The sequence below is a fragment of the Trichosurus vulpecula genome, chromosome 8 (assembly GCF_011100635.1).
Source record: "Trichosurus vulpecula isolate mTriVul1 chromosome 8, mTriVul1.pri, whole genome shotgun sequence".
Lineage (NCBI taxonomy): Eukaryota > Metazoa > Chordata > Mammalia > Diprotodontia > Phalangeridae > Trichosurus > Trichosurus vulpecula.
In genome coordinates this window covers 181,642,136-181,700,451 of record NC_050580.1, presented here as the reverse complement: position 1 = coordinate 181,700,451, position 58,316 = coordinate 181,642,136, and the positions used below count along the sequence as shown (strand labels likewise).

At 39.1% G+C, this 58,316-nt stretch overlaps 2 protein-coding genes, 1 long non-coding RNA gene and 3 other non-coding genes across 11 annotated transcripts; all 6 read right to left on the bottom strand.

Moving 5' to 3' along the window:
* Nucleotides 1-15,160: 15,160 nt before the first annotated feature.
* TTC5 (tetratricopeptide repeat domain 5) lies at nucleotides 15,161-27,659 on the bottom strand. 2 transcript variants are annotated; one of them, XM_036737310.1, is made up of 10 exons: nucleotides 27,579-27,659; nucleotides 25,495-25,627; nucleotides 22,136-22,347; nucleotides 21,593-21,743; nucleotides 20,785-20,876; nucleotides 18,589-18,645; nucleotides 18,015-18,161; nucleotides 17,616-17,830; nucleotides 16,406-16,550; nucleotides 15,161-15,799 (listed from the first exon to the last, which is right to left on the bottom strand). In XM_036737310.1, the coding sequence occupies exons 1-10, from the start codon at nucleotides 27,624-27,626 to the stop codon at nucleotides 15,680-15,682; spliced, it is 1,320 nt and encodes a 439-aa protein (XP_036593205.1). In that variant the 5' UTR covers nucleotides 27,627-27,659; the 3' UTR covers nucleotides 15,161-15,679. The 2 variants fall into 2 exon arrangements, 1 of the variants encoding a protein (XP_036593205.1); XR_005009008.1 differs by having other exon boundaries at nucleotides 15,714-15,799; nucleotides 15,977-16,550; nucleotides 27,579-27,657.
* Nucleotides 27,660-29,739: 2,080 nt separating this feature from the next.
* Nucleotides 29,740-43,074, bottom strand: CCNB1IP1 (cyclin B1 interacting protein 1). The gene is made up of 3 exons (XM_036736802.1): nucleotides 42,727-43,074; nucleotides 34,955-35,288; nucleotides 29,740-30,294 (listed from the first exon to the last, which is right to left on the bottom strand). The coding sequence occupies exons 1-3, from the start codon at nucleotides 43,021-43,023 to the stop codon at nucleotides 30,092-30,094; spliced, it is 834 nt and encodes a 277-aa protein (XP_036592697.1). The 5' UTR covers nucleotides 43,024-43,074; the 3' UTR covers nucleotides 29,740-30,091.
* Nucleotides 43,075-48,430: 5,356 nt separating this feature from the next.
* On the bottom strand, nucleotides 48,431-57,839 carry LOC118827936. Of its 5 annotated transcripts, none has more exons than XR_005008921.1 (5): nucleotides 57,061-57,839; nucleotides 54,742-54,948; nucleotides 52,203-52,262; nucleotides 50,929-51,034; nucleotides 48,431-48,611 (listed from the first exon to the last, which is right to left on the bottom strand). It is a non-coding gene; the product is annotated as an uncharacterized LOC118827936 (long non-coding RNA). The 5 variants fall into 5 exon arrangements; XR_005008922.1 differs by lacking the exon at nucleotides 57,061-57,839 and adding an exon at nucleotides 56,801-57,053; XR_005008918.1 differs by lacking the exon at nucleotides 57,061-57,839 and adding an exon at nucleotides 55,771-56,783.
* Nucleotides 48,856-49,001, bottom strand: LOC118830397. The gene has a single exon (XR_005009042.1). It is a non-coding gene; the product is annotated as a small nucleolar RNA SNORA79 (small nucleolar RNA).
* LOC118830405 lies at nucleotides 51,823-51,899 on the bottom strand. Its single transcript, XR_005009047.1, has one exon. It is a non-coding gene; the product is annotated as a small nucleolar RNA SNORD126 (small nucleolar RNA).
* Nucleotides 55,252-55,328, bottom strand: LOC118830406. The gene has a single exon (XR_005009048.1). It is a non-coding gene; the product is annotated as a small nucleolar RNA SNORD126 (small nucleolar RNA).
* Nucleotides 57,840-58,316: the final 477 nt, after the last annotated feature.

Here is a 58,316-nt window from a genome sequence, read left to right as displayed (position 1 = left end):
TCATAACAATAGTAACCATTGTGAATATTGCCTTGGCGATACATGGTACAAAAAAATGGAAGCTAGAGAGTTTCCCACTTTGGGGAAAACCTAGACATTATTATACCCTGAGAATATTAGATTTTCCTGAAGCAACTATAGGTGAGAGCAATGAGCCAAGTAGGAGAAAATAACTCTGTTGGATTTAGCCCCCAGGATCACTCTTGATCCATATAAACCTGGCATTTTGGGGGACTCTGGACCATGAGTTACATCTTCTTACTCTTACTTTCCATTATGTTGTTACCTCTTTGGAGAGTACCTCCCACTACTCCAAGTTTCATACCCATTTTCCTTCATAGCCAAGTCCGAGAAGTAGTAACAAGAGGTCTGCTTCTGAGAAAATAGAAACAGTCTACTCTTCTATTTTTTTTGAGGGGGGAAGGCAAGGCAATTGGGGTTAAGTGACTTGCCCAAGGTCACACAGCTAGTAATTGTTCAAGTGTCTGAGGCTGGATTTGAACTCAAGTCCTCCTGATTCCAGGGCTGGTGCTGTACTCACTTTGCCACCAAGCTGCCCTGAAAGTCTATTCTTGATGGTTCCACATACCTTCTGCACCCAGAAAGCATTCAGATATTTGCATAGTGGCCTTGAACTTTTTTATTATGAATTTGACAAGCAAAAAATAAGATGTAAAACGTTACATAAAACCTTTAGTATTTAATGAGAGACAATCAAAAGAATGAACAAACAAATGCTTGCTCCCTCCCAAATGCTTTTGTTTCTGTGTTTAAGCAGTAAACATGATAGGCTCTATGCAATTTAGCAACTCTAGAGAATGGTAGAAGGGAGATCCTGGAAGTAGAGAAACTATTTAGGACAATATTCAATGGTAAAGTGAAGAGGTGTTGAGACTGAACTAGAATAATAGATGGGTGAATGAAGAGACAGGTGGATATAAGAGATCCTGAGAAGGTAGAATTGACAAGCTTTCACAAGTGACTGCGTATGAGGGTAAGAGTGAGGGAAGAATCCAGGATGACTTGGAGGTTGCAAACCTAAGTGACTAGAAGGATGGTAGTGAGCTCAGCAGAAATAAAGAAATTTGGAGGCGGGATGAGTTTAGGTGAAAATAATGAATATCATTTGGGACATTGTTGCTAGTGAAATTCAACAAAGGTAGACTGAGGCAAATTTTCTCTGAGCAAGATAATAGTGGATCAGCAGCACATGAACCTGTGGGTCTATGAATGCCTCAGTTTAAAAACCAAAGACCATTAGACCAAGATGTGGTTCCTTTTTATAAGCATAAAACAAAGAACAGAATAGAGTCAGTAAGAAAACAAAATAAAATTAGTTCCAGGATTGGCAGTATCATGGAGGTGAGGACAACAGGAACCATTACAGAGTGGAGGCACAGAGGACAATATGATTGGTTGGAAATTAGGAATGAGGGTCTAACAACAACCCACCTCCTTCCCTCCTGTGACTAAGAAATATTCATTGTTTGAGTCTACCTGCAAAGCTAGAGATAGGAGATAGCAAACCAGGCATCCTCCAGACATCCTTGAAGAATAGGTAAGTAGTATGAAAATACTAGACCAGACTCCCTGGTGTCTACCTTCATTCCCCAAGGATAACAGATTTCCTTAAGGTAAGAACAAAACAGTGATTAGCAAGAGAACCAGATTTCTAAATTTAACTCACTACAGGCCAGCTGAATTTCTGACCTAAGTTCAGAGACTAAGAACCATGACTTAAACAGTTATAGAACAAAATCAATTAACTGTGTGTGGGTCAAAAGACCACTGACTCAAGTAAAAAAAAAAACAGAGGTGTCTCGGTTTCTCAAAGCAGAAAAAAAAAAACAGAGGCTTTATTTGATCAGGTCTTGCAAGAATTGGTCATCTCTCACTACCAGGGCAGAGATAGCAGTGAAGAGAGGCGAGGGAAGGGAAGGCAAGCAGGGAGATATATACCCTTGTACAAACAATTCTAAGAAATCCCACCCCAGAGGCTGGACCCCCATTCCCATTTTCGGAGACAAGTGGCCTCACAACCTAACCAGGAATAAGTTTTTACCCAATACAAGCACAGAAACTACAGAATTACCTTATAGGGAAACTATAATGCTAAGATGGCTGTTTGTAAATAGGCTAGGGGAGGGGTAGAGGGGAATATCATCTGGTTTCTCCAAAATCATATGATTTACAGGAAAATGAAACTTGGGCCTGGTGAGGTTCACATCCTAACTGAATTTGTACGATCTCTATTTGAATATTGCTTTGCCTGAGTTATTCGTAGGGAAGCTTTCACAATCTTGTATTCCATTCACAGCTGAGGTGACATCTATAAATCTAAAGGAGGAGGGGGAGAAAGACATTCCTAAAGGCTAAATAATCAGATTCCCACAGACTCAAATTTATCCCATTTCCCTTTTCTCTAAATATTGATTCTCAAACATTTTAGATATAAATACATATATATATACATATTCTGTGTGAAGCCTTCACATTTTATTCTCTCACCACCTCACACAACGTAAATGGGGTCAATAAAAAAATGATACAGAATCACTTTGTCTCAACATGTTAAGTTTGAGATGCCTACAGTAAATCCAGGTGAAAATGTCCAGCAGACAGTTGGTGAGAAGAGTGATTAGAACTGGATATATATTTGGGAATCATTTCCAAAGAGCTAATAACTAAATCTCCTAGAACTAATGAGTTCACCAAAGGAAATGGCATAAAGAAGGCACTCATAATTGTCTTGGGGAACACATCCTTGATGGTTGGGAGAGGGATGATGATGATCCAGCAATGGAGAAAGAAAGGAGCAGTCAAATAGGAAAACCAAGATACCAGTGTCACAGATACAGTGCCAGTTATTCTGAAGTTGTGGGTTTTGTAGGTCTTTTTTAATGTTTCAATTAGATATACTTGATATATTTTTCATTACAAAGAATATTACCAGGTTTTTTTTTTATTTTTAGTGATATTATATAAAAGTAAAAATTTTTACATACTTCTCTTGTATTCAAGCAGTCATATGTTACGTCCACTAATTTTTTGCTAACTCTACTTTAGATTTCAAAGCATATGATAAGCATTTCATTTGAAAATAAAGGTCTTTTACTTCTTTATTACCAATCTCATTTTTTACATGCTTTACTATTATTGATAATTCTTTAAGTATGTTAAATAAGAGTTACATGAGTAGCTATCCCTATTTGATACCTATTCTTAGTGAGAATGGCTCCTAATGTTTATTGGGTGGTTATAATATGTGTGATTGTACGTGTGTACATATAAACACACATATACATACACATATACATATGTATATATGTATAATTCAAACAGAGAGATCCTTATACTTCTCTTTGTAAATGTTTTTAAAATGAATGACATTTTATCAAAGATTTATAAAAATATAGAAATGGAAAGATCCTTCCACAATATGAATAAAAGTATATTTACATATTTAAAGAACTGTGGCTACTCAAAACATAAACACAAAGAAGTAATAATGATCAATCTTCTCTTTCCTCAGATCAAAGCTCTCCATGAATATTGTTGTATCCCTCCCAATAACATCTACTAGCTCCAATACCAACTCAGTGCTTTTCCGGTGTAACAATGCTTTTGCTTACCTGAGTTGGCATGACTTTTAACATCACTTTTTAGGTTTGTATTTGCATGGGAAGGCTAGAATTCCTAAGATTTTATTTCTTCCCTATTCATTTGGTCTGCAGTTGAGGTAAATTGCTACCAAATGGCCAGAGGATTATATGCTAAACTAATGGATTCGTGTTTAAGAAAAATACATGCAATAGAGTATACTTAATGATTATTTTCCTCTAAAAAAATCTTTCTTTAAAAAATAAGCTAAATTTAAACGCTAAAGAAGGTTATATTGAAAAAGTCTCATATAGAGAACACAATTTTCAAAAATATAAACACTTGGGGCAGCCAGGTGGCACAGTGAGTAGAGCACTGGCCCTGGAGTCAGGAGGACCTGAGTTCAAATCTGGCCTCAGACACTTGACACACTTACTAGCTGTGTGATCTTGGGCAAGTCACTTAATCCCAATTGCCCTGCCTTCCCCCTCTAAAAAGAAAAAGATAAAAATATAAACACTTAAGTACAGTTAGGTACTATTTTTATTAATGCTTAAATGTTATTCATGTTAATCCTTCCCTCCCTCCCCCCATAAGCCTTTATGACTTTTTTTTTTTTTTTGCAGAGACAGTGTGGTTTAATGGAATGCTAGAAATAGTCACAGATAATCCACCTTCACCCCCCACAGCTCCCCCACAGAGTCCCTCCATTCCAGAGCCAGCTTCTTTTACTCAATCTGGGGTGTTCCTCTGACCAAGCTGCCCTGTTCTAGGTGAGGCAGGGTGTGATCCATGTTACTCCCAGGGAAGCCTTTATGACTTTAAAGAGAGAAATCTTTAATCCTTTATTTTACTCATCTAACTTTGGTGTAATATTCTGCCTATGACTAACACCATTTCCTGGTTCTTGGAATTAAAAGTCTCTGCGGCTTTTAGACAATAACAGCCATCTGCCATCTTGGTCTCTTTTTTTAAACCCTTGAAGTAACACCTCAGAAGTTTTCAGCTCCCTGGCCCTTCACAGCTCTTTGTTCCTTCAAGTGGTTTGGAAGAAGTCAGAAAAGAAAGAAGGTTATGGAGACACGATGTTTACAAAACAGCATCATGAATCTCTATGATTGTCTTTTTCCCATCAAAAGAGAATAATTTTTTCCCTTTTTCCTCAAAAGATGACACCTCCTCAGTCCTGATACTTGCCTTGCCCTTTTCCTACCTGTTCTGATTCATTACATAGAAACTGCTTTAGACTAAAAGGCTTGAGTTACAAATCGAAGTTATAGTAGAACTGAAGTTTTAAAACATATTTTGAAAGTCAGCTTAAAAGAACATGAAGTGGCTTCTCTTCACTTAGCTTTTATTGCTAAATAAATACAGGTACCACCCCCCTTTATCCTCCTGAGATGGTGAGGGAAGCTGCCAAGGGCCTTCAGACTTAACATTTCCTTTAGTGAAACCCTAAAGCCTAAACTCTCTAAGCTTTCTACACATATGCTTCCCATCAAGACACCTTCAAATTAGACATTTTGAAGGTGGTAGGGTCCACCTTCAAATCTGGCATAAATGTGGTCTTGGTTTGGTGAGCTCTCTCTTCCCCAAGGAGTCTATTGCAAGTCTGAAAATAAGACATCAGGGGCAGCTAGGTGGCGCAGTGAGTAGAGCACCAGCCCTGGAGTCAGGAGGACCTGAGTTCAAATCTGGCCTGAGACACTTGACACTTGTACTAGCTGTGTGACCTTGGGCAAGTCACTTAACTCCAATTGCCCTGCCCAAAAAAAAAAAAAAAAAAGAAAATAAGACATCAGTCTCTCAGATTGATTCTGACTAGAATGGAAAGAGTAGAAATGGCAATGGTCCCTATCAGCTGCTTCCTTTTGTGTCCTCCACCATCATAAACAACACCCAAATACCCCTAATTTAAGGGAGAAGATAACAGACAAGGATCTTGTGGAGAGTTTTTTCTTGAAGTCTTAGAATTTAAAGTTGAGCCATTGCTACCAAACTAAGGTGGGAAGAAAATTGTCATTAATCTGTCAACAAGTATTTATTAAGCACTAATAAGGTTTAGGCCCTGTATTGGGGATACAAAGCAAACAATCCCTACCCTTAAGGAGCCTACATTCCAACAAGGGAGACAATGTGAAGATATGTATATAGGTATATATTGAATACATAAAAAACAAATACAGGGTAGCTCTATGGGGTAAGGCACTAGAAGTTACAGGAGGACCAAGAAAGGCCTCACACTGACTCATGATCTGAGTACTAAAGAAAATCAGGGATTTTAAATATTGGATCATTGACAGAAAACAATATGCACTACTGCTGTTTCCTATCGCTTTTGTCATATGTGCCCTTTTTGTTAAACCTTAGAATAAAAACCATGATATGTATAATCCCTGCAGTCACCAGCCCCAATTAGGGCTCAACTCTATGCGACACTAGAGGTGAAGGGAATGTAAAGCTGAAGGTAGGCAAGTGGAATCATAGATTGAGAGCTGAAAGGGATAATGCCTATCATCTAGTTCCACTTTTTCATTATACAATGAGGAAACTGAGGCCCAGAGATCAACAATTTGCACAAGGTCATACAGATAGAAGTAGCAAGACCAGAATTTAAACACAGGAGAGATGATGGATTGAGTCCAAAACCAGCACTCTTCCCATTGCAACATGGAAATCTACATTTGAATTCTAGGGAATCAGGAAAACTAGGGGCTCACCTCCATGCCTCTATGTTGGCCCCCCATTCCTGGGCACTCCAAGTATAGAAGACAACTCCACCTCTTTGAGTCCCTTGCTGTCTTCAGGGTTCAGCCTACGTGTCATTTTCTATGCAGAGCTTTTCCTGATTCCCTGAGGTAGCTAAGTGTCATAGTGGATAGAATGTTGGACTTAAAAGTCAAGAAGAATTAAGTTCAAATCCTGCCTCAGATACTTATTAGCTGTGTGACCCTGGACAAGTCATTTAACCTTTGAATCATAGTTTTTGCATTTTTCATAAAATGGGTATAAATAATAGCATCTATGCTTCAAAGTTGTTAAGAACTTTTAAGCAATATACAAATGTTAGCTATTATTATCCTCTTCATTGTTACTGTTTACTCCCTCCTCCTCAGATATAGATATGTGCTCAAGTATATGTGTGTGTATATATATATATATAAGTCCTCAGATTTTTGTGTATATACATATAATTATGCATAAATTTATGTACATGTGTATACATACATACATATACACTATCTGTTCATTTTTTCAAGCTTCCCACCTCGGGTAGAATATAAGCTCTTTGAGGGCAAGAACAGTTTTTCATTTTGTCTTTATAGATCCCTAACACCTTACACATAATAGACACTTGAAGAACAGCTTCTGAATAAGACCAGACAAGCTAAGGGATAGAATATGTTTTCCAGGAGAGATCTCTAAGGTCCCTTCTGGTTTGAAAGCTCTATGACTCATGAAAAGGGAAGAACAGTTTTCAGAACTAGAACCTGGAAATTAGAAAGCTTCTAAGTTGTACCCCAATGTTTCTTTCCAAAATGGGAATGATAATTCAGCTCCCTGGGCTATTAGAGGCCCTAAAAGGCACTGAAGGTCATGCCTTCTGCAAAATAGTAAAGAAGGGGAAGCTTATCAAGCTTCTATAAAATGGAAAATCTAAGGACCCTTATTCTTGACAGCTGCTATATCTTGCCCCTGTGAGGTTTAGTCACTGGAAAAAAACAAAGTATGGCACCATAAGGAAGACTTTGCACTGCTGTTGTAAAAGCTTTAGCAACCCCACCCCTAAAGGTGAAAGGTTAACTATAGGCTTCTCTCCTACTGTTTTAGGCCTCTGCCAAGGCAAACAGAACATTCTACACCTAAAATACACATTTCCCCTTTGTCTGACATATTCCTACCTATTATGTGGCACTATGCCCTCATGTCCCAGGTCCCTACCACAGGTGCTACCATCATCTGATATGGCTTTTAAGTCTGAACTCCTCTATATTCATAGCATCATGAACAAGAACCTAAAAGTACTCTGAGGCCTAAGACTATAGAAAGGCACTAGGAAGGGAGCAGAGGATGAGACTACAAAGGGAGAAATTCAGGAAAATACAGCCCTAAGAAAAGGGGAGGAGGAGCTATAAACCTCTGAGGAATTATTTCAATAGCTGAACAAGAGAGTAAGATGGCAACCATTGCTATTATTAAGATATAGACAAAGAGGAAAAAAAAAAGCCCATTGGATGGACTTCAAAATTATACTGTAGGTATCTTGAGGATTTGTCAACAAAATCAGACTATAACAGTCTCCCTTGGTAGACTTCAGTTTATCAAAAACAGTGGATTGCTTTCCTTTTGTATAGTGAAAAGATCTGCACAAACAGAAAAATCTAAATAAAATGGAGACCTTATCTAATGCTCACTTTTCACTATGAGACTAGAAAAAGGTTAGTGGAGGAAATCTACCAAACTGGGAAAAGGCAGAAGCTGGACAGCTAAGGCGAGCAATTCCTTCACAATTCCTCCCTTCTACCCACACATGGACAGCAAGGGACTTGCTTAAGGATATCAGACAAGAGGAGGAAGAAGGTCACTTTGCTTGGGCACTTATACTTTATCCTTATAACATATGAAATATGTGAGAATTGGGCCTTGAAAAGCGAGATGATAAAAGGAGTTCCCTTGTAAATAGAAATACCTGTAATCCATAGAATCATGTTTAGAATTAGTCAATTGTATGCTTAAATAGGGATGCTAAAACACATACATGGAGGCTTAAAGTATACTGAAGGTAACACTGGGGCAATGAGCTCTTGGATGGACTAAGATTAAAGCATCTTCTCCACTTAAAGTTCATTTACCATCCTGAAACACTACTCTTAAGCACTAGCTCTGAAAAGAGAGCATTGTGTCATGAAAAGAATGTTGGTCTTGGATGAAAAAGACCTGAATTTGAGTCCCAGGCCTGATATCTACTGGCTGTGTCACTCTATCTCAGTTTTACCACCTGCAAGACAGGGATAACATCTACACAGACCTATCTCACAGGGGTGTTGGTAGGAAAGTGCTTTGTAAATCTATATACGTGAGTTATTATTACTTTGACCTAGAGTGTTGTTGAGAAGGTATTCAGAGCAAGAGTCTACAATACTTATTCTCTAAGTGTGTCTGTAAGGCATTTGATGGTCTGTGTTAGTCTCCTAAGAAGAGAATTCTCTAAAGCACAAGTTGTATAAAAATGTGCCTGTGTACATGGGTATGTTTGTTTTTCACAGAATATTTGAATCTATAGCAAAAAGTCCTAAATATATATTTCAAATATGTAAGCCCTTGTGGTAAGGAGAAATAGATAAGGTCAATTGTTCAAAGGGGCTAGCAGACAAACAGTTTGAAGATCATCCCCTTCAAATGATCTTGTTTCCTAGTTTGGCTAGCTCAGCCAGGCATGTCCCACCTTCACCCTTCACCAGGGAAATATTTAACACCTTATCCAAAGACCAGTAGAACACTCCTCTCCCCTCACCTTGCTACAAGTAGAAGCAATGATCAGGCAAAATAAGTCAGCTGACACAGGCCAGAGGAGGTTGGCATTCTTTAGGCAGCTTTTGCTCTGGCAATAACACCCACAGAATTTCTATACTCCCAAGGTTTCAAAGATCAAGTTGTTTGAAATTATTAGTAAAGAAACTTAAAAGAAACAATGATGATGTTTAAAAAAAAAGTCTTGATCCCAAGACTCTTGTTTGAATTACAGCTCAGTAGCTCAGTCTTGGCTGATTAGAAGAAGTTAGAAGCTCCAGAGAGCCAATTACAAGCTGGGGCAAGAGAATGAGAGATGCTGCCATCAAGTACCAATTAAAAGTGAAGAAAGCCCACAGTGCCAGAGGACAGGACTCTTGGTTATTGCATCAGTCAAGTTCCAACCCTAGCTCCCCACAGAGGGAAAGTGAAGAGAGGAAAGGAGCAGGAAAGAGACAAGTGGCCCACAGCTTCTGCCAAGCTTCCAGCTCTTATCCCAGGTGAACCTAGCAATTAAAATGCAACAGGCAGCCCTTGGTCAACAGAGGGCTGGTGGATGGGGAAGAAAAAAGCAGGTACACAGAAACCCCCAAGAGAATCCTATGAAAAGGATCAGGCCTCCTAGAAAGGAAGAGCATGGGCTCTAACCCAACAACTCTGCTACAGTTTAAGGTAGTTACAATCAAATCGTATCATACTATGACTTCTCCATATGGGTACCTAAGAATAGTAAAACCCCAGTACAGCGTTTTCTTTCCACACCCCCATCCTCTTCATTATGTCTTCTCCTCCTACTTCCACACACAATACAAAACACATGACACACACATACGTACACACACACATACACACAGCTCTTTATGGGGATCTTTTCCATGATCAAATAGTATATGAACACCATGAGGCAAGGATATTTTCCTAATTCTCACTAAATAGGGTCATGCAAATCTGCCAGGATCTGGGTAAATGTGCTAACAGCTAGAGATAAGGAAACAGAGAAGTTTACTGAGGCTCTTGAGTGGGTGGTTCTAGAAATAGGAGAATTCTTTACAGAAAGTTTAAAAAAAAGGAACCTTTGTTTAAGTATCTGGAGGTGATGGTACAATACAAAATTAGGTAACAAGTGCAAAATGAGGGATAAAGATAGTATGGCAGAAAGAACTGAGTGTGAGGTATAAGAGAGCAAAGCAGATTGACTAGCACAGAGCTGAGCACAGAGTAGTCCCTCAACAACACTTGGAAGAAAGCTGACTGACATGGTGGTACCTCCTTACCTGGAGTTCTTTAAGAAAGAAACTATCCTAGGAGATATGCAGTCCTGTCTAGAGGCAGGAGGAAAGATAAGCAGATTTTTGGCATAAATGCATTTAGGTATTTCTACAAATTTTTTTAAATAAGCATCATGAAGAGATCAGTTATACAAACCATGGGTTCATTAAGGAAGGAAAGTAGCTAAAATAATATTGAGTTTTAGAGGGCAGCAGCTAGCCAAAGGTTGAAAGACATTGTTCATTCTTCCAGACACCCTAGAAAGCACTTCTAAGGAAGGAAGCAGGACCTTGGCCTAGCAGTCAAGGTTCCCCACATCTACACCTCCAAGACGACAATTCCTAAGCATCTCTCTTGTCTTCCCATGCTCTCTGTCCTCACTTACTGAATTTCCGATCTCAAGCTAGGGTTTCACTCCTTTCAAAAGAGAATCTGACCTGGTATCTTGCACAAAGTAGACCCAATAAACGACTGAATTCCTCCTCCTGGTTCTTAGACAAGGTCCCTGCTCTATCCTCTTGTCCCTGGTCTCCAACAAATGTCCCTCCCAAATTCTTCCTTCCTAGGCCACCTCTTCCAGCCTGTAAAAGCTTCCAAACATCCCCATTTTTGTCAAGGGCAAAGCCATCTTCATTCTTTCTCACTCCATCTATCCAGTTTCTTAATACTGACACATCTCTCATATTTGTCCCCTTCCCCCTAGTCAAACAGATATCACCCTAGTTCAGGCCCTAACTCGTCCTTTCTAGCCTGGGCTATTGTGGAAGCCACTAATCCATCCTCTTGCTTCTTCGCTCCCTTTTCTATTCTACACACAGCTGCAAAATGATTTTTCTAAAGCAGTCAATAAGCATTTATTAAGCCCCTACTATATGTCAGGCACTGTGCTAAGTAAGTGCTGAGGATATAAGGAAACAAAAGGGAGTCCTTGCCTTCAAGGAGTTCACAGTTTAACAGGGAGACAACATGCAAACAACTACATATAAATGAGCTATAGAGAGGATAAACAATAACACTAGAATTAAGACGGATTAGGAAAAGCTTCCTGCAGAAGGTGGGATTTTAGCTAGGACTTAAAGGAAGCCAAAGAGTAAAGATGAAGAACATTCCATGAATAAGGGACAGCCAGTGAAAATGACTGCAGCTGAGGGACTGTGTCTTGTTCAAGGAATAACACAATGATGGCAGTGCCACTTGACCAGACTGCTGAGTGTTTTAAGGTATAAAGACTGGAAAGGTGGGGGGAAGGGGAAGGGAACTAGGTTATGATGGGCTTTGAACACCAGATTTTACATTTGATCCTGGAGATGATAGGGAGCCACCGGAAATTATTAATAGGAAAGTAACATAAGAGGAGCTCCACTTTAGAAAAATCACTTTGGCATCTGGGAATAGAGGAAGGAGAGATTTGTGGCAGGTAGACCAACCATCAGACTATGAAACTAGGCCAACATGATATGACCTGCATCAGGGTGGTGGCAGTAACAGAGGAGAGAGAGGCATATATGTGAGATGTTGTAAAGGTGAAATGAACAGGTCTTAGCAACAGACTGGATATAAGGGTAGTAGGACAGAGTTAAGGGCAACACCTATGCTGCAAGCCTGAAAAACTAGAATGGTGGTGCTCTTAACAGTAACAGGGAAGTTTAGAAGCAGCGAAGGTTTGGGACTAAAGATGACTTGTTTTGGAAATCTTAAGTTTAAGATGTCTACAGGACATCCAGTTTGAGATGTCTAATAGGCAACTGAAGATACAGGATCAGAGGTCAGCACAGAAGTTAAGGCTGGACAAGTAAATTTAAGAATCAGCATTAGAGATGACAATTAAACACACAGGGGCTCAACAAATTGAATAGTATATACAGAGACAAAGGCCCAGAACAGAACCCTGTGGGATGTGCATGGTTAGTGGTCATGACCTCAATGAAGATTCAACAAATTAAACTGAGGAGCTGTCAGATAGGGAGGAGAACCAGGAAAGAATGGTGTCTTGAGAACCTAGAAAAAGAGAGCATCAAGGAGAAAAGGCGGATCAGCAGTGCCAAAGGCTGCAGAGAGGTCAAGGAGGATAAAGATCATTGGTAACTTTGTGGGTTTTTTTTGGAGGATAGAAGATAGGGCAATTGGGGTCAGGTGACTTGCCCAAGGTCACACAGCTAGTGTGTCAAGAGTCTGAATTTAAACTCAGGTCCTCCTGACTCCAGGGCTGGCGCTCTACTCACTACGCCACCTAGCTGCCCACATTGGTAACTTTGGAGAGTATTTTCAATTGAAAGATGAGGTCAGAAGCCAGATAAAAAGAGTAAGAGAAGTAGAAACACCTACTGTAGATGGCCTTCTCAAGTTCAGCCAAAAAGGGTGGGAGACATGGAACAGAAAGGTGGAAAAAGTGAGATTTTTTTGATGGGGAAGACATGAGCATGTTTGTGGACAATAGAGAAACAGCCAGTAGTCAGTTTAAGATTGAAGGTGACAGTGAGGATGATAACATTTTCCTGAAGATGGGATGGAATGGGATTATTTCTGCAAGAAAAGGGGTTTACCTTGACAGGACGGGCCACCTCTTCATATGAGATAGGGGTGGAGGAGACAGTGGCCAAGGGCATTGAGTAATGAGGGGAGTAGAGAGAGCTCTCGAGGAACAGCCTCAATTTCTTTGTAAAAGGATAAAAGGTTCTCAGCTGAGGGGGCAGGGGGAGGGGGGGTGGGGAGAGGAGGGGAAGAAAGATTCATCTGCGATGACTGGAATAGTGAGTTAATTTAGGGAATAGAAGTGAAGACTCAGTTGAGGTTATATAACATAAATTTGTAGCGGACCCAATCAGTACATTTATGTGACTTTCTCCACCTACCCTCAGTAGCAAGCATGTAAGAGAGAAGATAGTAAATGATGAGAATGATCCAAAGCTGAGGCTTAGTAAGGCACAATTGGTGATACATGGGTGCAAGGGATTGACCATATCACTTGACTAGTAAACAAACTGCAGTGGTTCACCATTGCCTTTAGAATCAAATGTAGGCTCCTCTGGTGGACTTTTAAAGCCTGCCCCAACCCCATTTCCAATGTTAATATGACTCCCCTTCCCAAATGCTGGAGTCCCTCCAAACTGGCCTTCTTGCTGGTCCTCACATATAACACTCCATAGCCTATGCGTGCTTTTGCACTAGCTGTCTGTCCCCCATGCCTAGGATGTGCTCCCTCTTCTCTTCATCCACTTGGAATTGCCATTTTCCTTCAAAATTCAGCTCAAGCACTACTTTCTCCATAAAGACTTCTCTGATCTTCCAGCTGGTAACAAGTTCCCTTGCTTACATAAACTTACCCTGTATTTATTTCGTATATATCAACATGTTGTCTCCTCCAGTAGAATGTAAGCTTTTTGAGGGCATGAGCCATTTCATTTTTGTCTTTGTATATCCAGCACCAAGTACCGCGCCTAGCACATACTAAGTGCTTCATAAATACTTGTTGAGGATCTCATAGGCGGATAGGTTATCACCTGGGGCCCTGTAACATCTCTCTGGACAGTCTACAGGTTGAAATTGCTCCACAAGCCTGATCCAGATGCCAGATACCACAGAGGTTCTCATCTCCCATCCCACTTAACTGTGAAAATAGCAACCTCGAAATGGGTTCTGTAGCTACTTTGTTTCTATAGCACCACCAATCAACTTGTGCCATCCTACCTAGAAATCTAACCCTTGTTGAAAAAAAAAAAACCTCAATTATCACTCCTCTTCAGCTAAAGACTTTGTATAGAAATTGAAAATTTTATAAAATAATTTTACCCTACAAGGTAGCTAGGTCCCTTTATGTATAAACATATTTTACACCTTGTTGCTTCCATGTGAAAGTGTAGAAACACAAATTACAACAAGCAGAATTCAGGTTAAAGACTTAGAATTATCTAAAAGGTAGGAAACTGTTAAGAGGTGACCTAAAAAAGATGTAACATTGCCTTTCCTGGATATTTCTCAGAAGAAGAGACACTACATATCTAAAGTTGAGAAAATAAGAGTTGAAAGAAGCAAGATAGAATCAAGGCATTTAAACCCCAAAGATTCCAGCAACCTTAAAGAACATCAAAATGTCAGTTCCTCCTACTGCTTTTTCCACAATCTACTAAAGGTGGGCCAATGGACACAAAACTAGGTACCAAGCAAGGACCTGTCATTCATTAGTTTCTTCACAGGATTCAAGTCTCTTCCCCATCCTCTTCCTAACCCTCCCTCTGCCCCATTAAAGGGTCCCAAAGATCTCACCCACTTACTTCCCAAATCTGGAAAAATCCCTAGATCAGCAAAGAAAAAGGAAACAAAGAGAAGGTGTAAGAACACTAAGTAGGCCTACTTTCCCTCCTGGGACAAGAGCAAACCTACCAATCAACACACAGCCTAAAGAAAACCAGGCAGCAGGCCCTAAAGAAATCAAAAGCACTTTTGTTTCTCTTTAGTGTTAAATGTTTGTTCTACATTTAATTCTGTGTCTACAGAGGAATTCTGAGTATGGTGGTGACAAGGAAACACAAAGATTCTCAAAGACTAGTGGCCTGGAAAGCAGCAGGAGATAACACTGAAAGGTGGTTAAGATAACTGAGAAGTCCTGTGTTGCTTAGGAAGGTATGTTTGGGAATACTGGGGCCTGGAGGAATTTTGAACCCAAATAAGCAGCCAGACAAGCCTTAATACTCCCCACTTGTCCCCTACTCATACAGTCTAAAGTGACATTGTGTCAACTAGTGTGGGACCAGGAGAAAGAAGAAAAGTAAAACTAAAGAATACTACAGGTAGCTTTGGTTTTATTTTTCCAAATGAATTTAATTGATGCTCCCAGCTTCACAGAAGAGACAAGCCCTTCACTTAAAATAAAAAATAAAAAAGTATTGTCAAAAAACAAACTATAAAAAATTTTCATCCCTTCCCCTAGCAATAAATACTGAACTAATATATATACATATGTGGCTCAGGGAGGATTCAAAAATAGAAACCTTGGGGACCCAGCCCCCATAGCCCAGCCCAGCACTCACACTTATCCAATGACCTCAGCCCAAAATATAGGGAGCAATGAAAGTAACATGGTACCCCATGCAAGGGGACAGGTACTGAAAGGGGCTGAGGCAGGGCAACAGAAAGACTGGAGGAAGGGAACCTAGCTTATGTAATAAGGCAAAAGAAGGAAAAATCCAACCCAAACACATGCCCACCCCTCCGAGTCACTGGGTAAGAGTAATCCAGCCTCTTCATTCCCCGGAACTTCTCTCCATGTCACCACTTCTTCCCTAGGATGTGAGTCTGAGAGTCATTCACTGTGTGGTCGATATGCCACAGTGGAAGCAGCCTGGCTGCTGGAGCCTTGTGGCTTCCCATTTACCACCAACAAAAGGGGTGTCTCCACACGAATACAGGAAAAGGAGTAGTTCTGGAAGAAACAAGAGACAGGGAAGATCAGTAGTGCTCTTAGGTAATAGGAAATTCCAGAATGGATCACATCATCCCCTCCTTCTACTCCTCCCACTCAATATTCATGCACCTCTACTCCACCTTAAATTATCCCAATTAGAACTGAGAATAAATAGAGAGTAACTGTTAGCCTTACCAGAGAAAATAAGGGTTTGGGACACTGACAAAAAAATCAAGAGGGATTCTGAGAGAATTCTGCATTTCTCCAATCCTCTCAAGATAAAAGAGAAATGTTTGGAATAGGAGGGATGACCAGCATGAGCACTGAAAAGACAATATTTTTTTAAGGAAACCAAGAAAAGTAGAAAAAAAAATTTTATAGTAATTTTTCTAATTATAATAAAGCATACTAGTTCACTGTACCTCAGAATCACCCACAGATTGATTGAATGTTGACCTATAGATCCACTCAGTTTTAAACAAATTGAGGGTTTTCTATCAAGAGCCACTGTCCCACTGCAGGTCTGGAATAGGATACCTGATGTGTCCTGATAAGGGCTGAGCTTCCTGTTTTCAGATTTGGTTCAAAGAAGTCAAGAGAGAGGATCTGGGACCCATCACCCACCTTTCCTTTATGCTGGATTTGATGGCGCCGGAGATGGGGCTCAGGGATAGCCACAGAGTCACCAATGAGCACACCCCAACTCTGTACCATATTATACACCGTCACTGCAAAACAGGGCCCTTCAGAATCCACCAAGCCAAATGTGCTGCCAAGAAATACAGACGGAAGTGTTGGCAGAAGAGAAGACGAAAAACAAGAATTTTAAGAAGAAAAACTAGAGAAATAAAAAATTTTTAAAACCAGCTCCACCTGTCTATCATTTTCTGATTATAAGCCCGAAGAAGGCAGGACCAGGAGGCACGAATTACCACTATATATCTTTCCCAAAATACTTTAACCCCATGTATCCAAGGGACACTCAACAAATATTAATAATGATGATGAAACATCAACCAAACTGTTGTGGCCGAAACCATGTTTCTTGTTTGTCATTTTAATTAGGGTCATATCTTCCTTCAATCTTTCTAACTCCTTGCAGTTCTCTACATAAAATCTGAATTGACAAAGCACCCCACTACCCTGCCCTCTTTTAACCTCTATGTTCTTGAGGGGAAAGAATAGGATGGTGAAGGGAAGGACAACCTGTTCTCAATAGTGTAAGGAACTCCCAGAATAGAAAAAAATCCCTTCACCAATGCAGAAAGGCAACTCATCTGAAATCTGTTGTCTTACAGAGTGTTACAAGGTCACACAATTAAAATGTCAGAACTTGAATCCAGTTCTTCCTAACCATAAGGCTAGCCCTCCATCCACTACTATGCCACAGTGTCTCCCATATTTATTTCTCATAATTACCCTGTTTTATTTAATTGGCCCTTTTCTCAACAGCTTTCCTTCTCTTTTTAATCCAACTCACCTGGGATAACCTCCCCAACCAAGCTATATTCCTCCCTTTACTTAAACCTCACCTTAAAGCTACCTGCTAAGCCTTCTCTTACTTAAGACCCCAGGTAATAAGACCTACCTATCAAATAGGACAAAGCAAAAACTCAGGGAAGATCTTCATAGATTTAACAATGCACCCTTCTGAGGCCAAGAAAAGCCATATTTTATCCATGCAATGACTACTCTTGGAACAGTCAGTGAAGAGAAGTGAGGTGACTTTCAACTCTACCCAGAAGCCACTAAGACTAAGGAGGGTAACCAAGGAGGGTAACCTCAGTTGCCAGAGAAAATCCAAGCAGAACACTGGATTAGTAAAGCCACTCACAAGGGCACCTTCTCCTCTGTGGTAAGGCTGAACAAAACCTTGCCCAACACCACAGTACCACTGTTTACGCCAGGTTGTAATGTATTCAGTGGCTTTAGCTCCAGTGCCATCTTCTGTCCAGAGGCTGCCTGATAGCGTCCATCCCCACAAGGACCCAACTGGGCTGGGCGAAGACTTCCCAGCATGTTCTGCAACTTCTTGGCCTTCACCTTACCCTACAGATAATGAAGATAAACTGTCAAAAATAGAGGTGTCAAAAGTCTAGCCCTTTCCTCTAAGCTCCGCTATCCCCTTCCCGGGCCCACTCTATCTAGGTTGCCATCCACACTGCCCAATTCCAATCCCAATAACCCTACCACGAAAAAGAGGATGAGAGTCAGTCCATCCTGGTTACCATACCTTGCTATCAAGGAGGCTGGTCAATCTATCTAGGAATTCTAGGAGCTGTTGTTCTCGTTGCTGAGGCTCTGGCCAGGCTGGGTCCAATGCTGCAGCTCTAGAGAAGCCTTCCAGGGCCTCCTCATAATTTTCCTCATATTTATATAGCTGCATATAAAGAACTGATCAAGATTCTCCCCACCCCATGATATCTGCACCAAACAATAATATTAACTAAACTTTGTACAGCACTTTAAAGTTTGCAAATTTCTTTATATACATATATTTTGGTATCTCATTTATATGCTATTAATTTAATACCTAAATAAACACAAATCTTTCCAAACTTCTTCCCTTTTCCAACTGTATCACTTCCCCTCAGTACCTCCCACTTCTTCATTCCCTCCCCTTTCCTTCTACTGTGCCTGTTATCATGAGGTAGGGCTGACCTCCCCCACCCCCCAAGAAAAACTTTGCATTTCCTCTAGATGAACGTACCAAGCTTTGCTATGATCCTACTCAGCAATATCCATAAACTAAGGCTTAATACATTATCATTTGTAGGAGTTACATATTGTCCTACCATCAGCCTTACCGTGGCCCTGTTCAGATGGAGATCCGGATTGCTGGAGGCAGTCCTGTCCACTTTTTCCTACAGTGAGATATTAAAAAAAAAAAAAGCCATCATTCATTAATGACTTCTGCTTCATACATGAGAATGGTCACTCTAAACAAGGCTTGGGGCCTCACAGAAGCTCTCAAGATTTCCCTCCATGACAAAGTGTCCCCTATCCACCTTCTGTTGTGCTGTTGTTTCTCCTTTAGATACAGTGGCTATCAGCTCTACCAAAGAGAGGGATGAATACCCAGATACTGAAGCTTCATAATGAACCAGACAAATGGAATTAAAACTTGTGATTTATTTATCCATGTTACTGTTTTATCTATGTTTTTAAAATATTATTATAATTAACCAACAGAATGCTGTAAGAATAAAATGAATAAATGTGAAAGCATTTTGAGTGAATGAATGAAAAAGTATTCATTAAAGCTATATTCCATGCACTATACCAAGCCTTGCTGACACAAATGCAAACAGAAATGGTCCTTACTTTCCAAGAGATTAAATTCTAATAGGAAGGGGTATTTGGGTCTAGAAAGTCACACAGATAGTAAGCAGAACAATAAAAAGTCCAGTGACATGCCCTTTCCAGAGACCAGGATAGTATTAATTTGATTATAGTTCTCAAAGAAAGAGGCAGAAAGGGGGAAAATATACAACTCAGTTTTAACTTTAAAAGGAAAATGTAATAGAGATCAAAGGGATAAACAAGGCTTCATATAGTACTAGTACAAGGAACAATGAGAGAAAGAGAAATGTCAACTATTTACTGGCAGCCAATGAATTTCACAGTATTTGTGGTTTTAGATGGAAAAAATATACCTCATCTTAACTCATTTCCTCTGTCTGAAGTAACACGGGACACATCCAGAAAGATGTTTCTTTAATAATCTTGTTAAAATTCTGATTAAAAATCACACTCATCTCCAAAGCTGATACCTGAAACTAGTTATAATAGATAAAATGGAAATACAAGGAAGTGCACTCTGAGTAGAAGACCACACAGGCCAAGCAAATAGTAAGGAAATCTTATATATATAATAGACGTGTGGGTAAGCATATATGCATGTATATACATATGCATATATGCGTACATGTATGTGCATATATGCCTATGTGCATGTGCATACACATATGTTACTGTTTTTAAAATATGTTTTAAAATCTAGGTTCTGAAAAAAAAAAATAAAAAAAATAAAAAAAAAAAAATCTAGGTTCTGAAAAGGGGGAAAGGATCTTTTATGAATTAAAAGCAAGTACCTGGCACAGTATAGATTATGAAACCTGCTGAAAACCTACTATTACCCTAGTAAAGGTATCTATTCTTGAATAGTAAAGTATTCATCAGGACAAAGGCGCTGGAAACGTACAACTGCAGAGCTAACAAGTAGACACAAGATAGCTATTATTTTCTCTTGCTAACAGAAGCAAAGCTGTGTAACGCAAAATATATGATGCTGAAAGTAGTCTCTCTGTGCAAAGAAAAAGATGCAGAAAATACAGAGTAGCAAAAAGGCTCAGAATTAAACGGGGAGTGAGAAAGGCAAATTAATGCTAAGACATTGTGAACAAGTAGTTAGAGGATATAAGGAAGCTATCTATTTGCAAGGGTTTTTTTTAGGGGAAAAGTGATTCTGAAACTCAGAACTATGTCCAGCCAGGCCTTCCACACAAAGAAAGGATTCAGGGTATATTTAAGGTTTTTCTACTTAAACTTGGAAGAATTCCGGGACTAGATTACTAAATTACAAATGCATACATCATTAGCTTAAATTTAATCAGACACATATACATTGTTATTTTTGTGTTTTTTAAATATGTACTGAAATGTTAACAACTGATTATTAAGAAGCAAGTAATTGCTATAAGGTAATAGAGTTAACTTTCTATACAAAGAGCAAAAACTGATGTCAGTGCAAGCCACGTTATTTGATTCAGTTAACAAGCCCATGGGAAGTCTGGCCAATCATCTCATGCCATTCAGCTGATGCTAGTTCCCTGCGACACAGGCATGTACACATACAGAAATAAAACAACTAACATTGCAAACCCAAACCTGTAAAGTGACAATAAATGTCTCCCATGCTATTTATTGAAAAGCCAAAATCATTCTTATTAGGAATCTTTGCTAGCCCACCCCATCTGTCCCAGGTGACCATTAACACTCACCGCTTGGGCATAAGCACTAAGAGCTTGCTGGGAAATCTTAGGGTTCTGGCCTGCGTTGAAGAAGAGGGAAAGGTATGCATTCCCTAGGATATCTGAGTAAGAAATGCAAAAGCAGTTAAATAAGTAGCACACACCCAAGTTATCATCCACAGTCAGCACTAGACCTTTCCATTTCATCCCACAGGTTCCATGTCTAGGGTGACTGTGTCTCATTTTAGAAATCCTACAGCAGGAGTTCTTATCCTAGGGTCTATGAACTTAGTTTTTAAAAAATATTTTGACAACTATATTTCAATACAATTGGTTTCCTTTGCGACCCTAGGTATTTTGTTTTATACATTTAAAAATATTGTCCTGGGGCACCTAGATGGTGCAGTGAGTAGAGTGCCAGCCCTGGAGTCAGGAGGACTTGAGTTCAAATCCAGCCTCAGACACTTGACACACTTACTAGCTGTGTGACTTTGGGCAAGTCACTTAACCCCAACTGCCCTGCCTTCCTCCCTCAAAAAATAAAATAATAAAAATATTGTCCTGAGCAGAGGTTTACAGGCTTCCCTAGATGACCAAAGGTTCCACGACTCAAAAAAGTTTAAAAAGCCCCGGACTAGAAGCTAATAAAGCAAAGTCTACTTAATTCCAGAGGCAAGGAATAGACTGCGGGAACAGTTTTGACTCAACCCCTATGTGTACTTAAATAGTATAGTTCCCTCCTTACTATAGTTCAACAGGGAGGTCCCCCAGATTTATCAAAAGAAAAATATACCAGATCCAAAACAAAAGACATGAAATCCTCTGAGAAAGAACTCACACCATGAACGTCCATCATGAACATCCATCTGCACAGCTAATTTGGCCTGCCGGACACTGTCCACGACATGGCGGGAACGTTCTTCACCAGTCTCAGCCCGCAGTTGACGAAGCACCATTGACAAATTCTGCAGAGAGACTTTGTTCTTGTACTACAAATGAAAGAGATGTACAGTCAAGCCCCAGGACCCCTCCTGACCCCATTTCCTTCTCAAAAATCTTATTCCCTGAGCCCATCTTCTCAACACTCTCATTTCTAATCTTAGTCTCACTTTTATCACTCCTTGTTCCCATCCTCCTGTACCAGTTTTACACCTAGCTTTGTTTTCATTCCTGACTCTCCTTCACCCAAATCCATTACCTTCTCCCTTTCTTAGGCCTTTGTCCCTCATTCCCTCTTCCAGGTTTGTTCCTCAATTCCTGTTTCTAGTCTTCTAATTCTGGTTTAGAAACCTGGTTTTCATGCACTGGAGGGAATCCCCAGACAGCAGAGGAATTTCATCCTTTCCATATGTGATTCCTGTAAATATAGCAGGAAGCTCACATGGGAGAGGGCTCCAGAGAAGCAGGTGTGTGCAGCTGCAACATCCCCTTTCTTCCAGTACACCTCACCCAGCTGGTTCCAGGCTTCCACCAGCTCAGGCTCCAGCTTCACAGCCTTTGACAAAAGCTCCTCAGCCTGAGGACTATAGTCTGGAGTCACATTCAGAGCCTTCCCTGTCAGCATAAGAACCCAGGCCTTTTCCTGGGAAAAGCCTATAAAGGAGTAAAAGGCAAAAGAAACTGAAATCTGAGACAATCTTAAAAAGCATCTTTCCCCCAGGGAATAGTTCCACACTAGTGGGAAGACTTGGGGAAAATTATCATCAGCAAAAGTACTGAATTTCTACTAAGTGCAAAACACCATACAAGGTACTGGGATCATAAATCATTACAGGTTAAAACATAGTCCTTGTCCTCAAGAGGCTTATAGTTTACCTAGGAAGTATACATAAAAATAGGTCATGTACATAAAAAAGACAAATATCAGCATAAAGTATCATATGCAAAGTATCAAATGAGTGGTACAAATAACTAAGGGCTACAGGAGTTCACTGGAGAGAAATAGAAAGTTGAGAAAAGACTCCAAGAATCCAAGCTATCACTGTTGGACGGAGCTGTGAACCAGTTTAACCATTCTGGAGAATAATTTGGAACTATGCCTAAAAGGCTCTAAAATTGTACTTTGACTTAGCCATACAGCTACTAGGTCTATAAGTGAAGGAGATCAAAGAAAAAGAACCCATATACAAAAATATTCATAACAGCCCTTTTTGGGGTGGCAAAAATTGGAAACTTGAGGGGATGCCCATGAATTGGGGAATGCCTAAACAAGTTACGGTATACAAATGCGATGGAATACTATTGTGCTGTAAAAAATGATGAAGGGGATAATTTCAGAGGAATCTGGGAAGACATATGAACCGATATAAAGTAAAACAAGCAGAACTAGTACAATGTACTGTGAAAGATTTAGTAATTCTGATCAATACAATGGTCTACCAGAATTCCAAAGGACTCATGATGAAAAATGCTATCCACCACCAGATAGAGAACTGATGGACTCGAAGTACAGACTGAAGCATATTTTTATTTCCTTTCTTTATTTTCCTTGTCCTTTATTTGGTGGGGGGGGGGGGGGGGCAGGTGGGACATAGCTAATGTGGGAATATGTTTTGCTTGATTTCATTTGATTAATGGGTATCATATTTCTTACCTTCTCAATGGATGAGGGAGGGAGTAGAGAAACAACTTGAAACCAAAATTTTTTTTTAAAAAGAATCCAAGCTATCAACAACCATACGAAAAATACATTCTAAATCACTAGTCATTAGAAAAAATGAAAATTAAAGTTTTACCTCATACCCATCAAAACAGCAAATATGCCAAGAATAAAATGATAAATTTGGGAGGGGTACTGGAAAACAGACACACTAATATGCTGTTGGTGGAACTGTGGGCTGGTCTAACCATTCTGGAAAGCAATTTGGAACCATGCCCTAAAAGTAACTAAACTGCGTATACCCTTTGACCCAGATGTACTACACCCCAAAGAGATCAAAGAAAGTGTAAGAAGACTAGAAAAGTAGGAGGAGGCCAGGTGGTGAAAGCCTTCTGAAGCCCAAATAGGAGATTTTTTTTACATGATCCTGGAAAAATAGGGAGCCACTGGAGTTTATTGAGTAGAAGGATGGCATAGTCAGTCCTTCACTTTAAGAAGCACAGAACCTTCACTTTAGGAAGACTAATTTGACAGCTGAGTGGAGAATGGACTAAAGTGAGGAGAAACTTGAGACAAGGAGACCAACCACCAGACTATCACAAGAGGCCAAGGGTGATGTGAAGAGGGTCTAGACCAAGCTAGTGGTAGTGTCAAAAAAAAAAAGGGGGGACACACATGGGAAACGTTATGAAACTAAAGACTTGGCAACTGACTGGATATGAGAGATGAAAGAGAGGGAGGAGTTCTAAGTTTTGAGCCTGGGTAACCAAGAGGATGATAGGACCTTCAACAGTAATAGGGACATTAGAAGAGGAGAGGACTCTTCCCTTCTTCCAACTGGAAAAGTCTAATAGGCAGTTGGAGATGTAAGGTCAGGAGAAAGGTTAGGGCTGGTATAAGTAAGTCTGAAAATTATTAGCAGAAAGATGATAACTGAATCTATGGGAGCTAACGAGATGAACAAGGGAAACAGTTTAGCGGGAGAAAAAAAGGAGGCATGCCAGAGCCTTGGTGGACATTCATGGTTAGTTAGCATGGCCTTGTTGAAGCTCCAGCAAAAAAGACCTGTCTGTTAGATGCAGAGGAAAAGAATCAGGAATATCCCAAAAACCCAGAGAGAAGAAAGTGTCATCAAGGAGACAAAGGTCATCAATAGTGTCAAAGGCTGCAGAGAGGTGAAGAAGGATAATAACTGAGAAAAAACTATTCGATTTAGCAATTAAGAGATCATTGGTAACTTTGGAAACAGCAGTTCGGACTGAACGATAAAGTCAGAAGCCAGCCTGTAGAATTAAGAGAGGAGAGGAAATGGAGATGCTGATTACAGATCAGGGCTGTCCAAAGCGTGGCTGCAGTACGATTTTATGCAGCCCACCTGTGTTTACTACAGGCATGGAAACTGACACAAAAGCATTTGCATCAATTTCAGGGCTTGTGGTGGACACAGGCAGGCCACATGGTGGCGCACGGCCAGTGTTATGGACAGCCCTGTTTGTTATAGATTCTTCCAAGCCCAATTTACATGCAACCTCCTATAAGAAGCCTATCCTGATCCTCCCAGTTGTTAGTATCTTCCTCTTGTAAATTACTTTGTACGTACTTTGCCCTTAGTTTTCTAAGCAGATACTGTTTCTTCCCAATTAAATGGTAAGGTCCTTGACAGTTGTCTTCCTATTCCCAGAACCTCACAGAATGCCTGGCACAGGGAAGGCACTTAATACTTACTAAATTAATGAAGTTTTAAAAGGTCATGAAAAGGCCTAGTTCAGACTTTATTCTAAAGGTCATAGGGTGCCAATGAAGTAGAACTATCTGTTGCTATAGGTAAAGTATTCTGGCAGCTATGTTCAGGTTAGAAAGGCAAAGCCAAGGAGATTACTGAAATACTCTAGCCAAGAAGTAAGTCCTTTCCCATCACAGTGGTATGATCCAAGCGTGAAACGAGCTGAAAGTCTGGGACATTTGGTATAGGGCTTTTTCAACTACATGCATTAGCTATGGTCTATACCTATCAGAATGACTTGTTTTGTTTGACCAACTAGTAGTGGTCCCTTTACAAAATATACAAAAGGAGGAAGAGGCCATCTCATTTCCCAGGCAAAGGAACACTGGCGTTCTATCTCGAATCTTGAGGGTTATACCTCCTGCTTCCTCCATCTTGTGTAGGGTCTTCTCCATTTCTTCTCGAACATCCTGGTGCTTCTGACCAGCACACTCAACTGGATGTGTCTCAAAGTAGTGGTCCCGAAATGAATAGAGCTGGTCCACCAGTTCCTAAAAAAGTATAGGGATGGTGCCATCATTTGAAAGGAACAAAAAGCCGGGTAATCTGAGATTGGCTGGTCACAGAAGGAATCTTTAACTCAGAAACATCAACTCCCTGATACCCTTAAGGGTCAGAGCAACAGGAGTGGGATACTAGAGTGCTGTAGATCCTAACATAAAGCAGCCAGGGTTCCAGGCTCATATTTCAGGAGTATTCTGCTCTAGTCTCCATAAAAATGTATAAAAAAAAATGTCAGAATAACATTCTCTCTTATCAATAATCTGTTGATATGTTCTTGTCTTGAGATCTGTATCTCAATCACAAACTTGTCTGTTCCACTACTCTTGACTGGGGCCTGAAACTGAGGCACACAAATACACATAATTATTGTGATATGCACACTAGAGCATTTTTCTGGGTTCAGTTAAGAAGGGTAGGCAGCCTCTAGGGGTCCCTTCTACCCCCAAGAAGTCTATAAAAACAAAAACAACCTTTTCTCAGCTTTCTAACCTGTGATAGATAATTTCAACTTATTCTTTTCTTCTTTTATCTGCCTTCTATTTCTGTACTTTATATATGCCCTTTTTCTGTCTACCCTCTACAAGGTTACTTTGGAATATCCAGTACAAATGAGATCCAATATTAGGGGCATTCTTTGAGCACCACAGTCACCCCCAATCTCCGACCTATCTCTTCCTCTCCTGAGCTGCCCTAATTAACAGGTATCTTTGGATCTTAGCTTTAGACCTCGAAGAACCTGGGACATTATCCGAGCCATCTAGAAAAAACTGAGACCCAGAAGGTCTAAATGACCCAAGGCCTTACAGGTAAAAAGGTACCTTACCTTTTGCCTTACAGGTAAAAAGTAGCAGACCCTGAATTTGAACCCAAATCCTCAGATTCCTAATCCAATACTCTTTTCAAAATACCACACTGCCTATTATATTTCAAAATGACTCTGAAGTAAAAAAAAAGTTGAATCAAGTTCCTTGGGAATAGATTATACCACATACGGTTACAACTGGCACTGCTTCAACCTGATTCAGCTGTTAATTTTCACAAATGTTACAAATGTGGTGGCAAATGCCTACAAAAGACTAGAAATGAGCTATATTGTAGGCCTAGCATTTAAGCTTTGACTGCCTTAAACCATAAGGAATTGAGTTTCTGAGCCTAAGGGATTATGTTAGATCACTAGAGATAAAGTAAATTAAAGCAAAACTAAACTAACGGGTACACCAACTCACAGCCACCTGACTTGTGAGGCTGGTTGCCTCAGCCACTTGCAGTCCTGGGGAATTCTTTACATCAGAGCCCCGACGTAAGGACTAGACAGCTTCCCACTCCGCACCCCAAAAAAAACAGCGGCATGAGAGGTACAAAACTGTCTCTATTGTTGCCAGCTTCATGAATGAAAGGAGTGGGAATGCGGGGAATGAGGAAAGGGAGCCAAAACAGCCTTACAAGTGCAAGGTAGGTGGACTTGCTGAAATTGGGAGGTGGGAGGAACTGTACTCTATGGGGTAAAGAAATCCAATGCGTTTGTGAGAAAAGAAACCAAATCCCTATCCGAAAAATGTAAAGTAAAGTTAGCTGCTAGTAAATCTCCCTACCATGCCCCTCCACCAGAATATGAAGTGTAAATGCCCTGGGCATGGCAGAGGGCGCCCTGGCGCCAGCTGAGCATCCTGGCAGCAGGACTCCACCCCGCCCCCAGTCCCCGCAACTGCCAATACATAAACATGACCCCCACTCCACCCCCTCCCTAACCCAGGAAGCTTCGCAGCCCAGCCCACCCCCCACCCCCGGGCCAGGACGCCTCCGCACCCCCGGTAACGGCCCCCCACCCGGGAGTTTGTAGAGTAACTGCACCCCGCATCCACCCGGCAGCATGGCTGTGCGCGCGGAATCACAACCAATAAACCAATCCAGCCTAAGCGTTTTTGCCCCGGCCGCTACCTGCAAGAGCTGCACGGGCTGCTTGGCTTCCTCCTCCTCTTCAGCCATCGCTCCTCCTGCTACAGCCCTCGCCTCCCCCAGCGCTACAACCAGAGAGAAACAGGAACTCGCGCGGAGCCACAGTGACATCTAGAGGAGGGGAGGCTCTCCGCTCAAGTAGCGCAGCGCCGGACGGACGCCCACTGGGTCTGTCTGTCAGTCTGCACCGCCGTGCCTCAGCAACTGCCTGCAAACGAAATCCCGGGGCGGGGAGGCAAGTTGGTGTAGGGAGGAGTATTTTCACATGCTTATCTTTGTGTATATCGGCATGTCCGAAAACATGTGTGCATTGCATATCATATGCAATACATAGCCATGGCCCAAATCCTATAGCCACCGTGTTCATGTCTCATATTAACTGCAGGCCAGCCCATTCTCCAACATTTTCATGTATAGCGAGCGGGGACAAGAGAGGCAGCATGTAGGGGAATCAGGAAGACCTTTTGCTCCAGGCTTGTCTGGGACACATTCGTTCTAAGGTAGCTGTGTGAGCCTGCGGCAGTCACTGGATTTCTCAGGACCCCAGGCACTGGGGCTATAGGTTGCAGATGAATAGTGTGCCCTTCTACACTGGTGGAGATTTCCACATTAAGAACTATCCACACTTTTGAAACCAAAAGCTATCACTCACCTCCTTGGCAACCATTTTTACTTCTTTGAATTGCAATAAAATCGGAAGGTTCTCTTATAAAGGCCTTTTGGTGCTCAAATACGTAAAATGAGATATTCATTTTCACTCCCTTTCCCCCAGCCTCAAATAAAAACATCCCAAATTTACTTTATGTACATCAACATTTCATTATGATCTTTTTACATCAGGTACATTCAGATCTGGCATTTAGGCAGCACTTAACAGTACCTGGCACACAGTAGTCACTTAAATGTTGATTGATTGATTTTGTACTGTATCAATGTCAATTATTCTTTTATTTGTATTACTAAAACACCAAGAAAAATTTCACTATTCCTCTTCCTAATCTACAAAAAATGCATGGTACAGTTTGAGAGGAAAACAACTACAGGCCAGTTAGTTTAATCCATTTATTTTACAGATAAGGAAACTGAGGCACAAAGCACCTGAAAGTCACAAAGCTAAATGAGAACCTACAAGTCCTAATTCCTTAACCGCTGTTTTTCAGCATACATACCTTCCTGAAGCTCCAAAGTCAAAGAGTCTGTCTTTTAAACAAATATCCGTTTAATTTTTACTTGTTTGTGGAAAGAGTTTAAAATGTTCGGTCCCTGACAAGAGCATACAGGAAACTATTCTTCAAAAGGTGTTTTAATGTCATCTCTAAAATGAACCACGTGTTGGTTACAGCTAGCATTTATAGAGTGCCTGAGGTTTGCAAAGCACTGGATGGATGGATGGATGATATATATTTGTGTGTATATGTTGATATTCACAACAGCCCTATAAGGGAGGTGCTATTATAATATATGGTTTATATAAATTTGTATGTAAGGTTAGGAAAACTTTCTACAGTATGTGTAAGATATATATATATATATGTACACCTACACACATATATATGTATGTGTATGTCCCTAATAAAGCAAAACTGAGACAATAAATAAAAATAAGGTGCATGTTTCATATTGAAATGGATACCTAAGAGCCAGCTTAAAGAAATAATAATCCTTATCAATTTGACTAGTTTCAAATTGGAATACAGACTTGACAAACAAATGCCAATGTAATAAGATGTTCACTTATGTATTCATGAGCGAATATACTTCAAATACATGCTGACACAATGACACACAAACAAAAACATATTAAGAGACACATAAATACAAAAATATACCAAAAGCATCTAATCATAGAGTCATATGTATTTCCCAAATTAAATATATACATAAATATGATAACAAAGATGCAAGTGTAAAATAAAATGCACACACATAAATATTAGGACCTACATACTCGGTTGACTATATATACACACTTAAGCCACAATGATCACATATCTAAACAAAGAGATATTCCAGAATTTAAGACTTTATGGATATAGCAATATGTGGCCATACAAGCCAGATAGTTACAATAAGCTAAATGTTCTAAATGCCAACACATCCCCACATCTGTCTGAATACTACTGATCACAAATAAGCAACAGTTCACAATCAAACTGAGTTTAATAAAACAGCACATTCATTATTCAAAATAACACAGGCAAAAGAATAGAATCCAAAGCCAATTTCCTTCCTCATAAGTTTCTCACAGCAAGCAGCAAACTTTGTAGAACTAATAGCACAAGGAAACTGATAACCTCAGGAATGAGCAATAACACTTGCCATAAGAATGGTTACACCGTAACTAGGGTCCACTTTACTGTCAGAAACCACTAGAGAAGAGCAAGGAAGCAAACTAGATTCTTAGTGAAATCGACTATGGAAAACAAGGCACAGTAGGCAACAGAGTTATCATAAATTTCCCTCTTTCTCACTTGGCCCCCTCTTTCCAAGATGGGCTACATTCTTTTCACTTTAAAGGCTCTACTACCACCTGGCTGTGGCACTGCTTCGTGGCTGGGAGAAGCAAAACTGAAAAAATTATTGCTAGGCTCAGCTGCTGTGGGAGAACCCACAAAAAATGGTCTGAACTGGAAGTCTCCATCCCCACTGCCCCAGTTTCGAACTGGCGTCATATCCACAGGAAACTTGGAAGTATTCCCTGGAGAAAAAGAAAGAACAGAACAAAATTTAGATGCTTATTTTCTTGCAGATCTATAAGAATATGTAGATAATAGGCATTCTGTAAATATTGTTGACTAAAACCTAAAACTCAATCCTCTGAGAAGAAAAATATAATCCTCAGAGTGATAACAGAAGATCTATAATCACCTCCAATGTTTATGACACACATTTCTGCTTTTCATTTAGTCATACCTAGCTTCTGATTCCATATCGAAAGTAGTCTGGAAAATTATAGACATGGGTTTGGGGTAGAATTGGAATGTGCTTATGATTATCACAGAATTACAGAGCTGAAGGGAACCCTTACAACTTTCACCTTTTTTCCCCAATGCGGTACCTTGATTATAGTACGTGTTTAATATACTTTTAAATCAAATAACTCATTTTTTCTTAGACGATTCAGGCTTTTATGGTGCTTAGTAATATTCTGAGCATCAGCCCTCAGTGTACAATTCTCTATAGATGACTAAGGAGAGTCAGTTAAAACATACTGCTCACAAGACATACTATACAAGTTTTTGTTTGTTTTAAATATCTAATATAATGTTATATTCTACAATGTACTCATTTCAGAAGAAATGAAATCACTTCTTTAAGTGATATGGGGTGAAGGATATAGTGTTATAAGGCATCAACGTGATGTGAGAAAAGGAGGAAGAGAAAAGAGGGAGCTCTCAGCAAATGGATTCAAATTTTTGGTGAAGTATAAGGCAAGGTACTCAGTGGAGTGCATGGAAAGGGTTGTCATGGGAGGTTTGAGGAAGGATAAAAAGGTTTGCAATAGTTTTAGCTTACAAGTTTTAGCCTATACAAACTAAATATTAACTTTCACCATTCTAACTGTGAAATATTTGTCCAGTGTCCAATGAGTATACACTCTATTGTCACAGCAATGTTTGCATTCTCATTATAAGTAAAACCAAAAGACAAAAGGAAATTGAAGTTAAATGGAAGGATGGCATACCACTTTGGAGAGAAAAATAAGGAAATCTGCAGAATTGACTTTATTATGTATAAAAAAGTAATGAGAGATATTTCATATAACATTTTCAATTAACATGTAACATTCATGTAGTCATTTTCTCTTGCTGTGCTCATGATAAGCATAAGCAAAAACGACTACCATGAAGATAATTGTAGCTTACACCCTAACAACCATTGTAGAGAGTGAAGAGATAAAGAAATTCTACAAAGAACCTGATAAATCTTCTAAATTAAATCATGTTAATATTCAATGACTTCAATGCAAAGATGAGCATGAAAAAGATGGAGAAAAATACAATGGAAAATATGGTTTGAGTTTCAGAAACAAAAGAAACTAACAGTACGTAGACTACACAGAAACCTCATGCCTAGACATCATACTTTATTCAACAGTAGAGTTGGAAGGTGCTAGAATGGTACAGGCAATGTATATTATGGTATAGACAATGGAACAGACAAAAAGACAATGACATTTACTATCTCTAAAAAGAGAGAATAACAACTTATTGCCAATGTGAGAATCATTTCTGTACTAGCTGCCCATGTACAATGAGACCAATGACTTCTTAGAACAAAAACCAAAATAAAAATCAAAAGAATAAAAATGGGAAGAAAAGACAGCATGCAACTAGAATCATTTCAGTCTATACAACTTTTCAAAGATACTGACACTGAAAAATGGGAAATATTACACCAAACTGACTACCACCATATCTTATGAAAGTTTAACCAATGTAAAGAAATTGCCTTTGAGGAACAGCTAAATGAAACTAGAAACCAATTAGGCTAACAAAAACTTGATCTCCCTGTTAAACAGAAAGAGAGCAGCAAAAGACAAATCCATTTTAATTGATTTTTTTTTGCAGGGGGAAAGGCAGGACAATTGGTGTTAGGTGACTTGCTCAAGGTGACACAGCTAGTAAATGTGTCAAGTGTCTGAGGCCAGATTTAAACTCAGGTACTCCTAACTCCAGGGCCGATGCTATACTTACTGCGCCACCTAGCTGCCCCAGCAAATCCATTTTAAACTATAAACTCATTTAAACTCTTATGAAAGAGGATGGTAGAAGATTATAAACAGTCTGATCTCATAAACCAGTGGAAAGACATGACAAAAAACTCAGCATGAGAACTAATTAAACCATATTACCTAAGAGTATTTAATAATAAAGCTAGGAAAAATAACAAACAGGTGTAAAATGGAAAAGATCTGTCAAGATTTCTACCAAAAACTATTCTCTCCATCAGTGTTAGTAAAGCCATCATATTAGTACACACGATTCTTGCTTTATGTAAATTCACATTAAACAAATTTGACTTTACATAAAGAATTCTAAATGAAATTTCAGCCAACCACGACAAAGTCTAAGTGCAGTAGGTGGGGAAGAGGTAATACATGTCATGCCTACATTAACTTTACTGGACAGTACTGTGCATACTTTATCATTAACTTTACCTTTAATTTCACAATTCTGTTTATTATCACATTACAGCATTTAATATGTCTGCATTTGAGTACATTTTATGACCTATATAAAAGTATTATTTTGTGTATACCTTTGTTATATAGGCTAAATGAAGTGGATGGGTAAGGGCAAATTGTATCCCTAACCATAAATCCAACACTGACTCTGACTCCAACTTTAACCCTAATCCTAACCCTCTGCCTCCAACTCTAACCCTAAATTTGCCTCATTTGCATTATGTAAAAATTGCTTTACACAAAGGTCTAGGAACATTCCAGTAAAGCAAGAACTGTCTGTACTCTTAACACCACAATTGCCAATGTATTTTATAAGGGATTAGAAATGGCATTAAAGAAAACAAAAATGGAGATCAGATAGAATATGAGCAGAAGTGGCTGTGCCAGAAGTGATACAATTAAAGAAAGGACTCTCAAGACACCTGAAAGAGGAGAAGATAACAATTGGGAGGGAAAAAAAGCATAAATGTAGCAGCTTCCCCAAAAAAATGAAATGACAATCCATATTCCACATACTAGAGTGGATCTCAAGTGATATCAGGACACCTAGAGGGAAAGCCTTAAGGACATTAGGTAAACCCCATGTGGAGGATTTAAAAAAGGGCACAGACAAGGATGAGAAGGTGTGAATGAATTGAGATCCGCACCACTGGAGGAAATAACCACACTCATAAGAATTCAGATCCATTGAAGTACTATAAAATATTAGGCTAACTTTACATGTATAGGAGACTTGCCACAAAGCCCAGTCCTTAAAAATATGCACAGAGTACCACTGTTGCGATTTCCTACAAGGAAGAGGTTAGAGACCTTTCTTCCAGAAGATTTGTGTTAATGTGTAAGTGCCTTAGAAGAAACTTTGAAGAATAAGAAGACATTCTGTAACTGGTTCCTGCCATTAACCACATAGTACAGAGGGGACTCTTGATTGGCTACAGCTGTAGATCCAGAACCAGGTGGGCATTCAAAAGGCATTGGAGAAGTCCTTCTTCTCTTGATCTAACCTCTTTTCAGCTGGCTTCTTCCAGCTATTAGAGCTCCAGTGAAAGATAACACTAACAGGTAAGAGACTGGGCCCTCCCCCATCTGAGACTGACACAACACAAATATTGGCCTTAGTTCTTTGCCCCAGTTCTTGACCACTTGTTGGAGGCTATATAACCTCATGAGTTCTGAAAGATCAGGAGATCAAGCTCCCAAAGATCTAGAAGTCAAAGTCCACACTGAGTTTTTCAGCAATCCCAGCACTGGAGCCCTGAGAAAGAAGGAGAGATCTTTGGAACCCAGTCCAAAAGTAGCTGAGATGAACTCTCGTAAATCAGTGATGTCACACTTGAATATGAACTTGGTGAGACCAAGAGGAAAGTATGCCTCTCAAGGTGTTGAGGGAAATTGTTTATACTTCTGTTCTTGTTGTATCTTCGAAATAAATAGCCCTTTGTAAAAACTAATTGATGAGAATTGGTTAAATGGAAATGGGGCACTAGTCACTGGTGGCTAATAGTATGGGGTACAGCCCCAGAATGGGAGCCTGAGTTGAGTATTAGAGAAGAGGCCATTTAACTCTTAGAATCCTAAGAGGAGAAATGTAGCCAGACTTAATCTGGGAGAGTGAAGCCAAAGAGCTATTCGCAATATGCATAGCACTTTTCTATGCTTAAGTATGTAATGCTCCCACACAGCTAGCTAGAGCTACTCAATAAATTATATTGCCTACCTCAGAGAAGGCTATATGTAAGGAAAATGTGAACCAAACACTACCTTACTACTCCAAAGAAATCTGACCAGCTACAGAAGTGAACTCTTAAATTAAGCTAGCCTTTCTCTCTCTCTCTCTCTCCCTCTCTCTCTGTATGTACATACATATAACATATATATATACACACACATATATATATGTGTGTATGTATATCATAGCAAAGTTCCATCAGACAATATCACTTATCAGACAGTATAAAAGAATACAAGAAGAGACCTGAGTTCTACTTCTAGTTCTGTTCGTAAAATTTCTAGAAAGAGGGAAGTACAATTATAGTGTCAATTACATTGGCTGTTTTATAATGAAGAAAGTAAAATGACCTACTTGTCCATCTTATATAACTGCTGGTTTAAAGGCTAAGTATTGCTTATCCCTTATTGCCCTTTTTACCGAATTTCTTACTGCCCTTACCTGTTGGGAAGCCAAAAGCAGCTGGCTGAGAAATCACGGATGGCTCCAGAACTCCTTCATGGTTGGCAAAGGCAATGTTTCGTAACCTAAGGCTATCATAGAGACCCTGAAGTTTCTGATATTGGCGATTGCGCTCCATGAGTTTCTCAGAGATGTCACTGAACTTTTTCTTATACTCCTCCAACACTTTCTTCATAGAGGTGACTTCCCCTTTCATAGAAGTCAGCTCCACATCCTTACTCTGGATCTGCTGAGTGTATACCTTCTCCATCTGTTTCAGATGGCCTTCAGCCTTGCTGAAATTATATTCTTGATAAAGACGCTCTTGATGCACCTATTCAGAATGAGAAAAGGAAAAGTTATTAAAGTAAAGAATGAAAATTTTACCATCTTCAGTATGTTGTAAAAGTTTGCACAAGTGACAGAGAAATAAATGAATGCACAAAGGAAAGAAAGATATCAAGATAATAACTTTAACCTCCAGAACTAAGTTAAGGCATAGTTATTCTCTCAATAACTCTAACCTTGGCCAATGTCATATTTTTCCCTAGTTGTCGCTTTTTGAAAAAGCAGATGATCCTATTTTTCTTTGAAAATTTTTTCATTAATAACTTGTATTTCAATATACCATAAAAATCCCCAGAATATTTCTAGTTGCTTCCAGTTGAATCCCCCTCAATGTGCAATCTCTGAAGACAGTTAAGTAAAACAACTTAAAAAGATGATAGCAATTGATAGTATCAGTGAGTTAGTACCAATATCTCCCAATGTTTTCCAGCTGAGTTATATTGCCATTCAAAGTTTTCTTTATTTATTATAGGAATTGTGTGTATTGCTCTTTGGGTTCTGCTTTTTTTCACTCTATCACTTCATACCAATCTTTTTCTACTTCTATGAACTCTTTATATTCACCATCTCTTATGGTATAATATTAATCCATTAAGTTCACATGCCTCAATTTGTTCATTCAGTCTTCAATTCCTAGATACACAATTTATTTCTAATTTTTTAGTAGTAAAAATTGAATTATTAGGTATACTTCAGGGACAGCTAGGTGGCGCAGTGAGTAGAGCACTGACCCTGGAGTCAGGAGGACCTGAATTCAAATCCAGCTTCAGACACTTGACACACTTAATAGTTGTGTGACCTTGGGCAAGTCACTTAACCCCAACTGCCTTCCCTTCTCCCCTCCAGAAACAAAAAACACAATAAAGAAAAATAAAAGGAATACTGCACACAGATAGGTCTTTCCTTGTCAATAACCCTGTTGGGGTATAAACTCAATAATAGGATCACAGGGTTAAAGGGCATGGACAATTTTCTAATTTTTCTTGCATGATTTCATAATCTTTTTGGAAATTGTTAGGTCAATTCACAGTTCCACCAGCAATGAAATACTAAAATTATATTTTTGTAGCTCCAGTAACACTAAATTTTGCTATCTTTGCCAATCTAATACATGGAGTAATACTTCAGGACTGTTTCAATTTGTGTTTCTCTCATTAATAACAATCTTGAATTTCAATAGGGTTATTTTTAGTTTGTTTTCCTTCTTTGTTCATATTCATTAATCACTTATTAATTGGGAAATGATATTTAATATTATATGTGCCAATTCTACATGTCAGACTTTTATCAAAGATAAAGATAAATATCAAAGATAAAGATAAAGATAAAAGATAAAGATCTTTTCCTAGTGCTTATCTTTTCTTTTTGTCACTAGTGAATTCATTTATTTGTACAAAAGCTTTTTATTTTATAGAAAAATGATTTAGTATTTTATATAATTTTCTATGTTTTGATTGGCTACAAAGTCATCCCCAAGCCATACTTATGAGAGGTATAACCTTCCATTCTCCTCTCATTTTTTAATAGTGACTAAAAAGTCACTAAATATAAAAATATTTAAATATAAAATATAAAATTTAAATATTAAATAAATATTAAAATAAATATTAAAAATTTAAATATAAAAATTTAAAAATTTAAAATTAAAAATTTAAAAATTTAAATATAAAAATATTTAAATATAAAATATAAAATTTAAATATTAAATAAATATTAAAATAAATATTAAAAATTTAAATATAAAATATAAAAATATTTAGTTCACTTATTCATTTTTAGTTTATTAAGTTAAAGGGTATAAAACATAATGAATATGATTTTGGCAAAAGATATACCTGCTTTTTTATGAACCAAACTAGTTAAGTATGGAGATATTCATCACCAGCGAGTAGGCTAGCTACTAGACGATGAATTCTTTGGCCATAGCGACACATGAAATAAGAAAAAAACAAAAGAGCCCATAGTCCTATGTGGCCCCTTACCCTTCTTCCACAGTGATGATGGCAGAAAAGAGGGCCAACGTTGCTAAGAATCACAGATTTTTTTAGACTGTCTAAAATATTATCTTCACTATTAGCATTCTAAGTATGAGATCTTAGTGCAGAAACCAATGAATGGGCTGAGTACTAAAAGAAGTGAATCACGTCAACAACGACATGTTTACTATAAATGAAATCAGAAGACAAAAGTAAGTTGTAGTTAAATGGAAAGATAATTCAACAAGTTCTCCTTGTAGTGGCCGATAAAGGAGCTGACAGAGGTTATGTTATGTATCCAAAGGCAAGAGAAATATTTCATAGGATACTTGGTCATTTTGTCTTGCAGTATTCATGATAAGCACAAGTAAAAAGACCATCAGGAAGATAATAGCAGCTTATGCACCAAAATCTATTGCACAGAACAAGGATGGAGATAAATCCTAAGAAGGACTTATTAAGACCTTTCAGACTAAATGAACATATTCTCTAATACACAGTATCCTTAACGTAAAGGTGAGGCATGGAGAAGAAGGAGAAAAATATGCTCTAAAACATGGTTCAAAAGTAAGAAACCCAAGCCCAAAGATACAGATGTTACACATTGTGCCTTATGCCTATATATTAATGAATATTTTCTTCAAGAAGAAAATTATTTACTTCTAGACATGATAAAACACCTAATAAAATCACCATAAACAATGAAAGGCACTATATTCCAACAGGAAATGACTAGTTAATGTACGTGGGAGTAATTGGCAAATCAGCTGCCTATGTATATAATCAGACCACTGACATATTAGAACAACATCAAAATCAATGCCAAATTAGAAGACTGAAAATTAGACAACATGGCATGGAATTGAGGCAATTCTAATGTTATGTTTTAAAAATCTGTTGAAGCTGGAAAGTGGGAAATATACAAAGAAACAGACATCTAAATAGACTAACATAATTTCCTAAAGCAGTTCATTGGCTCATGGATTCATACATCCATTACTGGAAGAGGCCTCGGAGGACAGTCAGAGACCAACGCCTTCATTTAGAGATGAAGAACTTGATTTCTCTACCAAGCAGAGAGCTATCAGTAAAGGACAGCATCTAGTGAAGAATATAAACTTGTTTGCAAAATCTTGCAGAAAAAAAAACCTCGAGAAAGACAGGGTAAAATTATGAGCAATACCATCTTAAAAACAATAAGATGCAATGTTGTGAAAAATTAGTTTATAGAAGCTTGGAATAAGAACCAATTAAGCCAGATCATCTCCTAAAACAATAAAGGATCAAATTAGAAGGATGAACACAAACAAATCGAAAAGATATGTTAAGATTTCCACAACAAATGAGTTTTTCCATAAAAGACAGTTGTACCTCCACATTTTGGACTCTTAACATTTCAATCCCCAAAGTACTTTATGAAGAAATAGAAATGACCCTAAAGAAAACCAAGATCAGAAAAGGAACTGGACCCAAGTATATACAAAGAAGGTCTGAGCTAGAAGCAACAGAATTTTCAGAATGTTGAAGTATTGATTCTCAAGATATCTGACAAAAAAGAAGATACTAAATGATTAGAAAAAAACATGGACCTCATAACTAAAAAAAGGCAATCAATATCCAAAGCTACCATGGCAAAGACTATTCTCATTTCTATATTTCCCATCATCAAATATTTAAAGTTTTTTAATCTCATTCAAGAATCATATTTTCCCATGATAAAGTATGCTCAATTTTGCAGGATAGCCACTGATTGAAAGCCAAGTTCTCTTGTTTTTAGCATATTTCATGCTATTCTTTTCCTTTGTTCCTTGTCCTTAGTAGAGAGTTGCATAATTCTCTCTGTGTGTGTGTGTGTGTGTGTGTGTGTGTGTGTGAACTGCTTCCTCCTAGCTACTTATAAGACTCTCTCCTTAAATATAAAGCTCCACCACTTGAAAACTACTTTCCTGGGTGAGGTGAACTTTTATTTCAAAAGGATATCAACAGAAAAGAACCCTATGGATTTACACTTGGTCCTTTGTTTCCACTATTTTCAGTAAATAGCAATAATTTATTGGAAGATGGTATTTTAGGTGAGAAGCAGTGTATTGTAGTCCATGGAGAGCAAGCCTCTGTTCTGTGAAGCCTGGATTCGGTCAAAAGGCTGCTTGAGGCCACAGGTTCCCCACCCCTACCTCTAAGCCAAAAGGATCTGGTTCCAAGCCCCAATAAGGACACATACAATAACCCTGGGCAAGTCACTTATCCTCTCATTGTTCATGGCAACACTATGACAATGTGCCAACCTTCATTAGTAAACAAGCTTCCTCACCTAGGACTTCCCTTTAAAGGATGAAATTACAGATTCATTCCTTGTGGTATTCAAACTATATTTTTCTGAGAGACCAACAATTCTAAGATTGTCTCACCAAGCTTTCATCTCCATTTCTGTGGTTTTTATTTTTTTGGGGTGGGGGGGTGTCTTGCTCAGGGTCACATATTTAGTAAGTGTCTGAAGCTGCAGTCCTCCTGACTCCAGGGTCCATGTGTGGTGCTAGAGAAATCAGTTATTGCTAAGGAGAACCCTGCCCCCAGCCCCTAACTAAAACACCCCAGTTTGCATAAGAAAAACAGACTTAGTTCGGGCCATTTGGCGTTCAGTGGGTGTCCCTGGGCCCTGTGACTGTTCTGGAGAGTGTGGACTAGTTGGCCAGGGAAGGGGCCTGATGCTCTAACAATCTCTTTATGTTTCCTGAGCGGGCTGAGAGATGTCTCTTTCTTGTGTCAACAAACCCAGCTGGAGCATCCCTTGGTCTGCCTATGGCCTTGAAGGATGAAGGCCTCAGCCCCAGACATTCTCTTTAATTATGTGACTGTTCCTTATTCTTATCTTGTGAGTCATGTTGTGGGAGGTAAATGGCAAATTGGACAGAGATCCTGAGTTGTAATTCAGTTGACACTTTGTCAGCTGTCTGATATGCTGTACTTACAATCTATTCAGGAGGTTCCTCTTCATGTATCATGATCATGAAAGTGAAATAACAAACACTTGCTGAGTCTGCTAAAATAACATATGTAAATTTCAAGAGATAATTAACCACTGCACCTTGATCTTTTGTATAAATTCGACTTCTCCACCCCAACTCATGGCCATTCTGATTTGGGTTGAACCCCGAATGGCCGCCGGCTAATAAATTCTCCATTTAAAACTTATACTCTGTGGTGTGTCTCACTCGCTCTTGGTATAATACATGCCCTATCCATTGTGCTACCTAGCTGCCACCCCCCCTTTTTTTAAAGAAATCTTGTCTCCCATCCTTGCCTTCTTTGATTTTGTTCTAACGTTTGTTCTTCTACCTTGGCTTTTTTTGTTTGTTCTTCCATTCTACTCCTACTGGTGCGTTTGCCAGCCTCAAATCTCTCTCCACTCTAGTCCATTCTCCATTCTGCCACGAAAATGATTTTCCTAATGTCATCGCTCTACTTGATAAACTCCAGTGGCTTCCTATTGCCTCCAGAAGTAAATACAAAATGCTCTGTTGGGCTTTCAAAGCCCTTCATAACCTAGCCCTCTCCTAACATCCCAGTCTTCTTATACCTTACTCCGTAACATGTATTCTACCCAGTGGTACTGGCCTCCTGACTATTCCACAAACAAGCTACTCCATCTCTCAGCTCCAGGCATTCTCCCTTTGCCAGGAACATTATTCCTCCTCTGAGCTGACTACTGACCTGCCTAGCTTCCTTTAAATCTCAACTAAAATCATACCCTCTACAGAAAGTCCTCCCTACTTTCTCTTTATTCCAATGCTTTCACTCTGTTAATTATTTCCTATTTATCCTGTGTATAGCTAACTTTGTATATATCTGCCTGCATGTTGTCTCCCCCATTAGAGTCCAAGCTTTTTGACAGCAGGGACTATCTTTTGCCTCTTTTTGTATTTCCTAGTGCTTTCACAGTGCCCAGCACATAGTAGCACTGAATAAATGTTTACTGAATTGAACTGAATCAAAAAGTCCACTCATTTATTGACATTTTCCACTGTCTTTTCTATTTTGTCATTACCATGTTCATTTTCCCCAATTCTTGGGCTAGGGATCCTATTTCCTGTCTTATACAGAGATACCAGCTCTTCCTTTATATCTCTTATTGTGATTCTAAACTGCTCTGAAGTTTCCTTTACTCTGTTAACCCTTCTAGAAGTGAAACTGTTGCTCCATCCTTCTGGAAATTTCTCCTTGCCTTCTTTTACTTCATAGCATTTATTCATTTTTTGCTTACTTTTATCTTCTTTTTTCGTTGTTCATCTTCCTCCTAGGTTCTCTCTATAAGAGCTTCTTTCTTTTCCTCTGTCTTAACTGTTGTTATTCCTTTACTGTATGTGGTGGTAGCTTTGTTTTTGCTTTGAGCTGGTATAGAAGAGCTGGACTTAAGAGACCACTCACTCTACCATCTTGACAGAAATTAAGCTTTCCTTTTCTATGGCAAGTTCATAGAAACCAGATTTGTACTTGAACAACTTTTAAATATCTCAGCACAACTCAAAGGCATTCTCTGCTTTTTGTTGTTGTTGTTCAGTCATGTCTGACTCTTTGTGGCCCCATATGTGGTTTTCTTGGCAAAAGATAATGGAGTTGTTTGCCATTTCCAGCTCATTGCTGCTATTATCAATCTTTGACCAATATCCAGTGGAACATATACGCAATCAGGTAGACCACCTTTACAATTAGGATTTTGCCCTAGAGTGATCTGCTTTAAGATGCAGTTCCAGAAAACCTCTGCAATCTAAAGTAGGAACTGCTTGACATAAGAAGTAGTAATACATAGTCATGCAACTTGTCTTTTTCTGTGCCTTAGCATCCCTTTCGTAAAAATGCAGTTACAGTGTTACCTAACTCATAGGATCTATCATGATTTCTGATCTTCAAGGTTAACTTAATTTGCTTAAATTTCATAATTCAACAATGTGGAATCACAGATCCAGGGAGCTTTATTATAATTCTAAATAATCAGGCCATTTTTCCTTACTGATCCTCTTTTGTCCCTGAAGAATCTTTGTCCCACCATTATCCTAATTTTTAAAATCACAGGATAATCCCAGACTCTTTTACATCGCATATTTATTATTACAGATTTACCAGATTTCATTCACCCCTACTAAGAGAATAAATAATACATTATTCCTTTTCAATTACATTATACCAGTATATGATAGTGATGTTATTTCTTATTGTTATAAAATGTGCAAACATAATCACAAAAGCAACTTCTGGATAGTTCTAATCCAAATACATATATAGTACATAACGTGCTCAAAAATATATAGTAACATTTCAAAAAATTAGAGTCCTCAAAAAGTTCATGATTTAAACAAATAAGAAGAAACACATATATTAGCAAACAAGAAAGTGCCCACAGATAGCTCAAGGCACAATCTCTATAAAGGTGGAGTAACAGCCACAACTTACCTGATATGTCCAGAAGGCCAGCGCTCGGGAGCTAATGTCCAAAACAATTTCTGGTCTCAACCCTGCCAACACCATGGCTTTGTATTCCTCTGTGGGACTGAGCTCTGTCCGAACAATGTCTAGCTTACCAGAAAGGGTACTATTGCAGGCAGGGCAGACAGCTGGAGACCGACTGAACTCACCACTGCCATGCTGGTCACAGAAGATGTGTGAGCAAGCAGTTACCCATGCATAGCCAGAGAGCCTGATGCGACACTTCCGATAATTACAGAGCAACATGTCTTCACATATAGACATTTCAGTAGTAACAATGATTCCCTCTCTCAGGCTCCAAAATGCTGAAGGGAATTAATTCTAAGGAAGGATCAAATGAGATATGCAGTTAAACTTTAAAGTCAGGAAAATGGAAGAATGACTAAGACTAACAAGTCTTTAGCACTTTTTTGGCAGTCAACATCAATTGACTTTCCTCTGTCCGCAGACAGTAGCTCCCTTGCCAAGTCTTATAATGGGAAGCACATTGAACTGAAAGATAAGAGACTGGGTTCTGCCCCAATTACCCTTGTGTTTTTTAATGTCTCTTTTAACAGTCCTGGCCTCAGTTTCTTCACCTATAAAATACGGACTAGAAGATCTCTGCTCCCTTTTATTTCTACTGGTCTGTGATTTTATCACAAAAACATAGATTTAGAGCTTGAAAGAACTTTAGGGACTATCTAATTTTCATTAATCCCCAATTTTTAAAATGAGGAAACCAACAGGTTAAGTAATTTGCCCAGGGCCATACAAGTGGTAAGTAGCAGAAGTGGGATTCTAACCCAGGTACTCTGACACCAAATCCAACACTTCCTTTTTTTATTTTTGAGTAGCTGGGTAACACAGCTGGGTCTGGTGTCAAGAAGACCTGAGTTCAAATTCTGCCTCAGACACTTATTTGGCCCTAGGCAAGTCATTTATCCTCTCCCTCTGCTTCCCTAGCTGTAAAATGAGAATAATAGCACCTACTTCACAGGGTTCCTGTGAGGATCAAAGGAGCTATTTTGCACAGTGCCTGACACAGAGCTGGCACTTAATAAATGCTTGTTCCCTTCCCTTCCAGCTTTATCATGCCATGAGAAACCAATAATTTTATCCAGGAGACACACATACACTGAGGCCCAGCAACTACACTGATGTTTAGTAGCAGAATTGAAAGTAGCCTTGCTGGTTTTTGACTGACATGGCTGGTATTTTATCCCAAAGCTAAATACTACTTATCCATGAGTCTTAAAGTCTAGTTCTCTTAGTTTTTATACGGCAATCCAACTGAGCACTAGACACCCAACCCCCATCCACATCACTAGCTGCAACACCACACTGACTGAGATGGGTTGTTTGGTATTGCCTTTTCCCCCCCCGCAAAGAAATTGGTAAATTTTGCCAGAAAGTCATGCTTGGTTTAAAGTTACTGGCAACAAGCATGTCCTCCCACGCAAAGGACCTCACCATCTGGTAGAGTCCCGTGGGAGCTACTGGGACGTGACGCGTCCTACTGGCTGGGTCACTGTAAGCAGGTAGCTCAGTTTTCACCTCAGTTTATAAAACACGGTACAGTGGAAGGGCCGGAGGGCCCGGGTTCAATCGAATCCACCCTTCGCGCTGACTACCTGGAATACCTGGAGCAAGTCACACCCTGCCAAGCCTTGAGCTTTCTTACCTGGAAACAGTGGGGAGGGGGTGGGGTGAGAGAGGAAGGCTGTTGGCCTGGACCTCTAGAGTCCCTTTCAATTCTAAATCTATGACCCTGTGACGGACCTCAGTTTCTGCGTCTGTAAAAAGAGGGAGTTGGGTTGGAAGGCCTCAGGGGTTCTTTTCAGTTCTAGAACTAGAATCCCATTCAGCTTTTATGAAAAGCCAACGTGAGGCCGGGCCCAGAAGCCACGTACGAGCGGGTGAGGGTGGGGGGACTGAGGTGAAAAGCTCGCTTGGCCTCAGTCAGAGGCTTCGGGAGGGGGAATGGAGGCGCGGGGGGGGGGGGGGGGGGGGGGGGAAGGCGGGGAGAACTTCCGAGACTTTCCACCTGGAGGAGTAGCGATTTCCAAGACCGCGCGGGATTCTGAGGCCCAGGGAGAGGGCGGGATTTGACTGAGGGTAGGAGGGTTTTGAACTTGGGCTCCGGCACTTTATGGCAACTCAAACTACCAAAAAGAAAAAATTACTTTACTTGAGCTCGCCGGGAAGAGAAAGCGCGGGAAAACACCCCGGCCTAGACGGCGCCCTCAATAGCAACGAGCGCCTCTTCCTCTTCTCCCCCTCCCCCACCTCTTAAGCTACGCATGCGCTCCGTCCCACTCGAGCCCAAACCAAGCGTTTAGTACGCGCGTGCGCTACATCCCCCGCGGCTATACGTTCACTTCCGCGAAAACATACGCACACAGATATCACATGCCCAGTGAAATTGATGTATTTTAAGAGGCAGAACTCATTCTCTTCACAGCCAAGATGGTCGTGTTCAGAATGGGTTGCCTTTATTTCTACTTTTCTGTAATCCTCTCACATTTTGGCCAAATATAAATCTGACTTCTAAGATTTAGCCCTTATTTCACCTATATTTGTGGCATTATCCTAACCTGGGCAGGGCCTGTTTTATTTTTGCATCTGGGGTAGTTTATTAGGTGTTTATTGTATTAATATCCTGAAGCACTCATTTGGCACTTTTTTATATATTGCCTTGTATTTGTTTTATGGAGCCTGTTTTCCGTACTAGATTTTTTAAGATTGTTGCGTACTCCATGACTGAAGCTAGTGACAAATTTATATAGACTATATATCTCATTGCCAAGAGCAAGTCACCCCAACAACGAATTTTAGAACCAGAAAGGGACCTTAGGATTATCTCGTATAACCCTCTAATTTTATAGTTGAGGAAGGATATTGAGGTGACTTGCTTAAGGTAATCACATAGCCAGAAGTAGCTCAGTCAAAATGAAAACCTAGACCAGCTAAAATTCCAGTAACTACACTAGCAAAATTCTAATTATATGCTGCAATTGTCTTTTTTTTTTTAAGTCATCAATAAGTATTTATTAAGCACTGCTACTTACTAGGGACAGTGCTAGGGCTGGAATCAGTAAGACTTATCTTCCTCAGTTCAAATATGGCCTCAGATACTTGCTAGCTGTGTGGCCTTGGCCGAGTCACTTAACCCTGTTTGCCTCAGTTTCCTCATCTATAAAACGAGCTGGAGAAGAAAATGGCAAATCACTCCAACATCTTGCTAAGAAAACTCCGACTGAGATCATGACATGGCACTGTGCTTAACACTAGGTACAAAGACAGCTATGAAATAGCATCTGTTCTCAAAAAGCTTAATCTTAGAGAAAACATAAAAAATGAAGTACAAAAAGATATATACAGAATAAATCCGAGGTAATCACAGATAGAAGGCCTTAACATTAAGGGGGAAGCGAGAATGCCTTCTTATAAAAGGTAATTTTAGCTGGGACTTGAAGGAAAACAAAAGATTGAGATGGAATGTCCTATTGCTGATGAGCTGTATTTGTGTTTTCATAATTTGTCACTTTATGAGTTAGTGGATAATTTTTTTTAAATTCATAGTATCATTTGCAAAACCTATAATTGGTGGGAAATTCAAAAGCAGGAACCTCCTATGACCAAACATATAAGCTAGTTGGACAACGTACATAATGGGTTTAAAGATTAAAATGATTTCCAAAACATCTGAGTGGGTTTGCACAACCAGGTGTTAGAATTAAGGCTTTAAAAATACACATATGCAAGTCAATTAGGGTTACTTAGATAATAACACTCTTAACTGATGTCTCATACACCTCAAATGCAATCAGAAGCTGATTTTTAAGTTTGTTACAAGTTCAAGAGGCCTTGGGATAAACATCTGGGAGTAAAGCTTACAGGGCATTTATATGAAAGATCCTGAGATAAGCATAAAATGTTATGCTCTATCAACTACTGTTCCCTAAATTCAATTTAACTAAATCATTAAGTATCTACTATGTGTAAGGTCCTGCACCAGGCCCTTGAGGATACAAAGACAGTAACTGCCCTCAAGAAGTTTATATTCTATTTGGGGGAATGAATTTACAAAGACAAGTAAATATGAGATAATTTAATGAGGGAAAGAGCAAGCACTTAGAACTAAAATGATCAAGAAAGACATCCTTCTTAAAAAATGGTACTTAAATTGATCCTTCAGTGAAACTAATGGGAGACATTTCTAACAATGCTACTTGCCACTACTGTGGCTATGTAAGACCAATAACACCAGCACACAGCAGGGCTGCTAGCACAGAATCTCTGATCTGCTTTCCTAAGGAAAGCGACTTTAAAGGGTTAACAACCTCACTTTAATTAAACATACATATATCATTCACTTAGTTCAGGGGGAAAAGTCAGCACCCTGAACTTCAGAGAAAACACAAATTACACAAACAGCAAAATAACACAAATCAGCAGACAGGCTTCTAGCTGTCGGTCCAAGACATTACATACATAGTTACCAGAGAGAGAAGCACCAACATCCGAGTTTTTCAAAGCCAGGGACTGCTCCTTAGCAGCTATCCAGGGTCTCATCTGGTCAAATCACACGCTTCCAGTGAGTGACCCCCAAGCAAATGCTAACCTCAGAGTATATATACATTTCTTCAGGGTCAAGGGGGCATCACAACCATGGGACTAAAACCCATGTGACCTAAGCAGGTCAAAGACTCCAGATTCAATCAAAGATTCTTGATTGAAACAAAGGCAAGACTCAAAGGCACTTGATTGCTTTAGTGCTGAGAAACACTCCAAAACAAAAAACAAAAAAGTTCCATTTTACTTGCCAGAACAACATTCAAAGACACAAATCAAACAAACCAAGGCCCTTGTAATATTCATATAAGGGTTGTAAGTAGCACCAGCAATACTTAGGGGCAGGGGGGGAGGGAAGAAAAGCAAAAATGATTCCAAGGTTTTAAGCCTTAATCATTGGTATGGTCATAACTACAGTGACAGTCAAGTACAGAAAGGAAGGTGAATTTTGATAGGGAAGATCAATGAGGGTGTAGCTCACAAGCCTCAAAATTTCATTCTCCTTTGTTGTCATCACATTTTATTAACTTGAAATATTCTTCCTTTAAATTTTTCCAACTCCCTAAATTACTCTAACAAAGGCAATTTGGTCATTAAAAAAATCTGTTGAATACTAAATGCATTGACAATCATAGCCCAATTATCAAGCTTACTTTTAAGAATATCCAAATTCGTTCTTGCTTGATAAGGACCAAAATAGGAGAAATGAATAGCCTCTTGAAATTCTTATATGCTACTTAATTTTACATAATATGTACATCAAGGCTGCTAAGTGTATGTTAGGATGGAAAAGTTTCCTACTGAACATTAAGTAAATCTTTCATGCAGTAATAACTAAGTCTCTCACATGGATAAAAAGCAATTCCTAAACTTTTGTTATATATACATGTGTACAGACACATGCACATATATCACAAAGTAAATCATTCATCTTGGAATACCATGCCCAAATTAGGCAGTGACAAAATAGTTACCAATGGAAACTTAGTTCTATCTACTCTCCTGGTTAGACATACAGTTGTAATGAACTCATCTGAGTTCTAGGTTATAAAATATAAGCTACAAACACAGTTGTGTCATTTAAAAGTATCTCATAAAGAAAAATGTTCAAAACTTATTCAAATACTATTTATTTTAAAACTGGTTGTTAATTTACAGGGCAATTGTCAAAGGCAAATATTAAAAGAATTTTATCAGGTTTCTATGCAAGATGATTCATCCATTTTTGGTACTTATTGGTTCTTGGGAGAAGGTCAGTCTCTACACTTTTAGAGCTGTAGGTGAAAATCTTCATTCTGGAAAAAAAAATTTCAAAATCAAAAAACAATCTTTCAAATAATTAAATTCATGTAAGTGCATAGTTCAGTTTACATAAATATAATACAAACCTATACCATATTTAAGTTTTAACCACTAGGTTCAATTCAATCTCGTTTCTTGCCCTCCCCTCAGGTTTTGGACCAGAGTTACCTTTTATTTAAAAGATCAACTGCTTCATTTATAAGGAGTATCCCATGTTATTAGATCAGGTTAGCCTATAAATGTCTGGCCCTGCAAAATTCAGAAAGCACTAACAGACGGCCAACCCATCCAATGGTGCTCTGAGTGAAGAAAGACCAGATTTGATCTGTGATGGCCTAAAATCCCACTGCCAAATCTCAAAGCAATGAGAGGAACAGCCATCTGGATCTCAACAAAACTACCTTCTTAATACATTAACTACTTTATAAATTTTAAAGCTCAAAGTACATGAACTGATAATTCCGAGGAGGAGAGCCAAGCTATGAAGACCCATGTGAAAAAAAATCCAAACCACTATTAGAGAAAAGGAAAACAAAGCAACTGAGATTCTAATTCACACCACCTGTATGACGCACTATTTAATGCATTGAAAGTTGTAAACTAGTACGCCTTATCTGAAAACAATTTGGAACTATTCCCCCAAAATTGCTGAACTGTAAGTACCTTTTCTCCCAGCAAATACTACTAGGCCTATCTATGCCACTAAAAAGACAAGGAAAACCAATGCTGAAAACTGAATATGTTAAATAATTTAAATTTAAAAAAAAAAGACAAGGAAAGGAGACCCATAATGTACAGCTCTCAAATATAACTTATTTAAAAATAACTTTTTGTATTAAGAACTGGAAACTAAGGGGGTGCCCATCAACTGGAGAATGGTCGAACAAACTACAATACAGTATATGAATGTAATGGGTATTAATGTGCTACAGAAATTATTAAGGGATGCATAGTACCACCGGTGGGCGGGTACTTTAAGGAAATCAGGGAGAAAGGAAAGGGACTCATATGCAAAAATATTTATAGCTGCACTTTTTGTGAGGGCAAAGAGCTGGAAAATAAGAAATACTTATCAGTTGGGGAGTGGCAAAATAATTGAATTCTGTACAAGGGGTAATGAAATGAATGGTTTTATAGAACTATGGGAAGACTTGTGTGTACTGATACAGAGTGAAATGAGAAAATTTATACAGTTAACAACATTGTAAAGCCAACTTTGAAAAACTTAACTGATCAACAGAATGACCAACCATGATTCCAGAGGACCAACGACAGTGCATGCTACCCACCTCTGGACAGGAGTGATGGACTCAGGGTGGAGAACAGACATTTTTTTGGACGTAGCCAATGTGGAAATTTGTTTTGCTTAGCAATGTATATGTTACAAGGGTTGTTTTTGTTGTTTTCCAATGATGGAGAGAAGGTGGAAGAGAAAATAAACTAAAAAAAATGGGGGGAGGAAGGGTGATTGCTGTCACCAAAGAAAAACTTAACAGTTTAAGTGACCTATCTGTTTTGTTCCTGGCCCCTTTTAATCTTCTATATTCAGTCTATGTCTATTTTCTTTAATCCTCTTTAAACCCTCTTTTTCTTTAAACCTACTTCTATCTCCCAACTTTCTGCTTCCCAAACAAATCATTATAAATTTTTAAAAATGTAGATACTTAGTATATGCTTTGTGTTTTAACTGTCTCCTTCAAAAAATGAAAACATGCACTCAAAGCTCCAATGGTTTGCCAGTGTTAACATTTTCTAAGTATGCCACTCAAACTGACAAAACTTTCCTCAGATCACAGGTTATACATTTAATATAAACATCAGCTGCCATCAAAAATGAGCCCCACCCCCCTAAAAAAATCATCTTTCAATAGTTCAAGTTCAGTAGTTCTCTCATGACTCAAATGTTGAAAGTCATCACAAAATGCCTTCTTGATTAGAGCATAAAATTGACAGGTTAGCATCAACTTGTGTGACACGATGTGTAGATTCAGTGCCAGTCCAGTTTGAGACTCTAAACTTTTCGGTGACAGTCCGTACTACAAATTATAGTTTGTGTACGGGCTACAAAGTTTCATTAAGTCCTTTATTAATGATTGCCAACAAAGTTTTTGTGACCAGCATTTTCTGGACAGAATAATTCTCCCAAGCCATTCAAACTAGCATCAGTATGTAACATTGAGGATTTGGCTCTGTTGCAGGTTAAGGGGGCATCTGAGATCCAGTGCCACCCAATTTCTTGGCTCTATTTTAAGCTTATAAGGCTAAAACATACAATTAATAGTTTTTTTTTTAAATGAATAAAAATCTTACCATAAAGAGAAACTAAGTTGCTGTCAGTAGGCCTTTCAATCATAGCTTCTACCACTAACCACTCCAGTTGGACAAAGTGAATTTGGCTACAGCTTCAGTCTCTTCTCTGCAAAAGGCCAAAAGCTACAAAAAATTACTATCCATATATTAGTACTGAGAATCTTCATTTTCCTTTAAGAATGTGTGAGACCACCTTCACATATATCATCCTACCTTGATTTCCCTCCCAAAAATATAAATGAGGTAAACTAGCCAAGCCCACCTTCCTCAAGGGGTTCTCTTCATCTATTAGGAAAGAACATTGATAAAATGGTGACTAGAGACTACAGAAAACTGATGACAAAATAAGCTTCCACCTCTTGGCAGAGAGGTAGTAAAATAGACATGCAGATTAAGACTTACATTTTCATACATGAGCAACATATGGATTTGCTTGACTATACTTGTTACCAGGTAGTATTCATTTTTTATATAGGAATGATAGTGATGACCAAAAGTGTCAATGAAGCAATACATTAAATTTAATTACACATTTTTCTAACATTCGGTTTCTCACAATCAAGTGAATATGAAAAGGTTCATGATTATTGATGTTTGTTAAGGTCATATGTTTCCTTAGCATTCAGCAGGGTGCCTGAAACATAGCTTTTCCATTCATTTACTTATTCCTTCTAATTATCAAGAGTACTGCAAACTCAAAAATAAACATTTCAAAATGTAACCCATTTTTAAAAGGAACAAATGTCCCCTTTCAGAAGGGAAGTTGTTATGAATCAAATCTACAATAAGGTATTATAAACACAAAAGTCAGAAACTGGTATAGTGCGCTAACCAGACCCAAGTGTCCAGGAAAAAAAACCAACCACCTTTTCTAAAATGTTCACCTCTGGCTCTAGTCTGCTCAGAGTATGCATGCAATCAGGGTAATCAGCTGAAACACGGACTGAAAATGCATTTCATCATGGCAGACACCATATGTGTGTGACCAGTACCTTATGATCGCTTTTCTAGGGGTGTCCCCTAAACTGGGAAACCTAGCTCACAATAAGCCCTTGAGCTTCAGAAGTGGAAAAAAATGTTTCTCATTTATCCAGATATATCATCTACTCATTCAATGCAACAAAGTGTGTTGGAGGGCAGGAGAATATGAAATGGAGTATTTCCCCCAAGCTGCTTACAAGGTGGACGGTTATACTGAGTGCTCCCTCCCCTCTCCACTGAGCTGGCATGATGATTGAGCCAAGTGGAATCAGAAACTTTTCCTTTTAACTTACCTGGATACTAAGCGCAGCTTCTGCCTCGTAGTCATGCACATTAAAACTGTGGACAGCTCCCTAGGAAATAAGACCACATACGTGGAAATGAGACTATACAGATACATATTTACATCATTTACCTGAACTGCACCACGCCCTCATTTAAATCATAAAAATCATTTCAAAGAAATTTCAGCCACTTTTTTTTGATAAACATTTTAAACTTGAGTCAGTGTTCAAAAATGACTGATTGGTTATGAATAATATTAAATTCTAAGGCTAACGTTGCTTAGGAATATAAGGTTACCTAAAAATTCCAAAGGCATAAGTTTAGTATGCCTGGGCAAAGACAGCATACTTTGGAACACTAATGTACATACCCAGAAGACCCAGCAAGCAATGAACCAGTTTTGTTCAGTAAAATACAGTCTTCAAGTATGTTACTCTTCAATAGCTGAAGATTTCAAGTTTCTTTCAGTTTTGCTAATCCAAGTGCTGTCATCAGCCATACCCAAGATGCTTTATCAATACACCAAGCAATGAGCATTTAGTAAGTGCCTACTATATGTCAAGCACAGTGCCTTTTACAAATTAAAAACTTTCCCTTTTTATATAGACAAAATGAGATAGTACCATGCAATTCTGAATTATGCCACAAGATGGCAACATGCAAGGTTTTCTTGTCCTACAATATAGGGATCTTCCCAGGTCATGTGTGTTATCAAGTTAAATAAATAGTATGAAACACAGACTGTACAGCAGACTTTCTTCCCTTCAGATCATTTGCCAATTTGAAGGTAAAAAAGAAAAAAAAAGCTAAGACTGTTTGGAATTTACATGGAAATTATCTTTCAATTTTGTCATCATATATCAGACAAGAATTTTATTAAATCCACTATCACTACATTGTCTGGGAGATAAAAAAGTGGTCCAACCTAAATTCCATTAAATATTAAAATTAAATTAAGTATTAAATATTAAAAAGGAAAAACTATCCCTCAAGTAGGTACCCTAAAAGAGTTTGTACGTACAGATATAGATTTGTCTCCCTATCTCAGCCAAGCTGCAAGTACAGAATGGTCCTGATCCCATTGGAGGTGAGAGATCTCTGACCCACTCCATTTACGACCTATACTAATTTATCCCACATTCTTGGTCAACTTGGTGGCCCCCATTCTCAAGGGTTCATCATACTAGTGCTGGACACGGCACTGGCTTTAGCCCCACTGCAGCTCAGAACTCCTGAGCTCAGCCTCCCTAGAAGCAGGAATTGTAGGTGTGTAGCACCAACAGGGCCAAAGAGCATACGTCCTACAGGAGGGTGCACATGTGAATGGGCAAATAAAAGATAAGTTTGAGTAGAAGGGAAAGCACTGCTGTCAGATGTGATTGCTGAGCCTCCATTAGATAGCTGAAAGATCATGAAAAAATGGTAGATACCACAAGAATGGAGAAGGGCATATGTTCTGATTTTCAAAAAAGAGAAGAAAATATTAAGTCTACAAAGGTACGGTAATGAACTTGACACTTCAATTATTGGGCAATTCTAGAATGGATCATCCATTAAATTGTAAGCTCCTTGAGGGCAAGAACTGTCTTTTGCCTGTTTTAAAATCTATCCCCAGCTTAAGACAGTGCCTGCATGATTGATTCAAGAACAGATGGCTGGTAACTATCTAGGAAGGGAAGTGGTGATTACGAAAAGCCAGGATGATTTCATCAAGAACTGACCATGCCACCGTAAATTCATTTCCTCTTTGGACAGGATTATGAGATGAGGAAGACTACATAGTTCACCTAGATTTTAACCAAGTTTTTGGAGATGTTATCTCTCATTCTTCTTGTGGAAAAGATGGAGGGGTGTGGCCTAGACATTAATACAATGAGACTGAAATGGTCAGGGGCTGGACTCAGTGGGTAACAGTAAATGGTTTGTGTCAACATGGCAGGAGGTCTCCAATAGGATCTGTGCTATTTAATACAGCATGTTCATTCAAACCTGAAGATAAAAATCTAGGAGATCTAACACTGTGGAAGAGAATTAGGATACAAAAAAGATCTCACCAGGTTAGACCAACAGGCTGAATCAAATAAGATAAATTCAGTAGGGATAAATGTGAAGTCTTGTACCTGGGTGTAAAAAAAATAATTTTGTAAATACAGTATGGGAGAGACATGGTTAGCACTTGTTCTGTGAAAGAGCTGAGGATTTTTTAGTGGGCTAAAAGCTCAACCTGAGTCAGCAGTGTGAAATAATCTTAATAGCTAACATTGATATAGCACGAGCCTGATGCGATGCTAGGCACCATGGTTATCTCACTTGAGCCTCACTACAACCCTGGAAGGTGGGTGCTGTTATTATCCCCATGTAACAGATGAGGAAACTGAGGCAGAGTTAAAACTCAGTTCAACAACAATCTCCTGAGTCCCAGCACTAGGACAAACGTATTCCGAATGATCTTGCTACCAAGAATTTATTATCCTGTGGACATTTTCACAAGTTAACCCATTAGGGAATATAAGCAAACATCTACTTTAATCAAATGCTAGGATTTACCTAAATCAGACTCGCAGCCATGCTACCTTCAGCCCTTCCCAGGCTGAAATGCTCAATTCTGGTTAACTTGGTCCATGGTGGGCCTGAGGCAAAGATGTTTTTATTTTCTGGTGCTGGACTTCTGCCTCCCAGCTTTGCCCACAGAGCCACGTCTCCTCTGCCAAGAATCTAGTCCCCTTTCCACCAAAAGCCAAATCCATCTTCAACCTAAAATTCAAAAACAGAAGAATGTTATTGATCGCTATCCAGAGCTGGTCACAAGAACCTGAACTGCACTATGCTTAATGTGTTCAAAAACGATTCCAAATTTTGAACTACCCTGGTCAATTCCAACTGGAAAAATCAGGGGCATGGATTACTGTTGTGGCTTTGATACCTAAATTTATATCTGGTAAGGGGCAGCAGTCAGAAAGATTAATCTTTAGGAGTTTTTAGTAATTTTAAAAAAACGAGTAACACGGTCAACAGTGCCCGTCCCCTCCCCAACCCACCCCCAAAACCTTAATACGGTCTCTGCTCAGGGCATGTGTATAATCAGAGTGATCATGTGAAACACGGACTGAACATGCGGCTCATCACGGCAGAAAACTTTCGCAGGAACTATGCTGTTTCTCGACTGAAGACAAAAATAAAAATCAAGTGTATCTGAGAGATTTTGATTAGGAAAAACTTTTTTAACAAAGGGGTGAAACATGGGAAGCGTTCCCCACCTGTCTTTCCCATTGCAGATTGGGTAATAAGCAACGTAGAGCCTGGGGAGAGATGCGTAGACGACTGCAGTTCAATAAAATGAATCGTTTAAAAAGGAAAACAATTTCGGTAAGATCTATGCCAGTCTCCACCTGAGCAGGGATCTGTTTGCTAAGAGAACACCAAACACCCGACCCTGCACTGATAAAATGACAACGACCATTTTAAAAGACCTCCTAAAAATGGCCTATTCCTATACTTCTTAGCATCCGAAGCTTTAGTTACATTCCCAAATAAATGCTTAAAAAATTAAGAAAGAAAACAGTAAAATTTACTCACCCAATACCATGATTTTTAAATAAAGATCTCGGGAGGCGGCACTAGCACTACGGCCTCCAGACCTGCCTGAGAATTCAGAGGCCACGTGGTTTCTTCTTAAAGGCACAAAGCCCAGTATTCCCATTCCTCCCTTACCCTCATCGGAAGCACTAACCGCAAGATAAACTAACCCATATTTAAAAGAGAGTAGCTGCTGGCAAGCAGATCTGCATTAAGGGTTGTCAGTACAGTCTGACTCTGGTAGAAAAACCATTATGTAGTCCAGGATATTTTAAAGATGTCAGTTAATTTTCTGTCGGCACAGGATGCAGCCTCCAGTCCCCCCGCAAAATCTACACTTTTCACGGCAAAAACTGCAATGAAAAATAACCACCAGCAATTTCGTTTTAAGGAAAAAGCTAACACACCCAAACAAAGTCATGTCCAGGCCAGAAAACCCTAAGAGGAACCCCACAAACCATCACACTTCTGATATTTCACATCAGAGGAAGAGTCATTTATTAAGAATCTAGAGGATGTTTCTCAGCCACTCTTGTCTTCTATAAAAACCACAATACATATTCCTAATCTCACTGATTAAAAGAAAAATGAGGCTGGGATAAAATGAAATTCAGGGCCAGCCCCATTCAGTGCTAAACAAGGTATCGGGGCAAAGAAGTTAGCAATCTAAATTGTAGTTCACGACCCAAGTTTTCAAAAGACACCCTTCCAAAGGTTTCTCATCTCCCAGGCATAATGAAACCCTGTCTCCCCCAATCCAGCCCAAATACGATTAGCAGCAAAAATCCAAGGTTAAAATAATGATTAAATAGAATTTGAAAGTGTTAATTAAATAAACAGTCCCTGCCCTCCTCCTCACCCACCCTACAGACCACAAGGATGGGCGAAAAGAGGTGCGGGGGAAGGTCAGAATCCTGATTCAGGCTCGAATCTGCATGCCCTCTGGCAAGCAGGCAACATCAGCTTGATGCAGCACCTTTCACAAAAAGCAAGCAATCCCAGGCCCGTCGCCATTCATAAATGCTCTCACCTGCGCAGTTCGCGGTGCTTTGGAAGCCTCCAGGTCGCCGCCGGCAGAGCCCTGGCTGATAAGCAGCTCCAAGGCCTGCCTCAGCTTTCCCCCTCCCAGATTAAAGCTCCATACCACCCCCACGCTTTCTCATGACTTCACAAAGGCTCATCTTGCTTCTAGCTAGCATCAAGAAGTGAATGCAAAGGTGGATGGTTCCCCAAAACCCAGATTCAAAAGAGATTGAAAAGACCCCCCCTACCTCCCCAAACACTACTCACCAGGCCACCAGCAGAAAGAAAAAAAAGGTGGGAGAGCCCGGAAATAGCTTTAAGAAGCAGTGGAAGCACCTGATTGGCTAGTCAGTCCAAGGCAAAGGCCCACCCCTCCCTTATCTTAAAAGGTGTTAAAATTATGTACTTTCCTGTTTCTTCTAAAACAAGTTCTTAACCTTTTTGAGGGTATAGACCCCTTTGACAGTCTAGTGAAGTCTATAGACCCCATTCCAAAAATGATGTTTTTAAATGCGTAAAATACATAGGGTTACAAAAGAAATCAATTATATTGGAATACAGTTATCCAAAATATTTTTTTAAAAAAAGTGCAGGGATAAGTGCCCTGTCTAGAGTCTGTGATACTCTTTGCAAACAAGCAAACTAAGTTGTTTGGTTTGTTTTTTTTAGTAAAGTCTGCTTAACAAAATCGGCTTATAAAGGCAGTTTAAACAGACTCCACACATCAAACTGGTGCTGTATCAGAATGTAGCAATCCATTTTTATATCTTTAAAGGACTACTTCTTTCAAGTAGACATTAAAAACCCTAACTTGGGAACCCACATTAAACCCTTACTGACTCAATAAGTAATCTTAGCATTCCCTCAGCATTTAGGTCCTAAGCACTTATGCCTACACTATTGAGATAGAGCCCTGGACTTGGAATCCCATCTCAGACACTAACTAGCTGTGACTTTGACCAAGTCATTTAACCTTTCTGTCTCAGCTTCCTCATCTGTGAAGTGAGGCCATTGGGCTCATTGGACTCTAAAGTCACTTTCAGTTCTAAATCTCTGATCCTAAGTAAATTCCTGACTGGGGACCCAGCCTCTAGGCCCTCCCCCAGCTGTAATTCATCTATATAATGGTGCTTGATTGCTCTTCCTTATTATATACGGTTCTAATAACATTCTAGCAACCCTATCCCTATCCCCCATCCTTAAAATGTTCACCTTTGCTAAAAGGTCTAAAACATCTTAGCTTTCACTGCCCCAGACAATCTTGTCCCAATATGCCTTTCTAGTTTTATTATAACTGTGCAACTCAAATATTTTGCTTTTATTAAAATAATTTTCAACTATATAAATTTACAGGTATTATTATCATCTGAAGATTAATTTCAAAGTTTTCTGTAAGATCTACTCCAGTTACTCACCTTATACTCCAATCAAACTATGCTTTTTGCCATTCCCCAAAATCACCAGCTGAAATGTCACCTCCATGAAATCACCTCTGATACCCTGCCAAAACCAGTCTCTACTTC

Coding starts and splice junctions, on each gene's coding strand:
- CCNB1IP1 (XM_036736802.1), bottom strand. CDS start 43,023: ATGTCTATATGTGAAGACATGTTGCTCTGTAATTATCGGAAGTGTCGC. Junction 35,289..42,726: donor TGGCCTTCTGGACATATCAG/GTAAGTTGTGGC, acceptor CATTCTGAATAG/GTGCATCAAGAGCGTCTTTA. Junction 30,295..34,954: donor TGCTTTTGGCTTCCCAACAG/GTAAGGGCAGTA, acceptor CTTTTTCTCCAG/GGAATACTTCCAAGTTTCCT.
- TTC5 (XM_036737310.1), bottom strand. CDS start 27,626: ATGGCTGAAGAGGAGGAGGAAGCCAAGCAGCCCGTGCAGCTCTTGCAG. Junction 22,348..25,494: donor CAAGATGGAGGAAGCAGGAG/GTATAACCCTCA, acceptor ACTCCTTTATAG/GCTTTTCCCAGGAAAAGGCC. Junction 18,162..18,588: donor TCCATCTGAACAGGGCCACG/GTAAGGCTGATG, acceptor CTTTATATGCAG/CTATATAAATATGAGGAAAA.